This window comes from Bufo gargarizans, chromosome 4 (assembly GCF_014858855.1).
Source record: "Bufo gargarizans isolate SCDJY-AF-19 chromosome 4, ASM1485885v1, whole genome shotgun sequence".
Taxonomy (NCBI): Eukaryota; Metazoa; Chordata; class Amphibia; order Anura; family Bufonidae; genus Bufo; species Bufo gargarizans.
This window is the reverse complement of record NC_058083.1, coordinates 38,046,832-38,100,216: the sequence shown is the minus strand read 5'-3', so window position 1 is coordinate 38,100,216 and position 53,385 is coordinate 38,046,832. Positions and strand designations below refer to the sequence as shown.

Here is a 53,385-nt window from a genome sequence, read left to right as displayed (position 1 = left end):
GTTCATTTTCAGGTTTCTATCAAATAAGCGGGAAAATACCTTCTACAGATATTTCAGACATGTCTTCTATGTGCAGATAACATGGACAAAGTCTTCCGCAAACATTTTAGACAAGTTTCTTTAGTCATTCCATCAGGCAAAAATGGACATAGTCTCGCACAAGCATGTCAAAGAAGTCTTCAATTTATACATATGTCAGGATACTTTTATCAGACCCAATGGAGCCCAAATGATCAAAAACTCTTAAAAATGTTAAAGGGTGTAAAGCATGAAAAACAAGTACAACTATACTGCAAAAATAAAATAAAAAATCCTTTATACATAGGGGTGCTGTTTCTCATGGTGTAGACACCAACTATTGTAGGGAGTCTTTCAAGCAATGCTCCCTGAGAAAGGGTAAGCAAATAGCTCTTCCGCAGAAAGAAGAAAAAATGTTTCCCTTCTATTACCTTGTTTTTACATATCTTAAGCAGACAATGCTTCTGGTTAGAGATGAGCGAATCAAAGCTAACGAAGTGGAATTTGATCTGAATTTCAGGAAAAATTTGATTCGCACCGAAGCCAAATTTCCTCGCGCTTTGTGGTAACGGATCACATTTTTATCTAAAATGCCCGCTGCACGTGTGAGGACATGGAGAAATCAGCAGCCAGCCAGCCCTGTGGTGTCACAGCCCTATAAATAGCGGAAGCCATCTTAGATTCTGCCATTTACCAGTGTACTGAGTGCAGGGAGAGACGTCTGCAGGCGCTAGGGACAGTGGTAGAAAAAAACAACTTAATTGTGCAAAAAAAAACAAAAAACGATTTACAAGTGCAGGGAAAGATTATTCAAGGTGTAGGGAAAGGATATTATTCCACAGCATTTATGTTGAAAAGGGTTCAGTAGGGGAGGTTACAGCCTGGGTAATAGGAACAATCCTATTACACTTTGCTGCACTGACTGCGGATCCAAATTGCCATTATACAGCTCTGTAATTACAGCAAACCATTCTTATTAGGGTGCAAGTGCTGACTGATACATCCATTAACAGGGTTTATTACAAGGAAATATTTGTATGTCTTATTTGCCCTTGTGCAGTGCAGCTATATGTTCTAAATAATTTTTGGGCTTTTATTAGTGGGAAGAAAAGGGCTTATTAGCTGTTGAGCGGTGAAGTGCTACAATTACAGCCTTTTTTGTCGTGTATTAGTGACAAAAGTAAAATATATTTGCCGCTCATCGGTGCAGTTATGGTATATGTTTTAAAGCCTTTTGTGGCGTGTATTACCGTAAAAATAAAAAATATATTTGCCCGTCAGTGGTGCAGTTATCTGTTTTAAAGCCATTTTTGCTGTGTATTAGTGGCAAAACCAAAATATATTTGCTGTTTAGCTGTGCAGTTATCGTATATCTTTTAAATCCTTTTGTGCCATGTATTAGCGGAAAAAAAAATATATATTTGCCGCTCAGCGGTCCAGTTATCTGAGGTAAAGCCTTCTGTAACGTGTATAACCGTATATAGAAAAAATACATTTACCACTCAGCAGTCCAGTTATCTGTTGTAAAGCCTTTTGTGACATGTATTAGTGTTAAAAGAAAAAATATATTTGCCGCTCATCAGTGCAGTTATCTGTTTTAAAGCCAATTTTGCCGTGTATTACTGGCAAACCAAAAATATTTTTATCCTTTGTGTGGTGAAGTGAGAAAATTGCAGCACTTTTTGGCGTGTTTTAGTGCTAAAAATAAAAGGGCTTATTATTGAAAATTACTGAGTTTTTTTAATGTTTTAATTTCCTTTTTATTTTATTTTTTTATCTAATAGTATGTCAGACAGACAAGTGCCAGGCCCTGCACAGGGGAGTGGCAGAGGCCTAAATGTTTCTGGCACAGGCACAGGTCACAGCAGAGTTAAGGGGGGTGGCAGCAGGGGTCGCAGCGAGATGCCTGAGCTCCCAGTGTCATCTAGTGGTTGTGTCTTGACCAGCAACCCAGTGGTTCTTGAATGGTTGACTCGGTCATCCACTTCCAACCAAGTGACATCAGACACCCTCAGCCAAGAGTCGGTGGGTTCCTCTGACACAACGCTTAGTTGGCATAGCCCGGAAGCAGGCCCTGTGTCCTCAACCTGCCTCTGTCCTTTTCTGTTCCCTCAGCCAGAGTAGTATTGTATGCTGTGGGCTCAGCTCCACTATACAGTGAGGACGAGCTACTAGAGGCCAATCAGCAGCTACTGCCCAGCCAAGATCTGGAGGAGACATCCTCCGCTTCCTCCACTAGGCAGGCAAGTAGTGATGGGGAGAGTGGCGTGGGAGCAGGTATTGCGAGCGGTCAGGCTCCTGACCCAGAGACGGTTGAGGAGGACATCAGTGACGTGCAAACAGTACTCGATGGTGATGAAGCCGATCACACTTGGGAGCCGGGTGCAGAAGGGGCTTCATCATCATCAGGAGAAGAAGGTGGCAGCTTGCCTGTGATAAAGCTGCTGAACCAGCATCTGGGGAAGAGGGTGGCATAATTCCCGTGAGGCAGCAGTGGAGCCGGCAAGTCGCTAGTGTGGACGGGAGTCAGCAGGGTGGCAGAAGTGGGAGGTCATGAGCAAAACGTGCTTCGCGGGTGACTACCTTGCAGGTAAGTAGCAGTGCACAGGTTCACGAAGGCAGCGGCGGTAGCAGTCAGTCAGTGTACAGTGTTGAGGGTAACATCACCTACTCGGCGGTGTGGCAGTTTTTTGTAAAGCCGCTGGAGGAGGTGAACGTGGCCATATGTATAATCTGTGGGCAGAAGGTGAAGCGTGGCCAGGCTGCCAATGTTGGCACTACGGCTCTGCGTCAACATATGCAGCGTCTCCATATAGTGGCCTGGGAGAATCGTAGCTCCGATGTGGTGGTCCAGCCAGCTGCAGCAAACGCTGCATCACCCAGTGGCACACACCCGGTTTCAGGCAGTCAAAGCTCCACCACCTCAGCCGAAGGGAGATGTTTGTCCTTCCCATCAACTGTTGGTCCTTATGCTCCTGCTCATCCTCCTCCTACTCATCTTCAGTCATTCCGTCAGCAATCAATCAGTGAAGTGATTGCCAAGAGACAACAGTATGCGTGAACTCATCCAACGGTGCAGAAGGTGAATGTGCTCCTGTCCAAGTTGCTGGTGCTGAAGTCACTCCCTTTCCAAGTGGTGGACTCTGCACCTTTCAGAGAACTAATGGATGGTGCCGAGCCGAGGTGGAGAGTCCCAAGCCGTAATTTTATTGCCAAAAAGGCAGTACCAGCCTTGCACACACATGTAGAACAGAAGGTGGGCCGACGTGTGGAGCTGTAACTACGGTCAGGGACAATACATGTCCTTTACAGCCCACTGGATGAATGTGGTTCCTGCACAGCCACACCAGCAACTTGGCCAGGCGCCGCCGCTTCCGCCTCCACGTTCTCATGCCGTTGGTCCAGCAACAATGTCCGCCTCTGCCTCTTCATACTCCACCATGTCCTCAGCCTCCACTGCAGGGACAATTCACAGTGCCCCTCCAGCATACCACATGTGCAGGGCGCGGCGGTGTCATGCTGTTCTGCACCTTGCTTGCCTGGGCGAACAGAGTCACACAGGGGAGGAATTGCTCTGTGTCCTTCAGCAAGAAATAGAATCCTGGCTTTCTCCGGAAACATAGTGACCAACAACGGGAAGAACATTATGTCAACGCTGCATCAAGGAGGGGTTAGCCATGCGCCCTGCATGGCACACGTGTTCAATCTGGTTGGCAAGCGGTTCCTGAAGTCTTCCACTTATCTGCAAGACATCCTAAAAATGGCCAGGAAACTTTGCATGCACTTCAGGAACTCGTACACTGCAAAGCACACCTCCTTTAGCTGCAGCAGCAGAATGGCATCCACCAACATACGCTGATATGTGACTTTTCCACCAGTTGGAATTCCACCCTCCATATGTTGGACCGACTGTACGAACAGAGAAAGGCCATAAACGATTTCCTGATGATCCAAGCAGACAGGAGTACTCCCCTGTGTAACTTCGATGTCAGCCAGTGGCAGCTCATGCGTGACACCTGCCGTTTGCTCAGACCTTTTGAGGAGGCTACGTTATTTGTCAGTCGCCAGAAATACGTAATGAACAACGTCATTCCACTGCTTCATATCCTGGAACAGATGCTGATAAATCTGGCTGGTCAGGGGACTGGAAACTTGGCGCCTAGATCTCATGGCCACATGAGCCCTGTAGGGGCTGAACTGGAGGAGGGGGGGCATTGAAGCACAAGCAATGTGTAGTAAAATGGGTGTTTTTTCTACACAGTGGACAGGAGAGGAAGAGCAGGAGCAGCCAGAGGAGCTACAGGGCGATGAGGAAGACGAGGCAGAGGACCCAGACACACTGTGGAAGTATGCAGTGAGGATGGAGGCAGGGAGTCCGTCCGAGTCACTTGCACAAACGGCCCACTGCATGCTCACTTGTTTGGGTAGTGACAGCCAAATTGTCACCATTTTGCAGCGGGAAGACTTCTGGGTATACACCTTGTTGGACCCTCGCTACGGGTCCAAAATGGGGGCCATTTTTACACCCACTGAGAGGGAGGAAAAACTGAACTACTATAGAGACATCCTATGTAGTCAGTTGGCGGCTGCCTATCTGTGCCATCGTCCATCCTCTTCAAGGGCTGACCGGGCGGCCCTCTGCGCTCATGTTCCACAGCCATGGCTGCTGGGGAGGGGCGGGGTGGCAGGAGCAGTACCAGCTCCATCAGCAGCAGCCTTAGCCTAGAGTCGCTGATGAGCAGCTTTCTTCATCCGCCTAGTGAAGAAACTACTCACCAGCAGCAGCATCTAGACCTGGAGCAGAACCTGAACCAGTAGGTGGTGGCATACTTGGAGTGCACCCTGCTAGCCGTCATTGAAGACCTGCTGGACTACTGGACAGCCAAACTGGATTTGTGGCCACAACTGGCCGAGTTTGCCCGGCCAGTAGTGTGGCATCAGAGCGGGTGTTTACTGCGGCGGAGGTCATAGTTACCCCAAGAAGAACTCACCTGTCCACCCAAAATGTGGAGAGACTGATCTTTGTCAAGATGAATCAGGCATGGATCAGCCAGGATTTCCAACCATCAATTCCTGATGCATCAGACTAGACCATCCATGGTGCCACACCAACACTTTGACAAAAGAGACTGGTTTCTTCTGGCTACATAACTCAACTACTATACTAATGCTGCCACCCGCCTGATGCCACACATCTGATTCCAAGTGCTCCTTCTGTCACCCACCATCTTCAGAGGGTACTGGGGTTGCCTCTTGATGCTGCTGCCGCCTCCACACAATGTCACCCTGCCACTCTGTGGACTCCTGATGCTGCAGCCACTTCCACACTATGTCACCTTGCCAATCTGTGCCCTCCTCATGCTGTCGCCACCTCCAGACTCTGTCATTGTGCCACTCTGCGCCCTCCTCATGCTGTCGCCACCTCCAGACTCTGTCATTGTGCCACTCTGGTCTTCTTATGCTGCTGCCACCTCCACACTATGTTACCTTGCCACTCTGTGGCCTCCTAATGCTTCCACGCCCTCCAGACTCTATCATTGTGCCACTCTGTGACCTCCTAATGCTGCCTCCACCTCCAGTCTCTGTCTTTCTGACACTCTGTGGTCTCCTCATGCTGCTGACTGCCCAAATAAGTGAAGTGTGCAGTGATTCTAAGAGCGACGCCTGTCATCTGCATGTTATACGGACAGTTTTATTTCACTACCAAAGCAGACTCCCCATGCATGTTACTGAAAGGCACAGCGTTCTACACCACTATAGAGGCTCTCTGCAGCCAGGAAATAGCAGTTTTTAATGCGATTCGCTGCAAATGTATTCATATCTAACCAAATTTTTTCTAAAAAATTTGGCGAACCGGCGAATCAGATTTTTTATTCTGGTCACAGACACCAACCAAACCCTGTACAGTCTGATTTGGCAGATACATTCCCTCCAATGTTTCCCCTATTTTATGCTTAACATACATTTGATAAGTTATCAAGTACTAAAGGAAATATGTGAGTGCAATTTCAGACTACACTGGGTTTGATTGTTGTCTTTTACCACAGAGATGCACAATGTAGGCCTCTATAGAATCTGTAGAAATAAAACAGTAGGACATTTTTAATAAAGACCTGCTGCAAAGCTGCTTTATTGCTCATTTTATATGTAAAGGGGTAATAAATGAAATGTTTGCACACAACTTTTATCTTTTCATTCTACAGTGAGCAAAACTTACTGTATTGGTTCAGACTGAAATGCCCCTTCCTAAGCAATGAATTTTGAAGGTGCATGGATAGAGACCAATAAGCAGAGACAACCACACATTTGTTGCTTTGCTTGTGTATACACTTTACTGAAAATTATCTGAAACAAGTCACAGTATATAGGTTAACCAGTTCAAGACTGTTCCATTGCCCACACATCTTTTGTCTATTTTCGTTCACATGGCTTTGAAAGCAATAGCATTTTTAAAAAAAAAAAATTTCAGTGCTTTTTTTCTTACTTCATTTTGTTTTGTAATTTTAGTTTTTTATACCCCAAAAAATGAAAGATGTTTGTTTTTCAATTTTTTTTCATATTTTAGTAGCACAAAGTGCAAATAGATTTCCAATTGTGTACACTTTCTGTTATGGTCATTTCGATATGGGGGAGATACAGTTTATGGTCGTGGCTATAAACGGCAGTGTGGTAATGTTCTCAATTGTTTCTCATTGACCATGAGACAACTGAGGAGTGATTTCAGCTCTGTAAATTTAAACTGGATGTCCTCAATTTTTTGCCATGCAGGAACTTTGTATATTCTTCTTATTCCTATTGAAGTTAAAGGGGACTTTGCACATTTTTCTAGATTGAAATTAAAGGAAGTCTGTCAGATAATTTAGCCCTACCAAACCACTGTCCACATTTAGTAGGACATTTAGCAACATGTTCATGGCATCTTTATTTCTGAGAAAATCAAGATTTATCCATTATGCAAATTCAGTTGGACGTGGCAGAAGGACAATCCCCTTTCTGGCAATGCTTTAGTTCTTGTTTGTATGCCTTGTCTAACATCTCCCCCATGGCCTGAGTGACAGCACCAGTACTTCTGACATCACAAGAATCATGTTAAGTCCGTTGATATATCACATTTGTAACCAGCCTAGCACATTTGCTGTTGCCCACAAAAAAGATCATAATGTGCAACTGGAGGACTTATAACAACTGTCCCGCATACAAGATTTCAGTGAGTTTTGTGGTGGCATTGCCTTATTAATCGGGGCACAGGAAGATGTTAGACAAAGCTTGCATGCAAAACTCAACTAAAAACATGTTCTAGGAGCGGGGTATAGCACACATTTCATAAGATTTAGGACCATTTGTTGAGGACAGTGCGGGGTTCAAGTCCAGTATTGCTCCAGGTTGGGGCTGGAATGTGAAGTTCTGTAGCAAAGTGGTGAAGAAGAGAAAGAGCTCCATTTTGGCCAAGGTCTCACCTGCACAACTTCTCTTACCTGGCAGTAAAAAAAGGTACAAAAACATAAATATTAGATACTGAGCTAACACAAAGTTAGCCATACATCTATAATTTAATTTTTTTAGAATTAAAATGATACATGTAAGTGGAAATTGAGAGAGTGTGAAATTAATATTAAAGGGGTTTTCTAAGATTTTTATATTGATGAATTATGCTCAGGATAAGTCATGAATATCAGAGGGACCACAAGTAAATGATCAGTGGAGGTCCAATATTCGGGACCCATGATGATCATCTGTTTGAGGAGGTCATGACACTCCTGTGAACGCAGCAATCTCCTTAGAGCTTACCAAGCATAGCGCCACCCATTGGATAGTGACTGTGCTTGTTATTGCAGCTCAGCTCTATTTACTTGAATGGGACTGAGCTGCATTTAGGCCATGTGACTAATGACCATGACCTCACTGACCTAGCAAGAGCCCACAACATTCCTATTTAAGCAGCTGATCGGAGGGGTTGCCAGGAGACAAACTATAGCCATAGTAGCCCAGTGGCATGGGGCCCAGAGATTTATTTTTTGTGAAATTTTTATTTGTAGTGCAGTGTTCCTCCTTGTATGCATTTGATGCTGGTTGTATAACTCTAACTGGGCATGAATATCCCAAAACACTATTGGAAAATGACCTCATGTGGGTTGGGTTTGTGGTCTATATATCCAATGTGTTTTGGACACAGAACCCTCTTACTAGCTACCATGTAGGATACCTGTCTTATCTGAGACCTGTTGTGGACCCATGTACTAACTTTAGTAGAAACGCATGTGGGTGGACCTAGGGAAATCTTAGGGTATAGGTAGGGTTCATTCTATGGGTTACTAATTTTAGAGCATGTTTCTCTATCTCCACTAAGGGCAAGTGACAGTTAACACTATCCCTGGGGAATACCCTATCTTTTTCTTGCCCTTCGGACAATTCCTTGACCATTGCATCAATGAAACATCACCACCAGCCACTGTATACAGTGTGTTACCAGAGACCATTTCAAGATCAATCTGTGAAGCCTGCAACAGTGAATATTTGTGGGTAGTGAGTTGTATTATCTAAATACGGTTACAGTTTGTGTATCACGGTGCACATATGCTTTTCGGTGCCAAATGATGTATTTTACCCCATTTGTATTATAACTGGGCTTTGAGTATATGTAAATAGTAGCAACACTTTGACCACGTTAACTGGAGATACACACTGCCAAAGTCTAAGGCAATTTACAGGTGTTCTATTTAGTACAGTTTTAATTTTATTTATTAAAAGTCATATTATATGTGAATGCATTTCCCTTTTTTGGTGATGTCTGTGATAAGACAACCTCTGAAGAGTGGAAAAACCTTGATAATTCTAATGAAGCATAATATTGTTACCTATAGAGAATGGTATGAAGGCCTCAATCTTCTTCAGTTTTCCTTCTGAGTCAAGAAAGTGTTCAGGGTAAAACTCATTGGGTTTCTCAAAGTAAGTTTCATCTCTTAGCGCTGAGTGCAGTAATGGGATTACAACTGTGCCCTGGGAGGTTCAAAGAGATACGTATTATACAGGGTACACATTCAGAGGTTAAGACGTCCTATTCATTCATTTAGAATGGCAAATTTAACATTTCATCTTTTTTGTCAAGATCTAAAAATCCCAATTATAGAACATTACGTTTATAAAGATGATCAACAAGGTTTTCAACCAAACCTTCCCCATCAATGACTCAATTTTCTTTCAAGACAAAGTTAGCACATTATTTTCACATGACAGTGAAACTCTTGATAGGTTGCAAAACATAGCACAACCACTGGATGGCCACATATAGAAACTTCTACCGTCTACATCTCATGACCAAGTATCATAAAATTTAAAGCGGCTCATCTTGCACCACATATCTCAGGATATGTTGAGCCAAAAGAAGATTCACAGCTGAACATACATAATACAAGTGTATTACTGTACAGCAACGGGCGCACGGCGTCATAGCAACCAATGATGCCGTGCTCTCCAGCACTCAGCAGGAATCCAGGCCGGTATCTCACGGTCCGTGTTCCACGGACGTGTGCATGAGGCTTAAAACAGAAAAATGCCGCGTAAGATCTGTAATTAGAGTTGAGCGAACACCTGGATGTTCGGGTTCGAGAAGTTCGGCCGAACATCCCGGAAATGTTCGGGTTCGGGATCCGAACCCGATCCGAACTTCGTCCCGAACCCGAACCCCATTGAAGTCAATGGGGACCCGAACTTTTCGGCACTAAAAAGGCTGTAAAACAGCCCAGGAAAGAGCTAGAGGGCTGCAAAAGGCAGCAACATGTAGGTAAATCCCCTGCAAACAAATGTGGATAGGGAAATGAATTAAAATAAAAATTAAATAAATAAAAATTAACCAAAATCAATTGGAGAGAGGTTCCATAGCAGAGAATCTGGCTTCCCGTCACCCACCACTGGAACAGTCCATTCTCAGATATTTAGGCCCCGGCACCCAGGCAGAGGAGAGAGGTCCCGTAACAGAGAATCTGTCTTCATGTCAGCAGAGAATTAGTCTGCATGTCATAGCAGAGAATGAGGCTTCACGTCAGCCACCACTGCAACAGTCCATTGGCATATATTTAGGCCCAGCACCCAGGCAGAGGAGGGAGGTCCCGTAACAGAGAATCTGTCTTCATGTCAGCAGAGAATTAGTCTGCATGTCATAGCAGAGAATGAGGCTTCACGTCAGCCACCACTGCAACAGTCCATTGGCATATATTTAGGCCCAGCACACACACAGGCAGAGGAGAGAGGTCCCGTAACAGAGAATCTGGCTTCATGTCAGCAGAGAATCAGTCTGCATGTCATAGCAGAGAATGAGGCTTCACGTCAGCCACCACTGCAACAGTCCATTGGCATATATTTAGGCCCAGCACACACACAGGCAGAGGAGAGAGGTCCCGTAACAGAGAATCTGGCTTCATGTCAGCAGAGAATCAGTCTGCATGTCATAGCAGAGAATGAGGCTTCACGTCAGCCACCACTGCAACAGTCCATTGGCATATATTTAGGCCCAGCACCCAGGCAGAGGAGGGAGGTCCCGTAACAGAGAATCTGTCTTCATGTCAGCAGAGAATTAGTCTGCATGTCATAGCAGAGAATGAGGCTTCACGTCAGCCACCACTGCAACAGTCCATTGGCATATATTTAGGCCCAGCACCCAGGCAGAGGAGGGAGGTCCCGTAACAGAGAATCTGTCTTCATGTCAGCAGAGAATTAGTCTGCATGTCATAGCAGAGAATGAGGCTTCACGTCAGCCACCACTGCAACAGTCCATTGGCATATATTTAGGCCCAGCACACACACAGGCAGAGGAGAGAGGTCCCGTAACAGAGAATCTGGCTTCATGTCAGCAGAGAATCAGTCTGCATGTCATAGCAGAGAATGAGGCTTCACGTCAGCCACCACTGCAACAGTCCATTGGCATATATTTAGGCCCAGCACCCAGGCAGAGGAGGGAGGTCCCGTAACAGAGAATCTGTCTTCATGTCAGCAGAGAATTAGTCTGCATGTCATAGCAGAGAATGAGGCTTCACGTCAGCCACCACTGCAACAGTCCATTGTCATAAATTTAGGCCCAGCACCCAGGCAGAGGAGAGAGGTCCCGTAACAGACAATCTGGCTTCATGTCAGCAGAGAATTAGTCTGCATGTCATAGCAGAGAATGAGGCTTCACGTCAGCCACCACTGCAACAGTCCATTGTCATAAATTTAGGCCCAGCACCCAGGCAGAGGAGAGAGGTCCCGTAACAGACAATCTGGCTTCATGTCAGCAGAGAATTAGTCTGCATGTCATAGCAGAGAATGAGGCTTCACGTCAGCCACCACTGCAACAGTCCATTGGCATATATTTAGGCCTAGCACACAGGCAGAGGAGAGAGGTCCCGTAACAGACAATCTGGCTTCATGTCAGCAGAGAATCAGTCTGCATGTCATAGCAGAGAATGAGGCTTCACGTCACCCACCACTGCAACAGTCCATTGGCATATATTTAGGCCTAGCACACAGGCAGAGCAGAGAGGTCCCGTAACAGACAATCTGGCTTCATGACAGCAGAGAATCAGTCTGCATGTCATAGCAGAGAATGAGGCTTCACGTCACCCACCACTGCAACAGTCCATTGGCATATATTTAGGCCTAGCACACAGGCAGAGCAGAGAGGTCCCGTAACAGACAATCTGGCTTCATGTCAGCAGAGAATCAGTCTGCATGTCATAGCAGAGAATCAGGCTTCACGTCAGCCACCACTGCAACAGTCCATTGTCATAAATTTAGGCCCAGCACCCAGGCAGAGGAGAGAGGTCCCGTAACAGACAATCTGGCTTCATGTCAGCAGAGAATTAGTCTGCATGTCATAGCAGAGAATCAGGCTTCATGTCAGCCACCACTGCAACAGTCCATTGGCATATATTTAGGCCTAGCACACAGGCAGAGGAGAGGTTCATTCAACTTTGGTTAGCCTCGCAATATAATGGTAAAATGAAAATAAAAATAGGATTGAATGAGGAAGTGCCCTGGAGTCCAATAATATATGGTTATGGGGAGGTAGTTAATGTCTAATCTGGACAAGGGACGGACAAGTCCTGTGGGATCCATGCCTGGTTCATTTTTATGAACGTCAGCTTGTCCACATTGGCTGTAGACAGGCGGCTGCGTTTGTCTGTAATGACGCCCCCTGCCGTGCTGAATACACGTTCAGACAAAACGCTGGCTGCCGGGCAGGCCAGCACCTCCAAGGCATAAAAGGCTAGCTCTGGCCACGTGGACAATTTAGAGACCCAGAAGTTGAATGGGGCCGAACCATCAGTCAGTACGTGGAGGGGTGTGCACACGTACTGTTCCACCATGTTAGTGAAATGTTGCCTCCTGCTAACACGTTGCGTATCAGGTGGTGGTGCAGTTAGCTGTGGCGTGTTGACAAAAGTTTTCCACATCTCTGCCATGCTAACCCTGCCCTCAGAGGAGCTGGCCGTGACACAGCTGCCTTGGCGACCTCTTGCTCCTCCTCTGCCTTGGCCTTGGGCTTCCACTTGTTCCCCTGTGACATTTGGGAATGCTCTCAGTAGCGCGTCTACCAACGTGCGCTGGTACTCGCGCATCTTCCTATCACGCTCCAGTGCAGGAAGTAAGGTGGGCACATTGTCTTTGTAGCGTGGATCCAGCAGGGTGGCAACCCAGTAGTCCGCACAGGTTAAAATGTGGGCAACTCTGCTGTCGTTGCGCAGGCACTGCAGCATGTAGTCGCTCATGTGTGCCAGGCTGCCCAGGGATAAGGACAAGCTGTCCTCTGTGGGAGGCGTATCGTCATCGTCCTGCCTTTCCCCCCAGCCACGCACCAGTGATGGACCCGAGCTGCGTTGGGTGCCACCCCGCTGTGACCATGCTTCATCCTCATCCTCCTCCACCTCCTCCTCATCCTCGTCCTCCTCGTCCTCCAGTAGTGGGCCCTGGCTGGCCACATTTGTACCTGGCCTCTGCTGTTGCCAAAAACCTCCCTCTGAGTCACTTCGAAGAGACTGGCCTGAAAGTGCTAAAAATGACCCCTCTTCCTCCTCCTCCTCCTCCTCCTCCTGGGCCACCTCCTCTTCCATCATCGCCCTAAGTGTTTTCTCAAGGAGACATAGAAGTGGTATTGTAACGCTGATAACGGTGTCATCGCCACTGGCCATGTTGGTGGAGTACTCGAAACAGCGCAACAGGGCACACAGGTCTCGCATGGAGGCCCAGTCATTGGTGGTGAAGTGGTGCTGTTCTGTAGTGCGACTGACCCGTGCGTGCTGCAGCTGAAACTCCACTATGGCCTGCTGCTGCTCGCACAGTCTGTCCAGCATGTGCAAGGTGGAGTTCCACCTGGTGGGCACGTCGCATATGAGGCGGTGAGCGGGAAGGCCGAAGTTACGCTGTAGCGCAGACAGGCGAGCAGCAGCAGGATGTGAACGCCGGAAGCGCGAACAGACGGCCCGCACTTTATGCAGCAGCTCTGACATGTCGGGGTAGTTGTGAATGAACTTCTGCACCACCAAATTCAGCACATGCGCCAAGCAAGGGATGTGCGTCAAATTGGCTAGTCCCAGAGCTGCAACGAGATTTCGCCCATTATCACACACCACCAGGCCGGGCTTGAGGCTCACCGGCAGCAACCACTCGTCGGTCTGTTGTTCTATACCCCGCCACAACTCCTGTGCGGTGTGGGGCCTGTCCCCCAAACATATGAGTTTCAGAATGGCCTGCTGACGTTTACCCCGGGCTGTGCTGAAGTTGGTGGTGAAGGTGTGTGGCTGACTGGATGAGCAGGTGGAAGAAGAGGAGGAGGAAGCCGAGAAGGAGGAGGTGGCAACAGGAGGCAAAGAATGTTGCCCTGCGATCCTTGGCGGCGGAAGGACGTGCGCCAAACAGCTCTCCGCCTGGGGCCCAGCTGCCACTACATTTACCCAGTGTGCAGTTAGGGAGATATAGCGTCCCTGGCCGTGCTTACTGGTCCACGTATCTGTGGTTAGGTGGACCTTGCCACAGATGGCGTTGCGCAGTGCACACTTGATTTTATCGGATACTTGGTTGTGCAGGGAAGGCACGGCTCTCTTGGAGAAGTAGTGCCGGCTGGGAACAACATACTGTGGGACAGCAAGCGACATGAGCTGTTTGAAGCTGTCTGTGTCCACCAGCCTAAATGACAGCATTTCATAGGCCAGTAGTTTAGAAATGCTGGCATTCAGGGCCAGGGATCGAGGGTGGCTAGGTGGGAATTTACGCTTTCTATCAAATGTTTGTGAGATGGAGAGCTGAACGCTGGCGTGTGACATGGTTGAGACGCTTGGTGACGGAGGTGGTGGTGGTGGTGTTGGTGGTACATCCCCTGTTTGCTGGGCGGCAGGTGCCAACGTTCCTCCAGAGGCGGAGGAAGAGGCCGAGGCGGCAGCAGCAGAATAGGCCGAGGCGGCAGCAGCAGAAGAGGTAGCAGGGGGAGCCTGAGTGACTTCCTTGGTTTTAAGGTGTTTACTCCACTGCAGTTCATGCTTTGCATGCAGGTGCCTGGTCATGCAGGTTGTGCTCAGGTTCAGAACGTTAATGCCTCGCTTCAGGCTCTGATGGCACAGCGTGCAAACCACTCGGGTCTTGTCGTCAGCACATTGTTTGAAGAAGTGCCATGCCAGGGAACTCCTTGAAGCTGCCTTTGGGGTGCTCGGTCCCAGATGGCGGCGGTCAGTAGCAGGCGGAGTCTCTTGGCGGCGGGTGTTCTGCTTTTGCCCACTGCTCCCTCTTTTGCTACGCTGTTGGCTCGGTCTCACCACTGCCTCTTCCTCCGAACTGTGAAAGTCAGTGGCACGACCTTCATTCCATGTGGGGTCTAGGACCTCATCGTCCCCTGCATCGTCTTCCACCCAGTCTTGATCCCTGACCTCCTGTTCAGTCTGCACACTGCAGAAAGACGCAGCAGTTGGCACCTGTGTTTCGTCATCATCAGAGACATGCTGAGGTGGTATTCCCATGTCCTCATCATCAGGAAACATAAGTGGTTGTGCGTCAGTGCATTCTATGTCTTTCACCGCTGGGGAAGGGCTAGGTGGATGCCCTTGGGAAACCCTGCCAGCGGAGTCTTCAAACAGCATAAGAGACTGCTGCATAACTTGAGGCTGAGACAGTTTCCCTGGTATGCATGGGGGTGATGTGACAGACTGATGGGGTTGGTTTTCAGGCGCCATCTGTGCGCTTTCTGCAGAAGACTGGGTGGGAGATAATGTGAACGTGCTGGATCCACTGTCGGCCACCCAATTGACTAATGCCTGTACCTGCTCAGGCCTTACCATCCTTAGAACGGCATTGGGCCCCACCATATATCGCTGTAAATTCTGGCGGCTACTGGGACCTGAGGTAGTTGGTACACTAGGACGTGTGGATGTGGCAGAACGGCCACGTCCTCTCCCAGCACCAGAGGGTCCACTAACACCACCACGACCATGTCCACGTCCGCGTCCCTTACTAGATGTTTTTCTCATTGTTATGGTTCACCACAACAACAAATATATTATTTGGCCCAATGTATTGTATTCAAATTCAGCGGGATATAAATTTGAGGCCTAGTATTTAGGCGCTGGGTGACCGGTATGGATTTAGTGACAGAATTAGACTTGGAAATGCACAGTAGCGGGTGTGTGAAGTTATTCTGAATGTCCCTATGTGCACCTTCAATATGATCTACCCTTTTAGGGATAGATTTCAAATAGCTCTGATATAGCAGAAACCACTAAATTATGAAATTGCTAAATTGGGAATTGTATTTCAACCCAGAACAAGAAATGTGCTTGAACGGACACTAAATAACTCGCCCAGCTACAGCACTAAGGACAGATTTAGCTGGATATAAATTTGAGGCCTAGTATTTAGGCGCTGGGTGACAGGTATGGGTTTAGTGACAGAATTAGACTTGGAAATGCACAGTAGCGGGTGTGTGAAGTTATTCTGAATGTCCCTATGTGCACCTTCAATATGATCTACCCTTTTAGGGATAGATTTCAAATAGCTCTGATATAGCAGAAACCACTAAATTATGAAATTGCTAAATTGGGAATTGTATTTCAACCCAGAACAAGAAATGTGCTTGAACGGACACTAAATAACTCGCCCAGCTACAGCACTAAGGACAGATTTAGCTGGATATAAATTTGAGGCCTAGTATTTAGGCGCTGGGTGACCGGTATGGATTTAGTGACAGAATTAGACTTGGAAATACACAGTAGCGGGTGTGTGTGAAGTTATTCTGAATGACCCAATGTGCACCTTGAATATTATATACCCTTTTAGGGATAGATTTCAAATAGCTCTGATATAGCAGAAACCACTAAATTATGAAATTGCTAAATTGGGAATTGTATTTCAACCCAGAACAAGAAATGTGCTTGAACGGACACTAAATAACTCGCCCAGCTACAGCACTAAGGACAGATTTAGCTGGATATAAATTTGAGGCCTAGTATTTAGGCGCTGGGTGACAGGTATGGGTTTAGTGACAGAATTAGACTTGGAAATACACAGTAGCGGGTGTGTGAAGTTATTCTGAATGTCCCTATGTGCACCTTCAATATGATCTACCCTTTTAGGGATAGATTTCAAATAGCTCTGATATAGCAGAAACCACTAAATTATGAAATTGCTAAATTGGGAATTGTATTTCAACCCAGAACAAGAAATGTGCTTGAACGGACACTAAATAACTCGCCCAGCTACAGCACTAAGGACAGATTTAGCTGGATATAAATTTGAGGCCTAGTATTTAGGCGCTGGGTGACAGGTATGGGTTTAGTGACAGAATTAGACTTGGAAATGCACAGTAGCGGGTGTGTGAAGTTATTCTGAATGTCCCTATGTGCACCTTCAATATGATCTACCCTTTTAGGGATAGATTTCAAATAGCTCTGATATAGCAGAAACCACTAAATTATGAAATTGCTAAATTGGGAATTGTATTTCAACCCAGAACAAAAAATGTGCTTTGACGGACACTAAATAACTTTCCCAGCCACAACAGGACAGCGTTAACGAGAGATTTAGCAGGATATAAATTTGAGGCCTAGTATTTAGGCGCTGGGTGACCGGTATGGATTTAGTGACAGAATTAGACTTGGAAATACACAGTAGCGGGTGTGTGTGAAGTTATTCTGAATGACCCAATGTGCACCTTGAATATTATATACCCTTTTAGGGATAGATTTCAAATAGCTCTGATATAGCAGAAACCACTAAATTATGAAATTGCTAAATTGGGAATTGTATTTCAACCCAGAACAAGAAATGTGCTTGAACGGACACTAAATAACTCGCCCAGCTACAGCACTAAGGACAGATTTAGCTGGATATAAATTTGAGGCCTAGTATTTAGGCGCTGGGTGACAGGTATGGGTTTAGTGACAGAATTAGACTTGGAAATACACAGTAGCGGGTGTGTGAAGTTATTCTGAATGTCCCTATGTGCACCTTCAATATGATCTACCCTTTTAGGGATAGATTTCAAATAGCTCTGATATAGCAGAAACCACTAAATTATGAAATTGCTAAATTGGGAATTGTATTTCAACCCAGAACAAGAAATGTGCTTGAACGGACACTAAATAACTCGCCCAGCTACAGCACTAAGGACAGATTTAGCTGGATATAAATTTGAGGCCTAGTATTTAGGCGCTGGGTGACAGGTATGGGTTTAGTGACAGAATTAGACTTGGAAATGCACAGTAGCGGGTGTGTGAAGTTATTCTGAATGTCCCTATGTGCACCTTCAATATGATCTACCCTTTTAGGGATAGATTTCAAATAGCTCTGATATAGCAGAAACCACTAAATTATGAAATTGCTAAATTGGGAATTGTATTTCAACCCAGAACAAAAAATGTGCTTTGACGGACACTAAATAACTTTCCCAGCCACAACAGGACAGCGTTAACGAGAGATTTAGCAGGATATAAATTTGAGGCCTAGTATTTAGGCGCTGGGTGACAGGTATGGGTTTAGTGACAGAATTAGACTTGGAAATACACAGTAGCGGGTGTGTGTGAAGTTATTCTGAATGACCCAATGTGCACCTTGAATATTATATACCCTTTTAGGGATAGATTTCAAATAGCTCTGATATAGCAGAAACCACTAAATTATGAAATTGCTAAATTGGGAATTGTATTTCAACCCAGAACAAGAAATGTGCTTGAACGGACACTAAATAACTCGCCCAGCTACAGCACTAAGGACAGATTTAGCTGGATATAAATTTGAGGCCTAGTATTTAGGCGCTGGGTGACCGGTATGGATTTAGTGACAGAATTAGACTTGGAAATACACAGTAGCGGGTGTGTGTGAAGTTATTCTGAATGACCCAATGTGCACCTTGAATATTATATACCCTTTTAGGGATAGATTTCAAATAGCTCTGATATAGCAGAAACCACTAAATTATGAAATTGCTAAATTGGGAATTGTATTTCAACCCAGAACAAGAAATGTGCTTGAACGGACACTAAATAACTCGCCCAGCTACAGCACTAAGGACAGATTTAGCTGGATATAAATTTGAGGCCTAGTATTTAGGCGCTGGGTGACCGGTATGGATTTAGTGACAGAATTAGACTTGGAAATACACAGTAGCGGGTGTGTGTGAAGTTATTCTGAATGACCCAATGTGCACCTTGAATATTATATACCCTTTTAGGGATAGATTTCAAATAGCTCTGATATAGCAGAAACCACTAAATTATGAAATTGCTAAATTGGGAATTGTATTTCAACCCAGAACAAGAAATGTGCTTGAACGGACACTAAATAACTCGCCCAGCTACAGCACTAAGGACAGATTTAGCTGGATATAAATTTGAGGCCTAGTATTTAGGCGCTGGGTGACAGGTATGGGTTTAGTGACAGAATTAGACTTGGAAATGCACAGTAGCGGGTGTGTGAAGTTATTCTGAATGTCCCTATGTGCACCTTCAATATGATCTACCCTTTTAGGGATAGATTTCAAATAGCTCTGATATAGCAGAAACCACTAAATTATGAAATTGCTAAATTGGGAATTGTATTTCAACCCAGAACAAAAAATGTGCTTTGACGGACACTAAATAACTTTCCCAGCCACAACAGTACAGCGGTGGGTAACGAGAGATTTAGAGGGAATTAAATTTGAGGCCTAGTATTTAGGCGCTGGGTGACAGGTATGGGTTTAGTGACAGAATTAGACTTGGAAATACACAGTAGCGGGTGTGTGTGAAGTTATTCTGAATGACCCAATGTGCACCTTGAATATTATATACCCTTTTAGGGATAGATTTCAAATAGCTCTGATATAGCAGAAACCACTAAATTATGAAATTGCTAAATTGGGAATTGTATTTCAACCCAGAACAAGAAATGTGCTTGAACGGACACTAAATAACTCGCCCAGCTACAGCACTAAGGACAGATTTAACTGGATATAAATTTGAGGCCTAGTATTTAGGCGCTGGGTGACCGGTATGGATTTAGTGACAGAATTAGACTTGGAAATACACAGTAGCGGGTGAGTGTGAAGTTATTCTGAATGACCCAATGTGCACCTTGAATATTATATACCCTTTTAGGGATAGATTTCAAATAGCTCTGATATAGCAGAAACCACTAAATTATGAAATTGCTAAATTGGGAATTGTATTTCAACCCAGAACAAGAAATGTGCTTGAACGGACACTAAATAACTCGCCCAGCTACAGCACTAAGGACAGATTTAGCTGGATATAAATTTGAGGCCTAGTATTTAGGCGCTGGGTGACCGGTATGGATTTAGTGACAGAATTAGACTTGGAAATACACAGTAGCGGGTGTGTGTGAAGTTATTCTGAATGACCCAATGTGCACCTTGAATATTATATACCCTTTTAGGGATAGATTTCAAATAGCTCTGATATAGCAGAAACCACTAAATTATGAAATTGCTAAATTGGGAATTGTATTTCAACCCAGAACAAGAAATGTGCTTGAACGGACACTAAATAACTCGCCCAGCTACAGCACTAAGGACAGATTTAGCTGGATATAAATTTGAGGCCTAGTATTTAGGCGCTGGGTGACAGGTATGGGTTTAGTGACAGAATTAGACTTGGAAATGCACAGTAGCGGGTGTGTGAAGTTATTCTGAATGTCCCTATGTGCACCTTCAATATGATCTACCCTTTTAGGGATAGATTTCAAATAGCTCTGATATAGCAGAAACCACTAAATTATGAAATTGCTAAATTGGGAATTGTATTTCAACCCAGAACAAGAAATGTGCTTGAACGGACACTAAATAACTCGCCCAGCTACAGCACTAAGGACAGATTTAGCTGGATATAAATTTGAGGCCTAGTATTTAGGCGCTGGGTGACAGGTATGGGTTTAGTGACAGAATTAGACTTGGAAATGCACAGTAGCGGGTGTGTGAAGTTATTCTGAATGTCCCTATGTGCACCTTCAATATGATCTACCCTTTTAGGGATAGATTTCAAATAGCTCTGATATAGCAGAAACCACTAAATTTTTAAATTGCTAAATTGGGAATTGTATTTCAACCCAGAACAAAAAATGTGCTTTGACGGACACTAAATAACTTTCCCAGCCACAACAGGACAGCGGTAACGAGAGATTTAGCGGGATATAAATTTGAGGCCTAGTATTTAGGCGCTGGGTGACCGGTATGGATTTAGTGACAGAATTAGACTGGGATATGGCCAAAAAATAACCACACTATTGCTGGTTAAATGCACTTGGTGATGGGCGCAGCTTGCCCCTGATGTAGTATATGGCCAAAAAATGAACAGACTATTGCTGGTTAAATGCACTTGGTGACGGGCGCAGCTTGCCCCTGATTTAGTATATGGCCAAAAAATGAACAGACTATTGCTGGTTAAATGCACTTGGTGTGATAGCTTGACCAACCACACTACTGAGGGTTAAATGCACTTGGTGACGGGCGCAGCTTGCCCCTGATGTAGTATATGGCCAAAAAATTAACAGACTATTGCTGGTTAAATGCACTTGGTGTGACAGCTTCACCCTGATGTAGGCTTTAGCCAAAAAACAAACGCACCATTGAGGGTTAAATGCACTTGGTGACAGGCGCAGCTTGCCCCTGATGTAGTATATGGCCAAAAAATAAACAGACTATTGCTGGTTAAATGCACTTGGTGTGACAGCTTCACCCTGATGTAGGCTTTAGCCAAAAAACAACCACACCATTGAGGGTTAAATGCACTTGGTCGCAGCTTGTGCTGGCGCACCACAAGACACAAAATGGCCGCCGATCACCCCAGAAAAATGTGACTGACAAACGGTCTGGGCAGCCTAAAAACAGTGAGCAATTGAGGATCAGCAGCTCAATGATCCACAGCTGCAGATCGATCAGTTAATCAAGTCCTTTGGAGGAGTTAATCTGCCTAATCTCGCCCTACTGTCGCAGCCGCAACCTCTCCCTACGCTAATCAGAGCAGAGTGACGGGCGGCGCTATGTGACTCCAGCTTAAATAGAGGCTGGGTCACATGGTGCTCTGGCCAATCACAGCCATGCCAATAGTAGGCATGGCTGTGATGGCCTCTTGGGGCAAGTAGTATGACGCTTGTTGATTGGCTGCTTTGCAGCCTTTCAAAAAGCGCCAAGAAAGCATCACAAAAGCGCGAAGAAAGCGACGAACACCGAACCCGAACCCGGACTTTTACGAAAATGTCCGGGTTCGGGTCCGTGTCACGGACACCCCAAAATTCGGTACGAACCCGAACTATACAGTTCGAGTTCGCTCATCCCTATCTGTAATCTTCAAATGAATGCCTAAAAGGTGCACCTAAAAAAAAAAAAGAGGGCTTCATATGAACCCCCAAAGTTGGGCCTTCTTTTAGGGTGTGTAATTGTGCTTAATGTATAGAATTCCTCAAAATGTCATCTTATACTATCTTATATCATCTGTGTGTGACCTAAAATACCAAACTGACAACCATGAAAATTGATTTTCCTCCACCTCGCTTAGTCATATAAGAAACAGGCAAGGTTTCTGGGAGGTTCTGTGGGTGTTAAAAGTATCCTGGTATCCTGTGAATGGGAATGAAGATGTTTGGAGGTATAAATATATACAGTGCTGCCCATAATTATTCATACCCCTGGCAAATTTTGACTTAAAGTTACTTTTATTCAACCAGCAAGTAATTTTTTGACAGAAAATGACATAGGTGTCTCTCAAAAGATAATAAGACAATGTACAAGAGGCATTATTGTGGGGAAAAAAAAAACATTTCTCAGCTTTTATTGAGCAAAAAATACAAGATGTTCCTCACTGTGGAAAATCTCAGAGGACGTGGTCGGAAGCCAAAAGTGACACATGTGCTGGCCAGAAGGATAGTTAGAGAGGTGAAAAAGAATCAAAGGATCACCGCCAAGGCCATCCTGGTGAATCTGGGCTCTGCTGGTGGCAATGTCTCAAGACAGACAATCCAACGGACACTGCACAATGCAGACCAAGGAGGACGCCACTTTTCCAGATAAGGCACACAAAAGCTTGCTTGGCCTTTGCAAAAGCTTATCTGGACAAAGAAGAAGACTTCTGGTCTTCTGTGTTATGGTCAGATGAAACAAAAATTTAATTGTTTGGTCACAATGATATTTCCTTCATTTGGCGTAAAAAAGGAGAAGCCTTCAATCCAAAGAACACCATCCCGACTGTCAAACATGGTGGTGGGAACCTAATACTTTGGGGGTGTTTTTCAGCCAATAGACCAGGGAACCTAATCACAGTAAACGGCACTATGAAAAAAAGAGCAATACATGAGGATTCTCTACGACAACATCAGGCAGGCTGCAGAGAAACTTGGCCTTGGGCACCAGTGGACATTTCAACATGACAATGACCCAAAATACAGCAAAAGTGGTGAAGAAATGGTTAGCAGACAACAACATTAACGTTTTGGAGTCCAGACTTGAATCCAAATGAGAATCTGTGGAGGGAGCTAAAGATTAGGGTGATGGCAAGAAGACCCTCCAACTTGAAAGATTTGGAGCTCATTGCTAAAGATGAATGGGCAAAAATACCTGTGGAGACATGCCAAAAAGCTGGTCTGCAATTATAGGAAGCGTTTGATTGCTGTGATAGCCAATAAAGGCTTTTCTATTGATTATTGAGAAGGGTATGAATAATTTTGGACTGGACACTTTTTGCTCAAATGTAAATAAAAGATGAGACATATATTTTTTTTTCCACAATAATGCCTCTTGTACATCGTCTTATTAGCTTTTGGGAAACACCTATGTCATTTCCCTTTAAAAAAATTACTTGCTGGTTGAATAAAAGTAACTTTGAGTCAAAATTTGCTAAGGGTATGAACAATTTTGGGCAGCACTGTATATAAAACTGTGCTGCCGTTTAAGGGCCTATTAGGAAATATGCATTTCATAAAAGAGGTTCCCTGCTCAATACCCCACTCTATTAGCCAGCTGCTAGAAAAACTCTTTGGTTACAACTTCAAGCAACAGGGGTTTCCCTGTTGCTTCAAGTTCATCTATTTACTAGCATTATTGGGGAAACTGCTATGCAAGTGCATTGCATCTCAATCTGAATTATGTTAGCTTGTTCTGGTAGCATATTCTATGTGCTTTTGTTTCCAGATTCTTAGTATCTTTTTCTAGCATAGTGTGTTATATCTGTGTATCTTGAGCTCTGTAGTCCAATGGCATTCCCATTCTGTGTCTTAAAGTTTGTCTTAACTCGGTTTTTGCTCGTCCTGTCTAACTTGCATGGTTATACTCACAACAGGATCAATTCCATCTGGTTTGTTTTGGTTCACTGATATGCATCCATTATCAACCTATAATTCAATGCCACCTTCTGTTCACTCCATTGTCATTACACCTTCACTCTGGTGGACATATTGCAACCATACAACCTAAACTTGTGATCAACTACTTACCAACGAGGGTTAGAAAATACAGAAAAACAGAAGATGATTTTCAGGCTGGCATTTTGTCATTTGGAATGAGCCTATTAATATATCTAATTCTCACCTTTGGAATAGAGTAACGTCTGAAAGTAACATCCTGAGAGGTCATATGTGGGGCACTTCCTGGTACAATGTCACCAAACCTCTGAATTTCATGAATGACAGCATCTGTATACGGCATTTCTTTTCTATGCTCTGTCTGAGGCTGAGCTGATCCAATCACCGCATCAATTTCATTTTGAACTTTTCCTGTGGGAAAAAGTATCTTCCTTATTGTCCATATTCTCAATTTTTAACTTTCATGAATAATTGAGGACATTGAGAACTATAGAATAAAAGTCTATATCCAGCTTAAAATGTCATTGTTGTAAGATTAACTTACATAAAATCCAGAAAAACGATATGATAATATTACATTACATATCTTGTACCGAGTTAAGATAGTTTCACACTAGGGGAGCAGTCTGACGGATCTCTCTGCATGCCGGCATTGCTGGAGGCTTAAAGGGAACCTGTCATGTGGATATTTGATTATAATCTAACTAATTATATACAATCATTAACTACTAAAAAGTACCTTAGATGTATTCACTTACTGGTGTGACAGATGGTTACCTCATAATATACACACAAAGATGCTGCATGTCGCATGCTAATGAGCTGATTCGAGTCCGGCGTGATGTCATTGAGTCCAGCGTATATTTAATTCAGAGCTATAGCCACTCCCCTGCCCACCTGCTGCTGATTCATATGGAAACAAACTGTCACTCAGCAGCAGGTGGGCGGGGAGTGTCAGGAGCTCATAAATATTCATGACTCATCATTATCAGCTGGAGCTTTTCAATACAAGATGTTGGCAGATTAACTGGGTCAATGAAAAAAAGTGACCCAGCATTTTGCTAAGACAATCAGTCACTTATTTATGTTGCCCTTAGTTAGGACACCATAAAACTGGTGAAAGGTTCCCTTTAAGTGTTGCCAACGCCGTACAGTCCCCATTATAGTTAATAAGCAGATATTAAGCACTAATGTGAAACTAGCCTACATTTATGCATTTAGTAAAAATCAATAAGTAAAGGTATAAAAAGATGTTTGCAAGGTAAATGAGCTGCAGGAGCAGGTATGACCACTACACTGAATGGAGTTGTGCTTCCAATTCTGTTTCACGTGCTAGTTCCTGCTTCAGAGGCTGCAAGAAACAGCTGATTATGGGGTACAGGGTGCTGGACCCCCTCTGGTTACATATTGAAGACCTATCATGAGTAGAGATGAGCAAATAAAAAAAAAAATTATAATTGAAGCCTTATAGGTCAATGTTAGCTCCAAGAAGAAGCGCACTCCTTTTGCACTTTCGGCAGCTGATTCCACATAGATGTCTACAGAACCTGTTCTATTAAACACATATACGAGGAGAGCCCCCGACAGAGTGGAGAGGGTGTCAGGAGTAAGTTTGTGTTGACGTTACTGATTATTTTGCCCTTGCTCTGATCTGTCAGAACAATAACCCCCAAAAAACGGTTCCTGTCTGTGGAGCATCCGCTTTCACTCGGTCAGCATTTGGTCAGTAATCCATCAGTATTGCTAAAGCAAAAAAAATAAATAACAGGAGTGGAACCAAAACAGAGATGATATGTGAATGGAATATTTGCTTGTATTCTGTGTTTTGTACACACTCCTGCTTTTGGCTACCAAATAATAAGCCAATCCTGATGCAAAATAGGGACCATGTCATGCAGGCCTTACAGCTGTTACATAGACAAGAGCCGTTGTGCATCTAATTTTTCCTTCCTTTTAACAGATCAGAAGAAGGGTCAAATAAATAATGATATCATCCAGGCCGAAAGGCAAAATAGTGGCCCAGTCATGAAGTGGGGAGGGTGGGAACATCATGAGAAGTCCACAGAGTGGCCCAATTACAGTGTGGAGGTGGCAGCAGCAGCATCAGGAGGCCATAGAGTGGCACAATGACAGAGTGTGAAGGTGGCAGCATTAGTAGCATCAGGAGGAGGCCACAGAGTGGCACAATGACAGTGTGGAGGTGACAGCAGCAGCATGAGACCACAGAATGACACAATGACAGAGTGTAGCAGCAGCAGCATCAGCAGGAGGCCACAGGGTGGCACAATGACAGAATGTGGAGGTGGCAGCAGCAGCATCAGGATGAGGCCACAGGGTGGCACAATGACAGTGTGAAGGTGGCAGCAGCATGTGGAGACCACAGAGTGGCACAATGAATTAGTGTGGAGGTGGATGCAGCATCAGGAGGAGGCCACGGGGTGGCATAATGACAGTGTGGATGTGGCAGCAGCAGCATCAGAAGGCCACAGAGTGGTAAGGTGCAGGCTTGTCTGTCCCACAGGGGTACAGGTGAATCCCCCGGTTGGCCCCTGAGCAAGGTGGGCCCCTAGTCTACTACCCCCTGCACAAGTGGCACATAACACAGTAGATTTATTGCAATACATATAGATAGGTAGTATACAGCACCTCAACCAATCTATGTTCATATAAAAAAAATGAGTAGATTATTTAAGAAACTACCCAGTTTATCATAGATGCATCAGGTGGCTGACATGGCTTCAAGGTACAGAGGCAGACCAACCAGTATCCTCTTTTTTGGGGGACCTACTTTCTCAAAGTCGCTGCAGGGACCCTTGTCTGCTGCTGTGTGAGCAGGTAATATTTGAATGTATCCATACGGTGGGCCCTTAAAATAAATTTTACTGGTGGGCCCTAGGCACCCCAGTCCAACACTGGTAAGGTGACATAGTGTTAAGGTAGCAGCAGAATCAGGAGACAAAAGAATGGCAAGGTAACATAGTGTGGAGGTGGCAGCAGTATCAGGAGACCACAGAGTGGCAATGTGACATAGTGTGAAGGTGGCAGCAGCATCAGGAGACCACAGAGTGGCAAGGTGACATAGTGTGGAGGTAGCATCAGCATAAGAAGACTAAATAGTGGCAAGGTGACATAGTGTGGAGGTGGCAGCAACATCAGGAGGCCACAGAGTGGCAAGGTGACATAGTGTGAAGGTGGCAGCAGCATCAGGAGACCACAGAGTGACCCGGTGACAGAGTGGTGAGGTAGGTGGCAATACCTGTACCAGATGAAAATGGTGGGTGAAAAAAATGAGCACTTGGCATCAGATGTGTGGCATCAGGCGGGTGGCAACATCAGAATAGTAGCTAAGGCAGGTAGCCAGAAAAAAACGGTTGCTTTTGATAAAGTGTTGGTGTGGCACAATGGATGATCTAGTCTGATGCATCAGGCATTGGTGGGTGGAAATCCTGGCTAATCCACACCTGATTCATCTTAACAAAGGTCAGTTTCTCCACATTTTGAGTGGACAGGCAAGTTCTTCTTGGGATATGGCTCCCGCCGGATTAAACACTAGCTCTGATGCCACACTACTGGCCGCGTAGGACAGATTTTCCAGGGCAAACTCGGCCAATTGTGGCAACAAATCCAGTTTGGCTGCCCAGTGGATCTTCATTGACGGGGAGCAGGGTGCACTCCAAGTATGCCACCACCTGCTGGTTCAGGTTCTGCTCCAGGTCTAGACGCTGCTGCTGGTGAATAGTTTCTTCACTAGGCGGCTGAACAAAGCTGCTCATCAGCGACTCTAGACTCAGGCTGCTGCTGATGGAGATGGAACTGCTCCTACCCCCCCACCCTGCCACAGCAGCCATGGCAGAGGAACGTGAGTGCAGAGGGTGCCCCCGGTCAGACCTGCCAGAGGATGGATGATGGTGCAGATAGGCAGCATCAGACTCACTACATAGGATGTCTCTATAGTAGGTCAGTTTGTCTTCCCTCTCAGCGGGTGTAAAAATTGCCCCAATTTTGGACCGGTAGCAAGGGTCCAACAAGGTGGAGAGCCAGAAATCAACCCTCTACCGAATGGTGACAATTCGGCTGTCACTACGCATGCAAATGAGCATGCATCGGGCCATTTGTGCAAGTGACTCGGAGGGACTCCCTGCCTCCTTGTCTACTGCATACTGCCACGGTGTGTCTGGGTCCTCTGCCTCATCTTCCTCATCGCTCTGTAGCTCATCTGGCTGCTCCTCCTCTCCTGTCATCTATGTAGAAAAAACACCCATTTCACTGCACATTGCTTGTGCTCCAATGTCATCCTTCTCCTCCTCCTCCTCCTCCTCCTCCTCCAGTTCAGCCCCCACAGGGCTCATGTGGCCATGAGATCTAGGTGTCACGTCTCCAGTCCTCTGAATAGACATATTTACCAGCATCTGTTTCAGGACATGAAGCAGTGGAATGACATTGTTCATTCCATAGTTCTGGTGAATGACAAATAACATGGTCTCATCACAGGGCCTGAGCAAACGACAGGTGTCACGCATGAGCTGCCACTAACTGACATCAAAGTTACATAGGGGAGTACTCCTGTCTGCTTGAATCATCAAGAAATCATTTATGGCCTTTCTCTGTTCGTATAGACGGTCCAACATTTGGAGCGTGGAATTCCAACTGGTGGAAACATCGCATATCAGCTTATGTTGGGGTATACAGTTTTGCCGCTGCAGCTCAAGGAGAGTATACTTTGAAGTGTACGAGTGGCTGAAGTGCATGAAAAGTTTCCTGGCCATTTTTAGGCACCATGGTTCCAATTTTGAGTTGTCACGGAGACAGCCAGGATTTGATTTCTTGATGAAGGATACGAAGCAGTTCCTTCCCATGTGACTTTGTTCACCCAGGCAAACGAGGTGCAGAACAATGTGAACCGCCATGCCCTGCACATGTGGTATGCTGGAGGGGCACTGTGATTAGTCCCTGCAGTGGAGGCAGAGGACATCATGAAGGATGAGGAGACAGAGGCAAACACTGGAGGCGGAAGCGGCGTCACCTGGCCAAGTTGCTAGTGTAGCTGTGCAGGGACCACATTCACCTAGTGGGCCGTAAAGGACATGTATTGTCCCTGACCGTAGTTAAAGCTCCACACATCTGCGCTGCCGTGCACTTTGAAAGACACTGACCTGCTCAAGAACTGGCCCACCTTCTGTTCTACATACGGGTGCAGGGCTGGTACGGCCTTTTTGGCAAAGAAATGACAGCTTGGGACTCTCCACCTCAGCTCGGCAAAAGCCATCATTTCTCTGAAAGGTACAGAGTCTACCACTTGGAAAGGGAGGGGCAGCACCAGCAACTTGGCCAGGAGCACATATAGCTTCTGTGCCTTTGGATGAGTGCACACATACTGTTGTCTCTTGTCAATCGCTTCGGTGAGCGATTGCTGACGGAATGACTGGCGAGGAGGAGCAGGAGCATCAGGACCAACAGATGATGGGAAGGACAGACAACTCCCTTCGGCCGAGGTGGTGGAGCCTTGACTGCCTGAAATCGGGTGCGTGCCACTGGGTGATGCAGTGGTGGCTGCAGCAGGCTTGACCGCCACATTGGAGCCACAGTTCTCCCAGGCCACTTTATGGTGACGCTGCATAGGGTTGACTCAGGGCCATGGTACCAACATTGGCACCCTGGCCACGCTTCACCTTCTGCCCACAGATTCTACAAATGGCCATTTTCACCTCCTCCGGTGGCTTTGCAAAAAACTGGCACGCCGCAGAGTAGGGGATGTTCCCCCCAACACTCCGCACTGACTGACTGCTACCTCCTCCGCTGCTTCTTTGAACCCCTGCACCACTACTTTACGGGCAGGTGGGATCTGCGAAGCGGGTGGTCTACCCCAGGCACTTTTGGCTCTTGACCTCCCACTGCTGCCACCCTGCTGACTCCTGGCCACACTAGCGACTTGCTGGCCCCGACGCTGCCTCACGGGCAAGCTGCCACCCTCTTCTCCCGATGATGAAGCCCCTAATTCATCCATCTCCCAAGTGCAATCAGCTACATCATCATCATCAAGTACTGTCTGCACGTCACTGATGTCCTCCTCAATGGTCTCTGGGTCAGGAGCCTCACCGCTCGCATCACCAGCTCCCACGCCACTCTCCTCATCACTACTTGCCTGCTTACCGGAGGAAGCGGCAGATGTCTCTTCCACATCTTGGCTGGCCAGTAGCTGCTGACTGTCCTCTAGTTGCTGGTCCTCGCTGTATAGTGGAGCTGAGCCCAGAGCATATAATACTTCAGTATACTATGATCAGTATGATATGATTCGAAACGCGTAGACATAGACTTCCTCTTTGGTTTTTAATGCACTACTTCAATAAAAGCTGCCATGTTTTGTATTGGAAGCTGGATCTCTGCTCTTCCTTTTGGACATAATACTTCTCTAGCTGAGGGAACAAAAAAGCACAGAGGCAGGTTGAGGACAGGTGAGGGAACAGGGCCTTCCTAGCCTTTGAAATGCTGTCATTCCGTCTGGCGGAGACAGAAACTTTTAAAAACCTTATGGCGATGACTGTCCCACAGTACGTTGTTTCCTGCCACCACTACTTTTTCAGGTGAGCCATTCCTGCCATGCACAACAAAGTAGCAGACAAAATCAGGTGTGCACTGCACAACGCCATCTGTGGCAAGATCCACAAAACTACCGATACGTGGACCAATAAGCACGGGCAGGGATGTTATATCTCTATAACTGCGCAGTGGGTAAATACACTGGGCCTGGCAGATAGCAGTTTGGTGCATGTCCTACCGCCACCGAGGATTGCAGGACATTTCTTGTTGCCTCCTAATCCGCTTCATCTTCTACCACTTCCTCATCCTGTCAGCGTAACACCTTCACCAACAACTTCAGCATAGCCAGGGGGAAATGACAGCAGGCTCTTTTGAAACTCATCTGTTTGGGGGAAAAAACCCACACCGTGCAGGAGCTGTGGACGAGCATGGAACAACAGATCGATGAGTTGTTGGTGCCGCTGAGCCTCAAGCCTGCTCTGGTAGTGTGCAATAACGGGCAAAATCTCGTAGCAGCTCTGGGCCAAGCTGGTTTGATGTACCTCCCTTGCCTGGCACATGTGCTGAATTTGGTGGTGCAAAGGTTCCTGAAAAATTACCCCAAAATGTCACAGCTGCTGCATAAAGTGCGGGCTGTCTGTGTGCGCTTTCGGCGTTCTGACCCTGCTGCTGCTCACCTGTATGCACTGCAGCTTAACTTCGGCCTTCCCGCTCACTGCCTCATGTGTGACATATTCACAAGGTGGAACTGTACCTTGAACATGCTGGAGAGACTGTGTGAGCAGCAGCAGGCAATAGTGGAGTTTCAGCTGCAGCTTGCACGGGTGAGTCTCTCTGCGGAACAATACCACTTCACTGCCAAAGAGTGGGCCTCCATGCGGGACGTGTGTGCTCTGTTGCGCTGCTTCGAGTACTCAACCAACATGGCCAGTGCCGATGATGCAGTCCTTAGCTTTACTATCCCACTTATGTGATGATGGAAGGGGATGTGGCACAGGAGGAAGAGAGGGAGGAAAAGCGATCATTTCCACGGTTATCAGGCCAGTCATTCACAAGTGGTTTGGAGGGTGGGTTCCTGTACCAACATAGGCCAGGTACACAACTATCCAGCCAGGGCACAATTCTGCAGGAAAATGAGGAGGATGATGATGAGGAGGAACCGTGTTCACAGCAGGGTGGCACCCAAAGCAGCTTATGGGCATTAATGGAGCATGGTTGGGGGATACAGAGGACACAGACAATATCACTCCCACATAGGACAGCTTGTTGTTGCCTCTGGGCAGCCTGGCACATGTAAGCGACTACATGCTGTGGTGCGGGCGCAACGACCGCCGAGTTGCCCACATTCTGACCAGTGCTGAATACTCGGTGGCCATCCTGCTGGATCCACTCTACAAGGACAACGTGCGAGAACAAGCGCACGCTGTTAGACGCGATGCTGATGGTATTCACACCTGACAGCGGGGGCTCAGTGGAAGTACAAGGCGAAGGCAGAGGAGGAGAAGGAAGAAGTCACCAATGCAGCTGGGGCACTGGCATGACCTCAGAATGGAGAGTTAGCATGGCCGAAATGTGAAAAACTTTGTCAGCATGCCACAACAACCAGCACCACCAGCTGAAAAAGTCTTAGCAGAAGGCAGCATTTCAGCAACATGGTGGAACAGTAAGTGTGCACACGCCTACACGTACTGACTGATGGGTCTGCCCCATTCAACTTCTGGCTCTCCAAATTGGGCACATGGCCTGAGCTTGCCCTTTAGGCCTCCTGCACACGACCGTTGTGTGCACCCGTGGCCGTTGTGCCGTTTTCCGTTTTTTTTCGCGGACCCATTGACTTTCAATGGGTCCGTGGAAAAATCGGAAAATGCACCGTTTTGCAGCCGAGGCCGTGATCCGTGTATCCTGTCCGTCAAAAAAATAGGACCTGTCCTATTTTTTTGACGGACAACGGTTCACGGACCCATTCAAGTCAATGGGTCCGTGAAAGAACACGGATGCACACAAGATTGGCATCCGTGTCCGTGATCCGTGGCCGTAGGTTGCTTTCATACAGACGGATCCGAAGATCCGTCTGCATAAAAGCTTTTTCTGATCTAAGTTTTCACTTCGTGAAAACTCATTTCCGACAGTATATTCTAACACAGAAGCGTTCCCATGGTGATGGGGACGCTTCAGGTTAGAATACACTGCAAACTTTGTACAAGACTGCCCCCTGCTGCCTGGCAGCACCCGATCTCTTACAGGGGGATATGATAGCACAATTAACCTCTTCAGGTGCGGCACCTAAAGGGGTTAATTGTACTATCATATTCCCCTGTAAGAGATCAGGGCTGCCAGGCAGCAGGGGGCAGACCCCCCCCCCTCCCCAGTTTGAATATCGTTGGTGGCACAGTGTGCACCCACCATCGCCCCCCCTCCCTCCCTCTATTGTAATAAATCGTTGGTGGCACAGTGTGCCCCCACCATCGCCCCCCCCCTCCCTCCCTCTATTGTATTAAATCGTTGGTGGCAGCGGAGTTCCGATCGGAGTCCCAGTTTAATCGCTGGGGCTCTGATCGGTAACCATGGCAACCAGGAAGCTACTGCAGCCCTGGTTGCCATGGTTACTTAGCAATAGTACAACAGTAGACGATTCATACTTACCTGCTTGCTGCTGCGATGTCTGTGAACGGCCGGGAGCTCCTCCTACTGGTAAGTGACAGTTCTTTAGCAATGCGCCGCACAGACCTTTCACTTACCAGTAGGAGGAGCACCCGGCCGGACACAGACATCGCAGCAGCAAGCAGGTAAGTATGAATCTTCTACTGTTGTACTATTGCTAAGTAACCATGGCAACCAGGGCTGCAGTAGCGTCCTGGTTGCCATGGTTACCGATCGGAGCCCCAGCGATTAAACTGGGACTCCGATCGGAACTCCGCTGCCACCAATGATGGGGGGGGGGAATGGGAGACCGCACACTGCCACCAATGTTACTGCTATAGAGGGAGGGGGGGGCGATGGTGGTTGGCACACTGTGCCACCAACGATTTAATACAATAGAGGGAGGGAGGGGGGGCGATGGTGGGGGCACACTGTGCCACCAACGATTTATTACAATAGAGGGAGGGAGGGGGGGGCGATGGTGGGCGCACACTGTGCCACCAACGATATTCAAACTGGGGAGGGGGGGGGGGCTGCCCCCTGCTGCCTGGCAGCCCTGATCTCTTACAGGGGAATATGATAGTACAATTAACCCCTTTAGGTGCCGCACCTGAAGGGGTTAATTGTGCTATCATATCCCCCTGTAAGAGATCGGGTGCTGCCAGGCAGCAGGGGGCAGTCTTGTACAAAGTTTGTAGTGTATTCTAACCTGAAGCGTCCCCATCACCATGGGAACGCCTCTGTGTTAGAATATACTGTCGGATCTGAGGTTCACGAAGTAGCTCATATTCGACAGTATATTCTAACATAGAGGCGTTCCCATGGTGATGGGGACGCTTCAAGTTAAAATATACCATCGGATTGGAGAAAACTCCAATCCGATGGTATAAAAGAACTCCAGACTTTACATTGAAAGTCAATGGGGACGGATCCGTTTGAAATGGCACCATATTGTGTCAACATCAAACGGATCCGTCCCCATTGACTTGCATTGTAATTCAGGACGCATCCGTTTGGCTCCGCATGGCCAGGCGGACACCAAAACGACTTTTTTTTCATGTCCGTGGATCCTCCAAAAATCAAGGAAGACCCACGGACGAAAAAACGGTCACGGATCACGGACCCACGGACCCCGTTTTTGCGGACCATGAAAAAAAACTGTTGTGTGCAGGAGGCCTTACGCCTTGGAGGGGGTAATCACAGACAAGCGCAGCTGCCTGTCCACAGCCAACGTGGACAAGCTTGCATTCATTAAAATGAATCAGGCATGGATCCCACAGGACTTTTCCATACCTTGTGCTGGAAGTCTTGAGTAGAAAAGTATACCAGCCACACCCAGCCTTTGTTATACTCCAGCGCACTATCTCTTTGCATTCTCTTTTCTATTTCCCAATGTTTTGGAACCTTCCCAAATTTATAAAAATAAAATAAAATGAAAAAGAATAAAAATTTTAAAACAAAAACAGTGTTGGCTACCTTCTCCTTCTCCTCAACAACCGCTTCCACCTATACCGCCACGTTCACCTCCTCCTCAGTCTCCTACTCCACTTTGACCTCCACCTCCTAGTTAAAGATTATTATTTATAATTTGTTTTCTATTCTATGTTATTTTAAGTCATTTCCCTATCCACATTTATTTGTAGGGCAATTTGCCCTGCTCTTACCCCCATTTTGCTTCCTTTTGCAGCCCTTTAGCCCTTACTACGACTATTTTACAGCCATTTTAGTGCACCAAAGTTCAGGTCCCCATAGATTTCAATGGTGTTCAGGTTCGTATTCGAGTTCTGGTCAAGTTCGGGTCACAAACCCATACTTTTAGCCGAAGTTTGGCCGAATCCGACGAACCCAGACATCCATAGGTTCACTCATCCCTACATATAACTGCACCGCTGAACGGTAAATAATATATATTTATTTTGCCACTAATACACGCCAAAAAGGGCTTACATTTTTTCACTTCACCACACAACGGTTAATTAGCCCTTTTCCCCACTAATACAACCCAAAAAATTCTTCAGAACATATAACTGCACTGCATAAGGGCAAATAAGACATAGAAATATTTCCATGTAATAAACTCTGTTAATGGCCGTATCACACAGCACTTGCACCCCAATAAGAAGAACGGTTTGCTGGAATTACAGAGCTGTATAATGGCAATTTGGATCCCCTGTCAGTGTAGTAAGGTGTAATAGGATTGTTCCTATTATCCAGGCTGTAACCTCCCCTACTGAACCCTGCTCTGCTTCAATACTGTGGAATGATTCCTCCCTATCCTTACCCTGAACTTCTATACAGCGAAACTAAAGTTTTAAAGTCTTTTCTACCACTGTCCCTAGTGCCTGCTGATGTCTCTCCCTGCACTGAGTACACTAGAAAATGGAGGAATCCAAAATGGCTGATGCTATTTATAGGGCTGTGACATCACAGGAGCTGGCTGCTGATTGGCTGTATGCATGGCATTGTGGGTGATCCTGCCTTCCCAGAGTTCTTTGTTCCATGCCCAAACATGTGCAGCAGCCATTTTAGGAAAAAAAATGTGATTCATTACCATTAAGCGTGAGGAAATTTGGATTCAGTGCAAATCTAATTTTTGCTGAAATTCTGATCGAATTCCACTTCATCAACTTCGATTCACTCATCTCTAATCATGAGTTAAGGTCATTAATAGAGATGACTGAATTGATTCTAAACTTCTATGTAAATTGTTTAAAATTTAGAGGAGGATCTGAATCCAAATTTTTGGTGATTTGATTTTGCCAAACTTATGGAGGGGAGGGTGAAAGAAAGAGAGAGAAATAAACAAGAGAAACAAGACAGAAAAAAATAGGAGACCTCAGAGTGTTATGTGTCAATACACAAAATTTCAAGCCAATTAGAACACTTTTGGTTTAGGTTGATTAAATTTGGACCCGTATCGAATCGGTCAACCAGTGAATCATATTTTCAGTGATAAATGCTTAAATGACCCTGTTGATACGAGAAGCCAAACAGTTCATCGACCATTTCATTTTACAAAACCATAAAGCATTGCTCTATAGCTCTTACTTTGAATTTCTGGATATTTCATCATGAGCAGAAGCCCCCATCTCAATGTGGTGGACGTGGTCTCCATTCCAGCAGTAAACAGATTTTCTACAAGTGCAATCAGGTTCTCATCATGGAAATACAAAGTAGATTCTTGTTTTCCCTACAAAACAAATTAAAGAAAGTATGTAACAATTTTTAAAATAAAATATGGCATATAAAGGGCTTCTCCAGGACCATAACATTGATGGGCTATCCTTATGACACACCAACAATATTAAATTGGTGGCGGCTCGACCTGTGTGATACCTGTCGATGTACAAAGCTCTGTCCTGTCATACAACATCAGCCACCACCTCTCCATCTCACAAATGTCAGATAAGACCTGGCTGTAAGGCAACTGTATTAAGGACCCCCCCCCCCCACACACACACACCTACATACACATCTCTGTCAGGACATGCCAAAATCTAACTCAATCACAACCTCTCTAAAAGATTTGTAGAATATTCTGCAGAATGACACTGGTCATTATACTACCATGTATTTATTTCTACATTTACTGTTTCTTTGACTATGCTAAACTACTGACAGCATTAGACAGGCACCTGGAGAAAGCTGAACAAACATGTATTTTTTAGAGCTGTTCTCATCAGGAATAGTGTGAATATGAAGTTTAATTCTGCCACATTCCCCTCTGGCAAGTGCCCAGGGAGGGTCTTCACTGTGAAGTGAAGGCAGAATATAACTTCATATTCACATTACTCCTGATGAGAAAAGCTCCACAAAAGACATGTTTTTCCTGTTCTCTCAAGGCCCTGCCTAGTGCTGTTAGCAGTTTAGCAGGGTCAGAACTGATGACAAGCTCCCTTTTACCCAAATTTAGCCTTCTTCATAGACATTAAGCGACAAAAAAAGCATTTTTGAACATAAGATGTTATATGTTTTCACTATTTCCGTACTTTGAAAAGTTAACTATGAAAGCCATACCTGCTGAATAAAGTGGCTTTTTTATGTAAGGAGATTAGCAGATGTACATTATTTACAGATGTAACGAGCATTAAACACAAAAGCATGTGACTGGACAAAAGGACTAAGGCTAGCTTTGAGAAATTGTACACAATTCGAAAAACTTGTGTTGCTTTTTTCCAAGAACTGTGCCTCTTCTGTCCATGGATTAAGTTTCAATGCTGCATACAACGTGTGAAGAGGTGTGGCACTGTTTTGGGAGAAAGTAGCCTTGGGTTTTTTAATCCTTGAGAACCGCTTTAGTTATTACGTCAGAGTATGTGTTGGTTTACAACGGATAAGCTGCACATCTGTGAAAAAAATTTATGGAAGGTGGAAATGATCGTAGCTTTTGGCAACAATTTTTGTGGACAATGCAAATACAAGGCATTTAATATTTATTTGGTCTATTTGCCGCCATCCCTAGGAGACCTAGCAGTGACAGGGGTCTATGTAGAGGGAATTACAGGTTTTTACCATTTACATAATTAGAAATATCGTTTTTACCTCTTGTTGCTTCACCAGATAAGCATCGACAAGGTTCCGCTGGTCATTGATGTCCAGCTCTTTTTTATGTCTTGTGAATGTTGTTCGTATGAACTCATGCAGCTCTTTCATGTTTTCAAAAACTTTTCTGTGCGGACCAGGCATCCAGTGGATCAGATATGGATAACTGTTGTAAAGCTTGATAGAAAACAACAAAAAGAACTCCATAAAACTGCATTTATTTTATCGCTAGGTGGGAAATCAAAAATGTTTAGCGCACAAATGTAGTATGCATTTGGGCAAGAGGGATATAAAGTGCAGCAATGCCACTCTCGTTCACCTTGGATACAATGTGTCTAGTAAAGAAAATTGGAGTAAAACTGCAGGTCAATTTCTACTTCGGATTTCCCCCATGGTGGCCCCCGCTGTAAAAATGTTGCCTATGTTGGCCCATAATGTCCCCCATAGTGGCTTCCACCTGTAACGTTTGTTTTTAGTAAAAAATAAAAATAAATCATTGACCTCATCCACCTGCACGCACAGAGGCAGTTGCTGCTTTTTTGATTAAAAAGGGTCTGCCGAAGGACCTGCGCTCAGCGTGATGACGTCAACATGCGCTCCCAGCATGATCGCGTGGTGATATCATCATGCTGAGCACCGGTCCTTTTCAGTGAAGAGAGGAGTAACTGCCTCTGCGTGTGCAAGTGGATGAGGTGATTGATTTTTTTTTTTTATCTCTAAAATGCACTAGTCTACCTGTTTTTAACGGCCTTTAGATGGGTGCACTCCTGTCTAGGCGGCCGTTAAAAATGGTCCCATTGATTTCAATGGCCAAAAATAGGACATGCCCTATTTTTTAATGGCTGCTATCCATTGGCTGTTAAAAAAAAAAAAAAAACAGCCATGTGAATAGATCCTTAGACTGCATTGGTTCTGAAATTGGCACTGTGATGGCCGTCCCAAAAAATAGCAGTCATACGTCTGTTTTTTACTGTTGTGTGCCTTTAGCCTTAAGTAATCCTTCACACTTAGGGCTCATGCACATGGCCATTGTCCGGCTGTGTCCTTATTGCAGTCTGCAAACAGCAGGTCTGCAATCATGGTTGCCGACCCATTTACTTGAACAGAGACACGAAACCCCCCGACAGCACTCTGTAGTTTTCTCTTTGTGCCTCAACACCTTAAAAAAAATAGCACATTTTTATTCTATGTTTTGCGGTGCGGACTGATCATGGACCCATTCAAGTTGATTGAGTCTGGATCCGTCTGCGGAATCCGCGCAGATGTTGCCCGTGCATTGAGTAACCGCCAATTGTGGTCCCCAACGCATAGAACAGCTGTGTGCATGAGCCCTCACAAACACTCTGGCCAGACATGTCTTCAAAAACCTGTATCCCACAGTGCACAGTACAGCCACCATTGCAAGAGTGCAATTGCCTGCCATAAAGTCTACTGAGAGAGACTTTAGGAAGAAAGTGCACAAAGAGGACAATAACTTTTTACGTAAATTCAAACATTGCTATCTGGAAGAGAACTTCACTGTGTATAGATGGAACTGTGACTGCTATAGTTGGATGTACTACAGCTCCCATTTTACACGACAGTAAAGAAAATACCCAGTTATCTGAAAAAAGTCTCTCATGGCCATGTAGGAAAGGGCCCTCAAAATTTAAACAAAGAGTGCAGCTGACCACCGAAAACAATACAATAATTATGTCTACATCTATAAAAATTACAATAACTAAAAGGAGGACCCACTTTAAACATTTTAATTAGTGGCACACTATGCTACTAAAATAAATATAGAAAAGATGTGTAAACAGATCATTTTGGAGTTTTACATTTTCCAGCTAAATAAAGCAAACAACAATATAAAATGGCATAAAAATAAAACCTTATACATCACAGAAAAGAATACAAAAATTATTTGAAAAAATAGAATAAAAAACAACATATAGTAGTTTTCAATCCAGGATATAATAAAAATTGACACTGCTCAGTCACTACCAGGGGAAAGAAGACCGGTCTGGAACTAGTTAGTCTACATAAAAATAACTTACCCTGACCAGACGACTTCCTAGCAGTCTGATATTTTCATTGATTAAATTGACTAGCTTCACTATGATGGGATCTTCATAATCATATCGAACACCAATCACTGTGGACACGATTATATTGGCCACTGCCGTGTTGATTATTTGCAGGTTATCGAAGGGTTTTCCTGAAATAATTTTTTAATAAAACAAATCAGTGTAAACAGTTATTATATGCATGGAGCCACAATAAGGATAAACTATTTTGGAGATTATGTGCTAAAGAAATAGTTCCTGAAATTGTAATCAATTTTGATTGATTTCTAGATTTCTTTTTATTATTTGAACTCCATTTTCCACTACACAGCTCCATATCCTCTGCCTATAGTGTCAAACAATAAAATACTGTCTGTCTGCAGTCACCACTAGTGGGATCTTTAGAGCATCCTATATACAGTGTTATTACAAAGTTTAATATAAGGAATGGACAGTATACCGTATTCTCCCTCTAGTGGTGACTGCAGGCAGCTAACATTTTATCATTTAACTTCATGGCCATCATGACTATCTCTATTAAGGAGACATTCAGACTACCTAATGAATATTTCATGTTTGTATCTAGCAACACAAAGAAGAAGCAATTGGTGATTGACCCATTATTTATTGATTTAATGTGTCTCAGATGAAAATAAAATGAACTCAACCTGTATGTCCATGTCTCCATGGTTACAGACTATGATCAGGGTACAAAAATTAAGGATGAACAGAACTCCTTAGTATAAGAGTAGTGGGTGCTCGTCTTCAAGAGGGTGGTAAAATCCCCCAAAGATTAAAAAAAAAAAACGGAGACAGCAAGTCCAGACTTGTAGAATTTAATCCAGATGCAACGTTTCGGCATAAGATAGCCTTTGTCAAGCCGAAACGTTGCATCTGGATTAAATTCCACAAGTTTGGACGTGCTGTCTCTGTTTTTTTTATTATTATTTATTTATTTTATTTTGTATTTTATTTTTCATCTTCATGATTAGGGTACAGTCTGATTCTGCAGTCACTTTTCCAACTTGCCGTTCCTCTTGCTAACCTATTGACAGTGGAAGAAGTCTTAAATGGAAGAGAGTAACACATGACTGACAGATAAGACTACACGCAGGGTTTGTTTTTAGCCTGTTACCATGGAGACACATAGGTCTGCCAAGGTGCTGTATACTCAAAACCACAGGAAATTAGCGGTGGCCGAATTTGAAGTGGCCACAAACACTATGCTGGGTCCCCATCAAAGTGTCACCACGTGTTGCTGCTCTCTAGAGGGAATGGTAAGGCATGGTGCACCACAATGGGAAATAAGTTCAGAGGGTCTGCGTTTACAGCAAACTGGTGTGCTTCAAAACAATACAGGCAAGGCGCTGAGCTAGCTTATTTCCTTTGGTAGCAGAAAGATCTGTGCTGAGGAAAGGCCTGAGTTAGTGTCTTAGGCTAATTTCACATCTGCGGCACAGAGATCCAGCAAAGAATGATGAGAATCGACAGGACACAAACCGCTGAACGCACCGCCCAATTCCTGGTATTTGCAGCCAAATCTTCGTCGGTCCCCATTATATACTAAATGGGACCAATATGCATTCTGTTGCATTCGGCAGTGCCGGATCTCGAAAATTCCGGCAGGATATTCTGAGCCGGAAGAGCCTGTCCATGCCGCATGGTAAAACAACTGGTGACCCAGGGTCTGTGGCAGAGTATCCTCTTCTCAGCATCTTCTTCTGGACACTCCTGAAGTCTGGCAGAGTCTCTCCTATGAAATACTGCTCCCTATCTGCAGACAACTACTGCTCTACTTATATATAGTTCCTAACTGATCTAGTGGAAGGGGTGAATCTGGAGAAGCACAGCATAAGGCCTCATGCACACGACCGTTGTGTGCATCTGTGGCCGTTGGGCCATTTTCCGTTTTTTTTCGCGGACCCATTGACTTTCAATGGGTCCGTGGAAAAATCGGAAAATGCACCGTTTTGCAGCCGAGGCCGTGATCCGTGTATCCTGTCCGTCAAAAAAATATGACCTGTCCTATTTTTTTGACGGACAACGGTTCACGGACCCATTCAAGTCAATGGGTCCGTGAAAGAACACGGATGCACACAAGATTGGCATCCGTGTCCGTGATCCGTGGCCGTAGGTTGCTTTCATACAGACGGATCCGAAGATCCGTCTGCATAAAAGCTTTTTCAGATCTAAGTTTTCACTTCGTGAAAACTCATATCCGACAGTATATTCTAACACAGAGGCGTTCCCATGGTGATGGGGACGCTTCTAGTTAGAATACACTACAAACTTTGTACAAGACTGTCCCCTGCTGCCTGGCAGCACCCGATCTCTTACAGGGGGATATGATAGCACAATTAACCCCTTCAGGTGCGGCACCTGAAGAGGTTAATTGTGCTATCATATCCCCCTGTAAGAGATCAGGGCTGCCAGGCAGCAGGGGGCAGACCCCCCCCTCCCCAGTTTGAATATCGTTGGTGGCACAGTGTGCGCCCCCCATCGGGCCCCCCTTCCTCCCTCTAGTGTAATAAATCGTTGGTGGCACAGTGTGCGCCACCCATCGGCCCCCCTTCCTCCCTCTATTGTTATAAATCATTGGTGGCACAGTGTGCGCCCCCCATCGGGCCCCCCTTCCTCCCTCTATTGTTATAAATCGTTGGTGGCACAGTGTGCACCCCCCATCGGACCCCCCCTTCCTCCCTCTATTGTTATGAATCGTTGGTGGCACAGTGTGCGCCCCCCATCGGCCCCCCTCCCTCTATAGCAGTAACAACATTGGTGGCAGTGTGCGGCCTCCTATCTCCCCCCTCCCGATCATTGGTGGCAGCGGAGTTCCGATCGGAGTCCCAGTTTAATCGCTGGGGCTCCGATCGGTAACCATGGCAACCAGGAAGCTACTGCAGCCCTGGTTGCCATGGTTACTTAGCAATAGTACAACAGTAGAAGATTCATACTTACCTGCTTGCTGCTGCGATGTCTGTGACCGGGTGGGAGCTCCTCCTACTGGTAAGTGACAGTTCTTTAGCAATGCGCCGCACAGACCTGTCACTTACCAGTAGGTGGAGCTCCCGGCCGGACACAGACATCGCAGCAGCAAGCAGGTAACTATGAATCTTCTACTATTGTACTATTGCTAAGTAACCATGGCAACCAGGACTGCAGTAGCGTCCTGGTTGCCATGGTTACCGATCGGAGCCCCAGCGATTAAACTGGGACTCCGATCGGAACTCCGCTGCCACCAATGATCGGGGGGGGGGGAGATGGGAGGCCGCACACTGCCACCAATGTTGTTACTGCTATAGAGGGAGGGGGTCCGATGGGGGGCGCACACTGTGCCACCAATGATTTATAACAATAGAGAGAGGAAGGGGGGGCCCGATGGGGGGAGCACACTGTGCCACCAACGATTTATTACACTAGAGGGAGGACGGGGGGCCCGATGGGGGGTGCACACTGTGCCACCAACGATTTATAACAATAGAGGGAGGAAGGGGGGGCCTGATGGGGGGCGCACACTGTGCCACCAACGATTTATTACACTAGAGGGAGGAAGGGGGTCCGATGGGGGGCGCACACTGTGCCACCAACGATTTATTACACTAGAGGGAGGACGGGGAGCCCGATGGGGGGCGCACACTGTGCCACCAACGATTTATTACACTAGAGGGAGGACGGGGGGCCCGATGGGGGGCGCACACTGTGCCACCAACGATATTCAAACTGGGGAGGGGGGGTCTGCCCCCTGCTGCCTGGCAGCCCTGATCTCTTACAGGGGGATATGATAGTATAATTAACCCCTTCATGTGCCGCACCTGAAGGGGTTAATTGTGCTATCATATCCCCCTGTAAGAGATCGGGTGCTGCCAGGCAGCAGGGGGCAGTCTTGTACAAAGTTTGTAGTGTATTCTAACTAGAAGCGTCCCCATCACCATGGGAACGCCTCTGTGTTAGAATATACTGTCGGATCTGAGTTTCACGATGTAGCTCATATCCGACAGTATATTCTAACATAGAGGCGTTCCCATGGTGATGGGGACGCTTCAAGTTAAAATATACCATCGGATTGGAGAAAACTCCAATTCGATGGTATAAAAGAACTCCAGACTTTACATTGAAAGTCAATGGGGACGGATCCGTTTGAAATGGCACCATATTGTGTCAACGTCAAACGGATCCGTCCCCATTGACTTGCATTGTAATTCAGGACGGATCCGTTTGGCTCCGCACGGCCAGGCGGACACCAAAACAACTTTTTCATGTCCGTGGATCCTCCAAAAATCAAGGAAGACCCACGGACGAAAAAACGGTCACGGATCACGGAACTACGGACCCCGTTTTTGCGGACCGTGAAAATAAACTGTCGTGTGCATGAGGCCTTACAGAAACAATGTTGCAGATCATGAATGACTTAGACAAGAGTTGGGCCTCAATACAAGTCAAAGTTTTTAGTTGTAAACAACAGTCTGACATAGCTAAACCAGACGGTCAAAAGGACACTATGGGGCACACTTTTTATGACTGGTGTTTTATATGCCATTCTTAATAAGCTCTATAGTTAGCAGTGGATCGCCAAAATTATGAAGAAGTGCTGGCCTCTACATAACTTCGGCGTATCCACCGCTGATTCTAAATGTCTTACATTTTGACCATTTTCTAGGCCTATCTAGGCCTAGAAAATGATGAATGAGACGGGCCTGTCCCCTTCCCCGTCTACGCCAACTTTTTAGACCTGGCGTCAGTGGGTAATAAGTCACAGATTCTGCCGCACCATGGCAGTGCTCCAGGCACTGCAGATTTTTAATCAAGAATATTTGTGAAGTTGTGTCAGGTATAACTAGGTATTGCTTCTAGAGGAGAGGCCATGCCAGCTCTGAGGACAGGGCTCTGTTGTGTATTTGAGCCCTGACTGCAAAGTGCTGAAAACAAAACTCAAAAAGGATTCAGCTTCAGTGTCATATCAAGAAGGTAGAAGAGAGCAAAGAATACAACATCAGCATTATGCTCTGTGTGCTTATGAGAACATGATGACTTAAACACTCACCTTTATGTGCTTTAAATGCCTGAACTAAACAATTTGATTCATCCATAATCTTGTTTTCTATGCCTTTCTTCCCCATTCCATAGTCTCGTAGGGTTGAAAGAGTAAATCTTCTCATCACTTTCCAGTTTTCACCATTAGCAAAGATAACTCCTAAAAGTCAGAAATATAGAATAGTATCTGCTATACATTTGATCTATCTATCTATCTATCTATCTATCTATCTATCTATCTATCTAACTCATATCTATCTATCTTTCTTTCTATCTACTGTATATATCTCATATCTATCTAACTTATATCTATCTCCTATCTAACTCATATCTATCTTTCCATCTATCCATCTATCTATCTATCCATCTATCTATCTCATATCTATCTATCTAATCAAGAAGTTATAGTTACCATGATCCTTTGTTGTCTTAGAAAACAGTTCTAATTTTGGTCGGTCAGAGAACTGGTCCCCATGGTTGACGAGAGCATCTTTAATGGCTTCATAACCACACAGAACCACTAATTTATCAAAGCCTAGCTGCACACTGAAGACTGTGCCGTACTTCTTAGATAGCTGTGAAAACAATCAGAACAACATCCCATTCCATTAGATAGATAAATATGAAGAAAACTATTTGGCTCATTTACTAAAGTCAAGATTTCTAAGGCAGTAATGCCTGTTCCAAAATATCAACATCGTGATTCCTATAGGGTTACATAGTAAATATAGTAAATGTACAAGCCTTTGTATGGTATACTGGTGAAAGTAATACGTTTTTTTTGTTTGTTATAATAGAATACACCTGCAAAAAATGGATTTATAATACAAATATCATTGCATATGGCCCACTGTTTTTATTGGGCCCTGCAGATAGTAAGGCATGAATTGATAGTACATTAATAGCATAAATAGAAACCGGCAAAGGCTCAGTTGAGGCTTACAACCGCTCAGAGTGGAACCAACATCTGATACTCCCTTCACTAGACAAGAGCAGTGCTTGCTTATAAAGATCACTTGGTTTTCCCACATCCAATGGGCCTTGGTATCTGCCCTTGTTTGCCTGGCCCATAAACCTTCATTGTTTGTTTGTTTCCAGAGCCAGGTCATTATTACTAAAATACCCCTTTGAAAATGGTTACATGGCTACGGTATGTATTTGTCATGGTTACATTTGTAAAAATTACATTTGTAAAAATTCTTTAAACTAGCTAAGCATTTCTCTTGGAGATGAGAAAGTGTATGACTTGAAACCTCAGCCTGGAGTGTTGCAAGTGTATTTTACATAATTGAGTACTGATTGGTTCTGTCCCTTTTAATTATTATATCACCTGCTATATTCTTTGCAATGTAGTGAGTTAGGGATAGTTAGATATATCCATGTGCTGAGAAGGCTGCATTCCTTAGGAGGAGGGGCTGAAAGATATAAACTTTTGTGCAAAAAGACAAGTAACTGGAACTCCGCTGAGAATATCCTCCTGGTAGGATGTTGTAGGTCACCATGTCTCTCTTGTATCACTATTAACAATTTAAGCAGGGTTTATATATTTTGATGATTGCTCAACCCTCAATGAAGCAAAATAAACTACAGCTTGTTAGTCTTAGGCATTCTAATATATTCACCCTTGTATTTTATAACTGCTTGTCTGTTTTTTGTATGTCTTTTTGTTAATTGTAAGCACTTCACCTTTTCCAAATACAGCTTAAAACTTTACAATATGTTTAGTCATGGTGTGCAACAAAAGAATCCATAGTCTTTGTAAAAGTGCGTGACCTGTTTTGATGCCTGAGAGTGTGTGAATTAGTGTCTTAATGGTGTGACATCTTATGAGCCGTAATGATGAAGGGTAGACGTGTTTATGGGGGGGGGGGGGGCACTGAATTATACTCAATTTTAAGCCAAGTGGAGGTTGAGAGCACACCTTTACCTTTGTTGTGTGCTGGGATGGTGCCTACGTGATGCTCCTGAACTCATTGAGTTATAACTGTGTTCAGAAGAACAATAAACAGAAAAGTTCAGCTCTCATATGATATTCATCTTGACACCACAGGTGGTGCTGCGTTATTAGGAAGCACAGCATATAGTAGCTGCCATATTTACTGTAATACAAGTGGTATTACTTCAACATAATTAGAAGGAGTTCTACATTACCTCCAATAATGTTTTATGAGGCTTAGCAAGGTCCAACATCAGTGCATTTCCAATGATTGGTAGAGGTTTTGGTCCAGGAGGGAAATTACTGTAACGGGCTTGTTTTTGACTCTTGTTAAAGACAATGACGAAAAACAGGATAATGGCAGCGGCCAGAAGAATGGTAACCAGGTCCATAGCAAACCTCTGTAAGAGAGCAAAACATATTTTATAAAGTGATATGGGAACACTGAGCCACATACAACTGTAAAATGAATGTTTTAGAGAATGATTGACCGTTGACCCCATCTAACTCTGTTACCTAATTTGAGTCCTTATATGTAATAACTGTTCAGTATTTTTCTTCTAAGCCGCCAGAGTGGACGGTTCCTGCAGTTAGAATATACAGTAGGACAGGAGGTTACCACTGTGAGCCCCATTACCTCTTATATGACTGCTTCTTTGTCATCTGGTCACCTAGAAGGGCCTACCCCCTCCCCCGTTCAGCTCTTTCTAGCTATGTTTTCAGCAAATTTAGCCCTATGTTCCAATAAAACCATTTTGCGTTACATATAATGACTTTTTAATAAAAAATAAAATAAAATTGTGGAGCAAATTTAAACAAATCACTCAGTTACAGCATTTTTTTTTTTGTTTTCCATGCAGTAAAAATAAAAACTTAACGTTAGAAAACGGATAGTTTTTTTTTAAAATTAGGCTAATTTAATGTAATATTACTAACACTACTATACAATTTCTAGACCTACATATTTAAATCAGCATGTAGAAGATATAAGGGTAGGAAATATATACTGCATATGTATAGATAATATACACTTATTGACAAAGGAAAAAAAAAACTACTAAGAAGGAGTTGTTGGAATGAAACTTTCTTTGTATGAGTGTAATAATGATATATGTACTGTAAGTAATAACTAGGGTTGAGCGAATCGACTTCGGATGAAACATCCAAAGTCGATTTGCATAAAACTTTGTTCTAATAGTGTAAGGAGCAGGAGCTCCGTACAGCATTAGAATGTATTGGCTCTGATGATTAATTAATTGCCACTTGGAACTGAACCCGAGTTCGGGAAATGTTTTTTTACAGTACAAATTAATTTATGAAGTTATTGCGCGAAGTTTCGCAAGACTTCGCGAAGCAGTAACTTTGGCTCATCGGAGCCAATACATTCTAATACTGTACAAAGCTCTTGCTCCATACAGTATTAGAACAAAGTTTTATGCGATTCACTCATTCCTAGTGATAACAATATTAGAGTTTATTAGAGTTTACTAGGAAAACAGTACAGTTGAAAGAAGGCTCCATCATCCTGTTGGGCACCTCTCTAGCCTGGATACAAGATGAAATACAGTTGGTCATGAAGGTATACATATGCAATAGCTCCCCAGATTATCACATAAGAGGTTGGGGCACTGTTTCACTCCACAGCAAAGGCAGGATAGAAGTTTTCACCACCAGTCCTTCTTACTCGAACCGGCCATTGTCAGATCCCAATCATAACCTAGATTTATCGCTAAAGACAATATGGTTCCCGTCCATAGCAGTCCAGGTTTCTTGTTTACAACACCACTGCAAATAAAGGTGGCGGTGGCTGGCTGGCAGTGGCAGGACATGTAATGGATGCTATGAGACCAAATTTCCTTCTGCCAACCTCCTGGAATTTGTCCAGCAGGGGTGTGTAGTGAAGGTGCCACCTCTGTATTGATGGTGAGTAACAAAACTGTGAGAGTTGCTTGTCAGCAGATCAAGTGATGCTCCCTAGTGGCAGCCTACCTGGACCATCCAGATACTGTTCGCCATGTGTGCTTGCACTCATGTAAACACTGCTTCAGAAACCTCCTAACAGCTAGATCAGTACGGTCTAGATGACAGGCAACTTGTTGAAAGGACCATTCTACCTCTCTCAGTCCAATGATTCGACTTCTCTAAGTCCAATGTTTCCACTTCTGTTAAATTCAAGTGGACAAAATGTCTTTGAGATTGTTGTAGAAGCATATGTAGGAGTCATCGCTCCCTCACCAAGAGGTGCACTACTCAAGATTAGCTTCGGAGATCCTTGTTATAGAGCAAGGGGGGGAGCACTTTTATACCCTCTTGTGGCAAGACCCAGTGTCTAATCACTTCATACTTGTGATCATATACCTGAGACATAACTGCATGCTAGGTTTTGTAGCAATCTAGTATTTCTATCTGTCAAGTTATGTTATTTTTTTATATTTTATTTATCGGTGAGTGTATTGTATTCCATAAACTTTTTTCTTCTTCTTTCTTTCTTTCTTTCTTTCACTGTTCTTTAGATGCATGTAGTACTTGGTCTCCTTCTGAGAGATCCAGTGCAGCACCAGAAGTTTATTTTCAAGCACTCTTTATAGCGGTCCCCATGACTGGCTTTTATGGTGCTCACATGCATAGAATCGGGTATTACTATGTCACTTAAAACTGGGCAAATGCTGTGGAAGACATCCACGTCTGAATCATACTGATAGTCTAGAGTAATCAAGGCTGTACTAGGACTAAAAAGCAGCCCTGGAACCCCAATAGCCATATAAATTATTACCTCAACACAGTCTTACATCACCGAAAAATATCAACAAGCAGCACATACTACAGCAAAGTTTGTTTTACTTTGTCACTCTCCTAACTACCCAGATCTCAGACCAGACCTAATTCAGACCCCATATCAGTTCTAATCTGATCCAAGACCCCGTCATTTACCAGTCTCACACCTCACACAAATACTCTGCCTCACATTAGATATATACTCATATTCCACCTACCACACGGCTCCCCATGTGACTCCAGAGCACCCCCAACATAACTAACAATACAGACTGCTCTCTATGTCCCCCCTTTCTACACACCACCCTACGTTCCTCTGTATTTCTCACACTTCCACATACTGCTCCTCATACCTTTCTCACATACTGTTCACCATGATCTCTCCCCTTCTTACAACTGTTCTCAATAGTCATCCTTTTTCTTACACAGAATGATAACTATTGTTCTGGAAACCTCTTCTACAATCTTGCTATGTCCTCTTCTTCCTCTGTGGTGCTGACGCTTGAGCTTTGTGATGTGACTGTTATGTCACTAGAGGACCTGAACCCATTTTAGTTGTGGAATTGACGCAATTTGCGAAATAACACAAGTCTACACAGAACCTGCTCTGTGGGGGTGATTGTCAGTCCAGGCTTGATGAGAATGCTCTGCTGCTTTTAACACCTTAGAATTAGACTGTGGCATGAAGTATGTGCTGCTATGAAGTAGATCTAGGAGTTTTACATGTCTTTGGGTTAAGTCTATGTTGAAGAGTAAGAAACATGAGACGTGCCAGACAGACCGGAGTTTTCGTTCTCACTTGCCAATATTTTGGCTCACAGTGAGCTGAACACCCGGTGGTGTAAACTTAGACAAGTATCTGAAGATGCACCAAATTTATGATCTAAAATCGGCCACTGTTATAGGTTTGGCTCACTTTTAGTCTAGTCTAGTCTACATCGTCTGAGTCTTCAGCTGGCCATACACATTCAATAGATATTGGCTGAGCGATCGTTTGCCCGGCCGCTATGTCTCCCAACTCCCTCCAGACCTCCCCATATACATTTTGTTCAGCCAAGTGTGCATATGTTGTTGATGAGAAGAGAGGAGAAGGATGCTGTCAGATACTTCTGATAGAGGCTTTACTAATGGGAGGACAAAAGGAAATTTTTTCCCCTGATTAGGGCGTTCCCCAGATACATTAAACTGTCGTTCAAACCCTCCATTCTTAGAAGATTAAGCTAACAATACACTGATACTTTTGGGGGGCCTTTGGACAGGATACAGGATTAGTAAATCTGCCCCAGTATGTGCAAATTGTGGTTAAATTATGGTTAAATCGTGACTGTAATGCAACTTCTACTGTTCTGTATGGGATAGAGAGTTGTGGCTTTCAGCATGGTCGGCACTTTGCGATAGTTACAACACTATGTGCAACTCACTGTTATTTTACTGAAAATTCTGCACAATTTCATGTCCATCGTGCAGTTCTAACATTGCAAAGTAATTCCATACTGCTTATGAATACTCTCTAAAAAATACTGTGCATGTAGAAGAACCAAATTTTATGTTGTGGTGCCATGTACCCAACAGATTCACTTTTACGAAAACCTACAGACTGTGGCATACGTAGAGAAGTAAGGGCCCCATAGCAAGGATCAAACCAGGCCCCACACACAGGACAGAAGGGTTTCTACCTAAACCCTTTTCAACAACCCTGCCTCATTTGCTAAAAGTTGTTTCTTTAGAGGGTAGAGTTGTGACCACGTTTTCACCTCCAGTAGAAGAGGAGATGATCCCAACTAAGACTGGGCCCCCTCTTGCCCTGGGCCCCATAGCAGTCGCCTGGTAGTTACGCCCCTGCCTACAGACAAGGCGTGATGGAATCACAACTAAACATAAAAACCCAATGTGCTGCAATAACAGACTGTATATTCCAATAAAGTAAAACCTACCTCGATTAGGTCACAAACTTTTTCTATGAAAAGTCTGATAATGTACCTTCTTCCTGTTTCCCACAGGCCACCTGGATAAGGGCTTTGTGTGCAGTTGCTGCCTTTGCAAAATCTATACCCATGCCACTGGCATTGTGTTCTATATAAATGTTCCACCTTTACCTAGTGAACTATTATTATTACCAGACACAAATCTCATATCACCTTTCCCTTAGAAGAAGAACTCGGTTCACCTGTCGCCTATGTATTTGCATTACCCCACCCCACAGCTCATAGTACAGTATTACTGCTGGGCACTCACTTTTTCTGCAGAAAGCAAACATACATTATTAACTGGATTCCTATAAGAACTAAAATGGCGTTACTGTAAATTCCACTTATTAATAAGTTAAAGCATAAATGTAGTGTATGCCAAAAAGTAACAAAAAGTAACAGGGACCAACACAACCAAACTTCATACAAGTATGATACATGTTGTGTGGTGCAGGAATAGCTTGTCTACTCTCCCTTACAGCATCTTACCTGAAGGGGAATGCACAGGTCTCATGGGGCCCCATAGCAAAACTATGGGCCCCCTGCCTCACTCGGGTTTCCATTACTCATGCATGAAAAACAGTCCCAAAAGTAAATTGTGACTCCCCAGATTTCTGCCTATAATTTTTAATTAAATAGAAGATATTTTAATAAAGCTAAAAAAACTGTAACAAAAAAAGTCGCCCTCCAGCTCACTCTGTTTATCAGACTTCTACGACTATATACTGAATAAATATGGCGCTGAACACCATAACTGGCATAAATACACTGATAAATCTCCCTTACATTTCTATGTCTGTGACTTCCCTCATACAGTGTATTAAACAACTGGCTGTCTGAAGCCGCCACTAGAGGGAGCTGGGTGCATAGAAATGTATACAGCTACCATTGATTGCAATAGAAGGTGTAAAATCTCTATCCACCAAGCTCCTCCTAGTGGAAGTTGCATGAAAATGCAAAGTTTTCATTTTAGGGACAGCACAAGGTCTCCCCCTTTGACTCAACCTCATAGCAGTCATGTAGTCTCTCTCTGTGAAAGATTTACCACAGATTTTTCATACATGATTATCTGTTCTATATATGTGCTACATGCATTTTATGATTACTTATGGGAGGTTATATGTTACTTGCTTATTATGTGTTACATGCAGGGTATGTGGTATTAATAGAAGTAGATTTCTAGTCTCGGCCCTAAATGTGCCCCCCCCCCCCCCAACTCCGTGTGCAGCATTTACTTACCTATTTCTTCTCACTAATGGCTTTGCTGTCTGCGGTTAATAGTCAGTCCTTCCCTGCCGTAATGGAAATCTGATCTCTGTGCACTGACAAGATTAGAGTCATGGACAGAGGAGGAGGGGCAGAGCAGCAGTGGAGACAGATTCCAATACTTCAGATTCCAATAGACACTGAAGTTTTAAAGGGAACCTGTCATCGGGATTTTGTGTATAGAGCTGAGGACATGGGTTGCTAGATGGCCGCTAGCACATCCGCAATACCCAGTCCTCATAGCTCTGTGTGCTTTTATTGTGTAAAAAAAATGATTTGATACATATGCAAATTAACCTGAGATGAGTCCTGTACGTGAGATGAGTCAGGTACAGGACTCATCTCAGGTTAATTTGCATATGTATCAAATCTGTGATTTGGACATTTAAAAGATGGACTTTGGAATGCGTTGATTACACTTTTTGAATGCACCTGCATGACTATGTTTTCTGCACCGTAGGAGTTCTTCCTTCTTTTTTCTTTGAAGGAAAAAAAAAACAAGACATGGGCCAGAAGCATGTTTGAAATCTCTGTTAGGCCTCATGCACACGACCGTTGTGTGCATCCGTGGCCGTTGTGTCGTTTTCAGTTTTTTTTCGCGGACCCATTGACTTTGACAATGAGTTAATTACAGGGGAGGGAGGGGGGGCCGGCCGCACTGGCCACAAATGAGTTAACTACAGGGGAGGGAGGGGGGGCCGGCCGCACTGGCCACCAATGAGTTAACTACAGGGGAGGGAGGGGTGGGCAGCCGCACTGGCCACCAATGAGTTAACTACAGGGGAGGGGGGGGCGGCCGCACTGGCCACAAATGAGTTAACTA

General features: G+C 44.8%; 1 protein-coding gene across 1 annotated transcript; it reads right to left on the bottom strand.

The window, feature by feature from the left end:
• Positions 1–6,193: 6,193 nt before the first annotated feature.
• LOC122934229 (cytochrome P450 2K1-like) lies at positions 6,194–52,624 on the bottom strand. Its single transcript, XM_044289539.1, has 10 exons — positions 52,536–52,624; positions 46,770–46,955; positions 45,031–45,193; positions 44,629–44,778; positions 39,579–39,739; positions 37,540–37,716; positions 36,046–36,187; positions 24,047–24,231; positions 8,874–9,015; positions 6,194–7,493 (listed from the first exon to the last, which is right to left on the bottom strand). The coding sequence occupies exons 2-10, from the start codon at positions 46,944–46,946 to the stop codon at positions 7,315–7,317; spliced, it is 1,476 nt and encodes a 491-aa protein (XP_044145474.1). The 5' UTR covers positions 46,947–46,955; positions 52,536–52,624; the 3' UTR covers positions 6,194–7,314.
• Between the last annotated feature and the right edge of the window lie 761 nt (positions 52,625–53,385).

Coding starts and splice junctions, on each gene's coding strand:
- LOC122934229 (XM_044289539.1), bottom strand. CDS start 46,946: ATGGACCTGGTTACCATTCTTCTGGCCGCTGCCATTATCCTGTTTTTC. Junction 37,717..39,578: donor TAGGAAGTCGTCTGGTCAGG/GTAAGTTATTTT, acceptor TTTTCTATCAAG/CTTTACAACAGTTATCCATA. Junction 24,232..36,045: donor GAAATATCCAGAAATTCAAA/GTAAGAGCTATA, acceptor TTTTTCCCACAG/GAAAAGTTCAAAATGAAATT.